The sequence below is a fragment of the Aptenodytes patagonicus genome, chromosome 18 (assembly GCF_965638725.1).
Source record: "Aptenodytes patagonicus chromosome 18, bAptPat1.pri.cur, whole genome shotgun sequence".
NCBI classification, from domain to species: domain Eukaryota; kingdom Metazoa; phylum Chordata; class Aves; order Sphenisciformes; family Spheniscidae; genus Aptenodytes; species Aptenodytes patagonicus.
The window spans coordinates 8120979-8174050 of NC_134966.1; the positions used below are offsets into that span (position 1 = coordinate 8120979).

Genomic DNA, 53072 nt, shown 5'->3' on the forward strand with positions numbered 1-53072 from the left:
CGGCGGGCTCTGCCCGGCAGCCGGGACGGCGCGGGTGCCGCAGCCGCGGTAACCCCGGAGCCGCCGGGGCTGAAGGCTCCGCGCTCGCAGCCTCCTCTTCCTCGGGTGGTTCTTCTTCTCCTCCCTCCTCCCTCCCCCCTCCCTCCCTTCCCCCCCCCCGCCCCCCTCCCCGCTCGCATTTCTTCCCTGCACCTTTAAGAAGCACATTGCTCGCCGGTGGGATGGTGTGTGCTAAAGCTGCACAGAGGAAGTTACGCAGCCGGGATCAGGCACGGAGATAAAAGCTCCGATTGTGATTGAAAGTGAGAGCAAAAGGGATTTCAGCCTCGGCATTAACTTGCGAGGGGAGCCGGGGATTGCACAAAGCTTCTCCGGCCATCTGCCCTTGGGGGCCGGCGGCGCAGCGGCTGCCCGCCGGGCTGGGGGGGGGGAGTGGGTGTGTGGGTGGGTGGGTGGGTGTGCGGGGGGGTGGCGGGGTGCCCCCCGGCCCCGAAGTTCGCTGCTCCGCCGGGAGCCCCTCGCCGCAGAGCTCCCTCCCGGTAAGGACCTGCAGCGCCGAGCACCGGCTACTGGGGGGGGGGGGGGGGGGGAGCGGCGGGCAGCGCGCGGTGCCGGCATCTGCCCCCATCTCCCGAATACCAGCGTCGTGTCCCCCCTCCCCCCCCCCGCCTCCGAAGTTGCTCCGAAGCTCTCCCGGGGTCCCCCCCCCCGCCCGGGAGCAGCGCCGGCTCCCAACAACGGGATGGATTTTATTTTTCCTCTTCGGAGTTTGCAGGCGAGGGCTGGGAAGCCGGGGATGCTCACCGCACGGGGACGGCTCTCCGCCCGCTCTCCCTACTTTTAACGCAGCCCTAGCAGCCCCTGGAAGTCCTTTAGTGGAAAAGAAATCGGGGGCGGGGGGGGGGGGGGGGGACACGGGACATCGGTTTGCCCGGAGCCGGCAATGCGTTAAGGAGAGCGGCTGAAGGCAAGGGAGACTCTCGGGTTTTTGCGTCGGGAGCCCGGGGCTCCTTTGAGCTTTGCAAACGCTGTTGGTGGGGTTCAGCCTCCCGTCACAGCGCGGGCAGGGCGGGTGTTTCCTAACTTTGCTTTTAAGGGTGGAGGGGAAGGGATGATCGGCGTGGAAAAGAAGAGGAAAAACTCGCGCTTGATCGGGGGGGGGGGGGGGGGGGGGGGGGGGGGCGGTTGGGGTTTATTTCGAAGGCGACAGTTCCGAAAGAAAATTGAAAACTCCTTCACTGAGTTTACTTTCTGTTCTTAATTCCAGAGCAGCTCAGTTGTTGCTCAGTGTTGCCTCGTTATTTCAATAGGGTGTTAATCCAATAATAATAAAAAAGGAACCAGCTAAGTCAAGATACAATCTAATTTTGTGGTTTTAATACTCTGGCTGTCAGCCCCCAGTGATAGCTGAGTACTCTTCAAAGAAAACAAAGAGCATTGGTTCTATTTGTTCCCATGAACTGCAGTTTCTTAATAATACCAGGTGAGGCTTTATTTTCTAAGGATCAAACCAAATCAAGCAGGGCAAACCCTTCAATTCAGGGAGTCTCTCCCCCCGTGTGCGGTATGCTGGCTTATTTCAGAGCAACGTTCTGCAACTATTTCTGCAAAGGGACCGTACCGGCGAAGTGTTGCACCGCAGACTTCGCAGGGAACCAGCACGCCTGGCTGAGTGACTGACAGTAAATACGTTTTTCCGGCAAATTTTTATTTCCCTGGGAATCTATGACACTTAGCAAGCATAACAAGAAACTAATAGATATTATAGATCCTTTCTTCCTGGGTTTTTCCCTGACAGCCATTCAAGTGCAAGATACAATTGTTAAGGCTATGAAAATAGATCCATAAACTTGGCAGCACTGGACTCCTCATTAAAACTACCCTGCTTGTTTTCTGTACAATAGTGGAGTCTCACGCTCTCCGCTGTTATTAGGCACTTGGCCGCGACCGGCTCGATGTAATAATTAGGAACTGACTTGTTATAACTGAAAAGGCAGCTCTGATGTCAGCGGGACTTACAAACACTGTGTCACACCGGTTTATTATTTTTACTACATTTACTCATAATATAAAAATAGCAGCCAGTCTATTCTTTCTTTGGGAGTTTATTCAGGTCCAACGCAGCTATAATAGGCTCTTCTTTGAGAGCTGGCGATGAAGCATGAGAGATAGCTTCTCTTTTCTGAACTCATTCATCTCCATCAGCAATCTTTCACCCAAAAAGGGGGGAAAGGGAGATGGTAGCACAGCGATGTGAATCAATGCATCTGTTAACCTGGAGTTTCTGAGCTTTAGTAACTGAGCTTTATGAGAAAGCAAATACTAAACAGGCTGTTGAAGCAGACATCCCGAAATTGTGGAAGAAAAGTTGGGGAATCAAATAGGAAGGGAATTATCCAGAGCTAAATTTCTCTTCTGGATACGTGCCTCCCACCTTCTCTTATGAGATCTCCCTCCTGGGTCTAATGCTGAGAGAGGGTTTGACTTCTTTTTTTTTCCCGGTTCTTTGTCATTTTGTTTTGTAATTACTTAAGGGTTTTTATAGCTCTACTGGAAAGATGACAGAATTGCAGAAATGTTGCCCTAACCTGAAATGAATACTGAGAAGGTCACTGTTCTTTGTATTAGGTGAACCTTAAATGTTATTAGGACTTTAAATTGGTTTTTATTAAATGTTATTGTTCAGATAAATCATACATGGGGATGCTGGACAATGTATCTGTCTCCCCAGCTGCCTTATTTATTTGCTTATCTTTTTAAGACTATCAATTTGTCTGTCTGTCCCTGCTCTGTGTCTGCATATTCTCTGTCTTCTAATGACCTATAGCTGCTTCTTGATACTATTTGAAGACCCATTAGAGCTCTCATTGTCCTGCTGCTGTTACAAACCAGATACCTTAAAGAGGGCAGCGCTCCTCCCCATCTCCGAAACAGCAGAAGAGCCATAAGCATCTTACTATGGATTTCTTTTTATTAAAGTTGTATATCTCCCTTTTACAAAAGCCTGGCTTGTGGCTTGGGAAGCCCAGCTGAGGGCTGTGTCTCCTGGGGGACCCCTGTTCCTACAAGTCTTGTTGCTCCAACTGCCCCCCCCCCTTGCTCCCAGCTAATTTGTCTTTCGATTTGTTGCAGGTGCAGCCTGCTAATGAACTCTCCCGTTGCCCTGACCATGAAAGAGAGAGGAGACCTCAGGTAGCAGCATGGCTTGCAGCTGAAGGCTTGGGGAACTTGATGCTCAGTTGCCAAAAGGCAGAGTCAGACAGAAATCCTCGCCTGCGAGTGCCTCGCTGCCCCTGCAAGACACAGAGGGAGAAGCAGCAAGGCCAGCGCCGCTCCTGCCAACCCACTGACCAGCCAGCATCCTGCTGGGACCGCTGCGGATCTTGCCACCCAACGTGTTTATGTTGACACAACCATCCTTTGGGAGAAAGGAATTTTAGCTCCAAAGAGTCTCTCTTGTCAGAGTTGTACTGATGAACAGATGCTGTATTTATTTTATGTATTAATGTTCAAAAGCCCCAAGAATTATTTAAGGCAGATCACAGTTTAAGGCACTTTCCAGAGCGACGCATTTGCAGCAGACAAGAAGGTTGAGGAAAACCTGATCCAGCACCATCTCGCAGCCTCTCCAATTTACTCCTATCAAATTTCATCAGCAACTCAGAACTTGATCTTTCTATTGATTGACTGGAGTCACCTCTAGATATTTTCATGCTGATTTGGAAGCCCTTTCATACAATAAAAGGGGGGGAAAAAATGAGGTTAAGGAAGACTTTTGACCACTGATCAGCAACTCTGGCCAAAACTTTCCCAATCAAGTGATTTGCAAAGTTGGCTTCTGTGCCGAGAGAAACTTTCCACATCCAAATACAGCGTGCAGAGTGGGATCGTTCCTGTTACTGTCTGGATCTCCTTAGACTGGATCATTTTTAGATGAGGAGTTTCCATGCTGATCCCGAGAGCAACCCCTAGCCCAGTAGCTGCCTTCCTCGGGACTCTCGGCACTGCCCTCGCCCAGGGATCCCACGCTTGGCCGCAGCTGCCATGCTCTACCTGGTTGCTCTCCTCTTGCGCTGTCTCCCCTTGGCCATGGGACAGTATGACATTTGCAAGTCCTGGGTGACCACGGACGATGGCCCGTCATGGGAGTTTTACGCTTGTCAACCCAAGGCCATGCGGATGAAGGATTACGTGACAGTACGGGTGGATCCGGCAGGAATCACTTGTGGGGACCCGCCGGAGAGATTCTGCACCCATGTAAGTGTTTCCCTCCTTGTTTGATGTGTTATAACAGACTCTGCTTGCAGGTGACCAGAGGCAGCGTCCTGCCGAGATGCCGTTATAAGGGCATTTGGGTTCAGGGTGGCAATGGTGGTTGCTGCCTTGAGCTCTCGGTCTCCCCATCTGCAAAATGGGGAGAAGGTGTCCTGCCCATCCCGGTGCTGTGCCGACGAGAGGTCGGCCCTAGAGCAGGGATGGTGCTGGCATGCTGAGGGGAGGGTGAGGAGTAGCCAGGGTGGGCTTAGCAAGTCCTGGTCTGGGGTGGTAAGGTCTGGGTTTTGGAAAAGCTCTGCCCCCAGCGAGCACGCAACCTGAGCTGCTCTGAGCACGTCCCTCTGCTTGCTAAAGTGCGTGGGGTGTGTTCACCAGTCCCATCCCAAAAGGCTGCGCCGGCACCGGGGTTTTATCAGAGGTGGGTGCATCGTCTCAGCACGAGTAAGAGCAAGGGGCAGGGCGGTGGAGGCCAGTGTGGCCTCGCACACCGGCAGCTCAGGCAGTCGGTCTGACAGCCACGAGTTTCACTGAAGTCCCTGAAAACGCAGCTCTCCCTCTCTTCTAGCCTCCACATGAAAAGACTCTCTGGACAGACACTTGCCCTTGTAGTTAAAATCTCTAACTTATTTTCTCTTAAATATTAATCATTGCATTTCATTCCGTGCACCACAAAGCTCAGCAGGAACATTTGATTTATAATTCACAAGGCTTTACATTGCTAAAACGAGTTCGGGGGTCAAAGCAAAAAGCAAAACAGCATGGCTGTAACATCCCCTCCCAAATGTCCTCCAGGAGCGGTCTGAGCACACATTTAAGGCACAGTGACCAAGCCAGTCCGTGCTGACAGGGTTTCTACTGGGGTGAGCACTGGACAAGGAGTATAGTAGCCTATTACCTGTAATGAGAAGGGGAGTTTTCCTCCCTCTAAATCAGTGGAAGAGGGGACAGGAGTGCCAATTTCTATTGCCAGCATTAGCCAGATTCAGATACCCCACGCCTCGGTTCCCCACCTAGAAAATGCAGGTACACGTAGAAAATACCCTGGGCCCAACCCACTCAGGGCACCTCTTGAAAATCCAAGAGAAAGGTGCTGCTTTGATACCAGGAGATGCCAAACATTTATGACCATCAGAACATGCCATCACTATTTATTTACCCAGTTCTCCCCAGCCTAAGGGGTCTCATTAGTACCAGGGAAGATACTTTCACTAATTCCCGATAAGTAGCAGCTTTGCCTTTTAAAAGATTATTTGAAAAGAAAGATTAAGTCAAAGGTTGCAAATGAAACAGTTAACTATTGATGGGTCAGCCTGGATTTCCATTTATCTGACTGGCTGCAGAAGGATTAAAAGGTGAACCCCAGATTGCTTTCTGCTACATTCACTGCAGCTATTTGCAAACGCTTTCTGGCTAAGGATGCTCCAGACTTCAGTTCCACTGACCTCCAAGGAAGCAAATGACACAAACTGCAATCAGCGCTCTACATCTCTTGATTCAGTCAATACTGAGCTAAAATCTTTCTATTCTGGGCACCAGCAGTATTTCCTCGTAGCGTACGCCTGCCATGTGCTGTAACGCTCGCAAACACCGTGAACAGCCATGAATGGGAGTTACAGAAATGCAAAACATGGATTTGCCTTCCTGTCCCTGCCTCACCCCGGGGTACGCGCCTGACCCAGCATTCATCTCCCGACACAGAAACCGGCATTCACGGCAACGTCCCCGAGCAATTCCCTGATGAAGCATCAAGCTAAGAACAGGAGTAATATATTGCAAGTTATTTTTTTAGATTTTTGGGAGAGGTTTATGAAATCCCACTGTATTCATGGCCCTTTCTCCCCCATCTTGCACCAGCGCTGTCCTCTCCAGAGGATTAGAGAGTGTTAAAAACAAAGCAGATGAAGGGCAGCCCTGCTGAGGCGAGCAAGGAGCCCACCCAGCACTTAGTGCGCAGAGTAGGAGGTGGCTGCAGGAGAGATCCAGGCTCCAGTTCAGCCTGAGGACTTGAGCTGTGTGTGCCAGGAGGCCATCAAAGTAAATTTTCATGGCCTCTGTCACAGAGAATGACACGTGGCCATTTACTGTTGAGCATCCCCTTATGGTCAGTAGAAAGTGGAATCAGCAAGAAATGGCCTTTCCATCGCCGGTCCTGGGTGGTGACTTGACACCTATTGACATGCAGAGAGAGGCGAGCGGAGCCCGCAGGGGATGCAAGCGGAGTTTTGCTACCCCTGCGCAAAGGAAGCGCTGGGCAAAAATCAATGTCGCTGCCCACCGATCGTTACAACCTCCGAGCCCCGGCCCTTGGTGCGAGAGGGGAGGGTTAGCGACTCGCATGAACCCTGCGCAGCTCCTTGCCTGCCAGCCTGCTCGGATGCCTTTTGGTGTCCTGTTATCCTTTCTCTTCAGGTTTTAATTATTTTTATGTAACAGGTGGGTTCTCGTAGGAGCCTGGCTTTCCAGCAGAGAAGTTCTTACAGCGACTATATTGCTTTCTTAGGTGTCTTTCAAAACAGCAGGGTACTGTCCGTGCAGTTAAACTAACGTTACTCAGAATTAAGCACAGCCTGGCAGGACGCCTGCACTGCTCAGACAACTGAAATCAAAATTAAAGACACACAAACGTCCCTCCTTGCTTAAGGCAGCCAGACAAGAGGGAGCGGGACGATGTCCCCGTGCGGGGCATCGCTGTGGGCAAGCAGAGGGGGAGAGCCCTGGTGAAAGTCAGCACCGTGTAAGACAGGGAACGTTTCCTACGAGGCTGTACCGGTGCCAAGGAGGCATTGCACAGCCTGCAGGATCGCACGCTACGGTTTTAACAACTTTGAGCAGCGCTCAGAGAGTTCAGCAAAAGGAGGTGTCTGGGGGATTGCAGGAATTATTTGGAGGATTGTCTTTTCTGTTTTACAGCAATTCTAGTCGCATCTGGCTGCTCCCTTCTGGTTGGGAAGCATTTTACTGCTTATTAGAGTCGGGGGTTTTGCTTTTTCCACAGTTCCTGAACCTTCTCCTATTCATGTCAATGCCTTTCTGGCAGGGTCAGCTGAAAAATGAATTGTACTTTCCCTTGTGGCAGGGCAGGGGGAGTGGTGGGAGCAGGAAGACAGATGGATAAGTAAATAAAAGCCTGAATGAATCTAAAAGCGTGACTGAAGACTAATAGGGAACAGATCTTTTAACCAAGGATGCCGAGGGAAGGGTGAAACTTCAAAGATCACATCCAGGGCATGGCACAGGGCAGCTAAACGCGGATTTCAAATGAGCGCGGTTTGCAGGACAGGCATGGCTGGGGAACGGCAAAGCTGCGCAGGCTGTGTGGGGCAGAGGGGAGATGTGGCGTGACTTCACCATCCCACCCTCCTGGGGAGGAGGAGGAGGATGGCACAGCTGGGCAGGGTGCTCCCAGGTATTGAGATATTCCGAGATGCTGAAGCGCTTCTTTGGTACTGAGCAGGCACCTTTGAGAATTTCACTTCCAAGCGTTGGTATTTTGCACACATGATAAAAAAATATGCAGGTTTTGTGGGCAATTTACACATGGGGCGGGCAGCAGGGAGCAAGCAAACACCAAAGCCAGGGTCCCTGCTCCAAACAGGTTTGCAGCTCAAGGGGTTTCCAAGTCATTCTAGCAAAAGCAAGGTGGGGCGTACAGGAGAGGTGTCCGGAGCAGACTGCCTGCAAGCCGACGGCCATCACGTAATGGTTTCACTGCTCCTTGACACCCCGGTGGGAGCTGCCTGCACCCGGCCGGCGGCACAGGGAGCCCAGCTCACTGCTGGGATGGGAGCCCTTTTTTTTCCCCCCAGAGGTGTCGAGACAGTATTTCTTGTTCAGACAACGCTCTTTGATGCAGGGCCGAGCTCTTAGCCCATATTGATGGGTCAGGGGTATTTTTATTTGGCGTCAGCATTGTTTCATCAGCTAATAGAGCTTGTTGATTTTGGCACAGGTACATGAAAGGAAAAGGCTTTATTTATTCATTACACATTCAGCCAAATTTGATGTTTAGTTTAATTCTTAGCTAAACTTTTCTGAATGACATGTGGTTATAAGGCTTGTACTAAAGAACTATTTCTCTTAGTAGACCGGGTGCTAAAATTGGAAAAAACAGACAAATTTTGGGGCACAGAAACCCTTTTCCCTACATTCTTAACCCATCTCATACCACTCTACCCAACCATATCTTCATACCCCTGTTTAGTTTTAATCATCCCCAAACCCACAATCCTTTGTTTGCACCTAAAGTCAAAGTTTTTAAAGTAAGAAGGAAAATGGAGTTGCTTCAGAGATGCTCTTCCAAAAGCATTTGTAAAGATGCAGTGTGATCTGGTGATTAAAGGATGGATTCATCCCTTCTGGTACCCCGAGCAGAGACAAAACCCGCAGCCCTTCCCCAGCCCACCCCTCTCAGGGAGGTCCCCGTGCTGCCCCTGCGCCTTGTTTCAGGTAGGAGAACCAGGGGGGGCAAAGGGCAAGGGGTCCTCAGCCCTGTGACCGCCCCGGGCTTCAAGGGCAGCCTTTGGGCTGAGCGGAGCCCGTATACAAGTCAGATGGAAAAATCCTTTCCAAGAAAAGTGGATGTTCTCCCTCCTCTTTGACTAAATCAGCACTACCCACGCTGTTGGTTGCAAACCCATCCTTGGCCTTAGCAGAGGGCTGGGAGTCAGAGCTCCCCTTTGCCCTTCCATATGGGACCTATATGGCATTGGGGACAATTACTTTGCCTTTATGCCAAAATTCAGCAGCACAAGAAATCCACTCTCCGCTGTCAGACTGCCCATGACAGGGTTGTGGGGACAGAAAGCCACACCTTTCTTTTCACATCTGTAAAGTGCTAACAGCCCCCCTTTCCCCTTGAGCTCTCCAGTACATTACATTAACATCTGGAAAATACTGTCCTTTCCTTTGAGGGGAGCCTGGAAAAGGCAACTGCTGCCATTTCCATCCGGCTGAAGGTTTCCCTAATCCACATCATGGCATTGCTTTCGAGCGTGGGAGAAAGGGCTGGGGCCTTTCGGTTTTGTTCCCACCCTTAAACACTTCTCAGCATCAGGGTTGCTGCAGAGAACACTATTTGAAGTCAAGATCAATGGCTCCTTGCCCTTGGGGCCGGACCCTTGGATTGCATGTTATTAGCTGCTCAGCAAATTACATACTACTCCTCTCCTACCACAGAGGCTACTCCGGAGTGCGGCAGGACCTCGGTGTTATAAAAGCAGAGGCTTTACAGAAAATGAAAGAATACAATTCAGCTTTAAATTAGAGAGTGCTGAGCAAACAGGATTTCCCCTCACATTTTCTTAAATGCCCAGTTTGGGATTCATCTTGTTGTAAAGTGGGATGCTGCTCCCCTAACAAGGATCATTTCCACTTGCTGATGGAAAAGACACAGCGATAAAAATCAAGCTGTCAAGTAGATTTAATTGGTACAGCGAGCAGAAGGTTTACCCCCACCTTGAAAGAAACGGGGAAGAATAAACTGCTTTTAAGAAAAGCTTTGCTCTTCAAAGGGAACAGCGTCCAGATGGGAAAAGCTGGAGAGAACTGACTCTGAAGACTTGCTGGGGAGCGTGGCCAGAGCCAGGAGCGTAGCTCTTACAGCAGCTCTTACACTCACTCATGCACCAGCTCCCGGTATCACAGTTTTCCATAAGCAACTTTTGAAGCTGAAGGGATTCAGGGAAGTCCCTCCTATTTTTTTTTTTTTTTTTTTTAATTTTTATTGTCTTCTATAGCATAGATACGCTCTGCCGTTAAACTTTAAAAGGAATTCTCCCTGCAGTCAAGACTGCCTGAGTGGGAAGGAGTGCTCTCTTACCACGCTCTGGTTTTCCTAAGTGAAAGTCCAGTTTTAACCTTCGTTGAGCCCGATTACAGTTTCGGACCCCAAACCACCTTTTTACCATTGGGATTTTGAGGCGTGGGGTTTAGGCTATCCCAGCCCCATGACCCTGCCCGTTGTCCCACGCCAGTGACAGCCACGTCCCCACTGTTCCCCCTGTGGCAGCACTACGAGCTGCAGAGCCACAGTTGGTCGGACCAGTTCAGTGATCCGTCCGAAAAGCACCTCTGCAAAATGACCCAAACCACTTTGCTTTCTGCTCCCGCAGCAGCTGCGGGGCCGAGCACTTGGCTGCAGCGCTGCATGCAGCAACAGCTGGGTCATCTGCAGCAGCGACAGGCAGCAAACTGCAGAAGCGGGGTTGCAAAATCACGTACGGCACTGGATGGGCACCTCTCCCCCCCACGATTACTCTCTTGGGGCAGCACAGCAACGAGCAAGCAATCCTGATGTCCTCAATGGGGACCATCCAAGCTCCGCACCTGGCTCACGTCATTGTTTTGGAGAAACCAGAATGGAAACATGCCCGAGCAGCACCAAAACCCCTGTCCGCGAGTCAATCAGCACAACCCCTTCCTTCACAGCAGCCTCGTTTCCCCTGCAGCCCCCACAGCACAACCCAAAGAGCTCAACCAGAGGGGCCTTTAGGAGTGGCTGCCCCCATTCCCACCAGAGCCACGGGCCCGGCACCAGCGGCTTCACTGTTTTCTGCTGAGCTCAGCCCCACTTGCCAGAAGCATCCAGACCCCTGCATCCCACCGGGGAGGGGGACGGGGAGGTGAGGAGCCAGTGGTCACTCTGTGCGCATCTCACACCGTCCCTGCCCGGCGGGGTATGGAGCTTACAGCAACGCAGCGACAGCAGAGCGGTCCCGAGGTTAATGAATTCCTCCTCTGACCTAGATGGTGAGCTCCATCAAGCATGAGCAACAGCAGCTCGGCAATGCTTGGCTAGCAGAGCCCAAATTTCCGACTTGCCGGAGTTGTTATGCACGTGGGCTGTTGCTGACCTGCTTAGCGGGAGTTCTCCACCGAGATGGTGTGAACATCACTGCTGCTGCCACCCTCTCGAAGGCGTCCATCTCCTTGGGCACCCAGCCTGCAGTGCTGAATACGCCCCAGGCATTACTTGGGCAGTTCAATGCAGTACACAGGTTCCTGTGCTGGAAAACACCAAAGGGGCTTTTTCCTCTATGGACTGTGAAGCGCTGCTTGGTGACCATCCAGGAGATGTCTATGGGGAGAAGCTGATGCCTGCTAAGACCCACCGGCAAACGGCAGTTTGGACTGACAGCCTTCGCCCCAAGCAGATGTGCCATCCCCTCCCATGCAGCGCCTTAACCCTGCCTGCAGCCTCAGACGTGTCCCGTGAGGTCCCCGCAAGTCCCCCCATCTTTCAGGCAGGGTCACCGGGCCCCACAGAGGGTGCACGTTGCAGCATTGACCCCGCATCCGCCTTGCTCCACTGCCCCGACCTGCGCTTGCTCCAGCATTTGGCACCGGTGTCTCCGTGCATCTGCTCTGCGCTATGAGCAGGCAGGCTTAGGGAAACCTGCGGCTTTTGGCTCCGTGGGGGTTTCTCCATTTGCCACCTGACCCCGAGCAGGCTCCAGCCACGAGAGGGGACTGGCCGGGGCTGCTTTTCCAGGCATTCAGTGGGTGCAGGCACGCAGCCACGCAGAGCCACCAGGTTGGGTCTCATTCCAGCCGGCTCCCACCTCTCCCACTTGCTCACATCTGTGCAGAAGCCGCTAACACAGCAGCCTCCCCTCCCCGGAGCAGCTCCATGCACGGCGCCACGACTCCAGCCTCCGCCTCTGACAAGTCGCCTGGGAAGGCGAGCGTCAGCGTGTGATTAGAGCAGCGTGGTGACGGGTGCCCGAGCGGGCAGCGGGGTCGCTCACCCATGAGCGGTGCCGGGCGGCTCCAGAACCCACGTGCCCCTAGCCCAGGACTAGCACCTATTTTGCTGCATGCTCCGGCGTGAGCAATGGGTCTCTGTTCCCCCAGAGCCGAGCTCTGCGTGGATGCTGCCACCACTGTGTCCGGTCCTGCCCTCGGCACATCCACATCCCTTTTGGGGGAATATCCCAAAGGGAGAACTACCACAGATTCAACTGGTTTTTACACCCAGCCAAAGGGTTTGCGAGCCCCCATCCCCCGGCCGAGTCGGCTGCTTCAGCTCCATGGTGCTGCCATTAAGGGGGTTTGGGGGAGACCTCTAAAGGAGAGGATCGCAGTCCTGTCCTCGGGGACAGCCGCTCGCAGCAGCCAGGGCGCATTTCAGGCTGAGCACAGCACCATCCCAGCCACCAACAGGCACCTGCTGAAACGTTACCCTTAAAATAGAGCATAAAGCAGCCAAATACTTTGCATGCAACAGCAAAAGCAGAGTGCTTAATGCAGCAGACCCAGGAGCCCTGATAGGAGGTAGGGGGGTGGGTACAGGGGTATCCACCACCCAGCCGCGCTCCCCCCGAAAAGGCTTTGGGGGAGATCTGCACCCGCATTTGAGGACCGCGGCAGCGCCTCTGCTCCCTCCTCTTTTCCACCCCCAGCCTCCGCGTCCTGCCCTCCCCCATTCAAACTATCAGGGCCTCTTACAGAATAAAATATTAATAGCGTGTAGTGAGCCTCTCTGCAAAGGCTGCATGTATTGAGCTTACAAGGTGCACAAGCTTTTAGAGAGCAGGACACTTTTCCTACTTCCTAAGCATTTTCTTAGTCCTGAATCAATAATGCACTCGGAGCCCAGCACACAGGTCGCTGCTGTTGTGCTCCTGCTGGTAGGGGCTGCGGACATGGATACATCCCTGTAGCAAGATGCGAGGGCTTAATAATCTGGCAGAGTAGGGATGGGGCAGGATCCAAGCAGTTTAATTTGTAGACAAGCTTCAGGGAAGTGCCCTGGGAAGAGCAAAGCTTGCAACTCTTGGGTACAGAAAGTCCAGGCTCGGAGACAGGCTAAAAAGCAGTCAATGGGATTAAACGGCTGCGTCTTTGAACGTGTGCCCACAATTGCTGGCTGAGGGGTGTCTGGTTCATCAGCTTCTGATCTCAGGCTCTGGGTCACTCCGTAATCCACAAATTTGCAAAAGGAGCGGTTGCAGGGGTGCAGCCCCGGTGGGGAGGTGGGTGCGGAGGTGAGGCCAGGGCGCCAGGAGGGATGGGGTTAGAGCAGCTCACCGGGGGATTAGCAGTTCACAAAGAAAGAGCTGCTCAAAAATTATTCCATGAGAGGCCGGGCTGCAGGTGATGCGTGTGTGTGCCCAGCACAGATGAGATTATCGGCTTAGGAGTGGAATTTTCTGGGCGGCATTAACCCTTGTGTCACCCACAGATGGGCTGCACACGCGTCTTTCGGGACAAGGTGCTGGGCAGCGGATCCAGCAGCAGAAGCCGAGCTGCTGCCCGGCCATCCCGGGGCTTTGGAAATAGAAGTGCTGCCCCGAGGTCACCCTCCAAACGGCGTGCTTGGGGCCCTTCTTGGAGAGGTCACCTGTGGATGGGACTGATTTCAGTCTGGAGGTTAAAATTCATCGTGTCACCAGATTTTCTGACCGTTTATGGCTTAGCCAGAGTGGGCGTGAAGGGATTTGTGTCTGTGCACGAGCGGTGCCGGCTGCGTTGCGGGGGTGGACAGGTGACTTGGGTCAGTCCTTGTGCGTGACGGGCAGCATCCCCCTCCAGATCCTCCCTTTGCAGAGAGGATGCTTGCTGCCTGGATGTCAGCCTCCTGCAGAGGTTGTACCATCTACGGTGCAAAGATCAGTTCAGACCCTTTTCAGGGAGGTACTAAGCACAGACTATCGGGAGAGTTTCAGAGAGAGCATGGGGTGAGAGCGGAGATTTCCTTGACCCTCATGGTTTGTCTTGACCCTCACATCAAGATTGGGCGAAGGAGCCACTATTTTGCCCAGCTGCAGGTGCCTGGGGGAGCTCAATCTTCAGAAAGGTGGAGCCCCCAACGCTCCTGGTGAAGCCTGCTCCTGAAATCCCTCCCTGCCTCAGTTTCCCCACCTGGAGATAGGACATTGCACTGCTATTGCACGACCCTGTCTGGCGCTGTGATGTTTCCCCATGGCTGGTGGAGAGAAGGGCACAGTGCTGAGCTAGGATGAAATACAAACGAGATGCTTCTCGAATTCAGAAGCAGGCTGGAGGGGGAAGGGGAAGAGCAGCCGTGAGTAGGGGCTGAATCTCTTCTCTGGCGGAGAGACGGGCCCAAGGGAGCCCGAGAGCCTTGAACGAGCGGCGCGCTGTTCGGTGAATGAGTATCTGCTTCAGGCCAAAGGGAAGAGGCAAAAAGCAAAGCAAAATGTCTCGCTGAGCGCGTCCCGGTGTGTGCTCGCTAACAGCCATGCCGTGAAGCTGGCGGTGCCAGTTTCTGCTGACTCACGTTCTCCCCAATCCCACACGCAGGCAAAGCGCGTCCTAATGTCCGTGCCGAGGGGTGACCTTGCGCTCGGACAACCTCCGATCTGGGAGGAAGGGGAAAGAAGCGGAGGAGCAATCAATCCCCCAAACCACAGCTGGGGGGGAGATGGAGGGAGTGACATTCGGCTGAGCCAGAATTAGCAGCAGATCTGTGGAGGGACCCCATTTCCACCCTATTAATAATTCATTCCAGTTCTGCCTTTACCTGCTCATAAACAGCAAACAGCTTGTTAGTGAGGACGGTTTTCTCCCCCTTTGCTATCTCTGCCCTAATAAGAGCCCCTTGCAGATGGCTGGGGGGAGGGAAGCAGCGAGGGAAGGGCACACGAACGAGCAAACCACCCCACGAGCCCACCCTGAGCTTCCCAGCCCATCCCAGCCTTACCCTGTCCCCACAAGGCTCCCTGCCCCAGAGCCTGCTGCCTCCCAACCGGAGCTGCACTTCCCCTGAGGAGGTGAAGCTGCGAAATAATCCCTCACCGAACCGTGGATGTCTTGCCAGAACCTGCCTACACGCATGGACCATTTAAAAACATCTCTTTGGAGGGTTACCAAAGGGTAAGCGATGCACAAGGGCTCTGCGTATGGCTTGGGGCCGTGCTTGCTTACGGGATGTGCAGATAAGGGGTTTGCTGGAGCGTTCCCGAGCACCCAAGCGGCACGCCGGCAGCAGCCGCACAGGCGGCCCCTGGGAAAACCGGATCTTCTACTATATGTGGGAAATGAGAGCTTCTGGACTATCTAAAATACATATAACTTCACCAAAGTGGTATTTAAAAGAAAAAAAATAGGAGAAAACACATCATCTTGAAGAAAGCCATTAAGATTTCACTTTGAAAAGGCACATTTTGCATTCAGAGCACCCCTAGCATCTCCACAGTCTGACGCTGCAGCGCGTGGTCCCATCCAGGACCCCTCCCTGCATGCCAACAGGCATCCCAAAATGGCACAGGCAAAGCTGTCCCCAAGACATTTGCCGGGTTCGAGTCACAGCCGTGCTGCGGGGAAAGCCCGCTTGGGCACCGGGGGACGGGGTAATTAGTGCAAGAGGAGCAGACCCCGGCCAGGCAGCTCCGTGTGGCCTCCCCAGGGCTCCCGGCATCCCCCCACGTTCCCCGGAGCATCAAGTGAGGAAGGCACCGACCTTCACCCGGACTCACAGGGAAGGGCTGGTGTGGGGCTGTTTGGCTCGAGAAGGGCCTCGTATTTCTCCTCAATTATCTCCATGCTCCCAGCCATCTCTGCCAGTGAGTTATGCCACTTGCCAGCTGTTGGAAATAATCGCGGTAAATTAATTACGGTTGCTTCACCCCTCTGATCCCTCCCAGCCCATGAATAGAGTGAAAATTAATTGTCAGAGAGTATTTCCAGTTCTCTGGGAGTCCCATCCTGGCCACTGGCAGGTTATGGTTTATGCCCTGAAGCATGAGATTTAATTACCCACAAATGTTATTTTTGATCATAAGATCACCTTGTCTTTTCATAAATCTAGATAGAGCAGTTGACCCCTCAGGTCAGAAGCAGCAAGAGTGAAAATACCCTGTAATGACGTTAGGACGAGCCCGCGTTTTCTCCCGGGTAAATGCAATTCTGTTTGGGAAAAAGCATCGCGTCCTGAAGTGGTTATTGGAAGAAAGAACAAGGAAGTTTCCCGAAATGCACATCGCTGTGTGGCCCTTGTCAAAAATTTGTGTTGCGGAAAATAGATTTAACTCAGTATCAGTGGGGAGGATAAAGGCGGTTGTCACCGGAGCTGGGTCAGGGATGGCATCTTCCCTGCCCGCGGGTTATTTCCCAGTGCTGAGTCGCGGTGCTGACAGGCACCGGAGTGAACCCACAGCCCGGCCGGGCCGGGAACAGGGACGGAGATCCCTGCGAAGCCCCGGCAGAGCCAGGGAAGCCGGAGCAGGGGATGGAGGCGAAGCGAAGCCCTGCAGCTCAATCCCAGCGTGAATCGGGGGAACTCGGCTGAGCATAAAGAAGCAGGAAAGCAAACGCACCGAGACAATCGTTTCGGCTTTATCCTGCAGCCTCCTGAGCGAACAGATCCAGCTTGGTGCTGGACGGGAAAAGGGAGGGGGAGAAAATAAAATTTAGGGGGGGAATGTGTGCCAGAGCACCCACAGGAGAGGCAGGGATGGAGCGGGCTGGCCCCTGCTCCCCTCCGCAGGTTGGGGACCCCCGCTCTCCCACGGCCACCAGTCCTCCCCATGACGGACAGGTTGTTCAGGGAAGGGGAGGCTGCAGGACACCCACGGCTCGGTGGCACCGGTCCACAGCGGGGACATTAGCAAGGCAGGAGGGATCAAGTGCACGCGAGGATTTTGCCGATGCAGTTGTTTTGCAGGATCTGGTAGAAATTTGATACGAACTTGAGGACTTTGTTGCTGTGCGAGGCAATGTGGGGACCTTGTGAACCTCATCAGCTAACCTTTAACCAGAAAATAAAAGACAGCGTCGTAGGTGCCCTGCGATAAGCAGAAGGACCTTGGGATGCACCCGAGAGCTCCTTAAGCATCACAGCTGGACAGGGCGGGCGCTAAGGAGGGGATTGTCCCCTCCTGGGTGGAGGTTCAGACCGAGGTTTCCTCAGCCACGAATGCTCCTGAGAAGGGGGAAGGAGGTTTCTGTGCCGTCGCCTGCCCCACTGAAATCGCTCCAGCAACTGCCCGACTCACAGGCCAGCAAAACGCTGCTTCCGCGCAGGGATGTTTTTCCCCTGAATTACTTGTGCCATGCAGCAAAACTGGATGAAAACCTACAGATAAGGGGGGCAGCGCCATGCAAACCCTCCTCACCCACGGGCCCCTCCACCTCCCGCAGCGGTGGCGGGTGCCGGCTGCTGCTAACGGCCCCGTGTGGGCCGGGAGGGCCAGCCTTCGGTGGGCACCAGACCTTCTCCTGTCTGCTCCAGGAGCCTGGTCATTAAGCAGATCTCTCATTTCAGAGTCTGCAGGAAGCTCCTGTGTCGAGGGAGCCAGACCCAGCTCTTCAGGCTCTTTAGGCTACGGGGGGGGGAGATCAAACGGCCCCCAGTCCCAACCATCGTCAGTGCTTGCAGGAGAGCCTGGAGACACCCGAGGTCTGAGAGCTCTCTGGTTCACTTTGAGAGCCAGTTCTTGGGGAAAAAACCCTCTACAGAAGAAAGGACCCAAGAGCATAGATCTTTGTGCCAAAGAAAAGCATTTAACTTTTTTCCCCTTTGATAAAAATCTTCCTATAAAAAAGCCAAGGATTCCCTCCCCCCAGCTAAAAAAAATAGAAAGTTTGGATTTCCGAAACTGGTCCAAGTTGATGAGACCTTGCCATTACTCTTATTAGGAGACTGTAATTAAAAACAAGGTGATCCCAGGGTGACCGAGGTTTTAGCAGATGCCTTGGCTTAAACAACACAATTTCATCAGGCAGAAGAGACCCCTGAAAGCGAAGCAACCGCAGGGGGGTTCCCTGGCCAAGACACCATTAAACAAATCACACCAGGTTATGAGAGCTGTGATGACCATCCTTGGCTGAGCAGTACAAACTTTCCATCACCTACTTATTTTTCCTTGCTCAAGTCTTGGGGGTTTCTTTCCTTCTAATATTATTATTATTATTTTTATTATTTTTCTTCATTGTGCGGCTAGTGGTTGCAATTGCTTTCCAGCTTCCCTTTGGCATGGAGATCTCCTAAAAGCTGCAGGTTTATTTCTGTGCAGCTTTCACCATTCACAACAGATGTCTAGTTTGTTTAAAATATTCAACAGCTTAATGATTAATCAAGTAATTTCACCTACAAAAATATGTAATTTTATGCTATAAGGCTTAAAAATGGCATTATCTGCCAGGAAAAAAAAGCAAAACAACTTTGTGTGCTCATTAAGAGCCCTAGAAACCAGCTGGGCTTTGTAGAACCAGGGCCTTTTATTGCGGCTGTTTTCCCCCATTCCCTCCCTCCCCAGCAAGGTGGGAAGCAGCTTCGCCGCAGCATCCTGGATTCCTGTCATCATGCCTTGTCAGAGCGATATCTTGTTTCTTAAGAAATCCTCCTCAAGGAGCAAATCCCCGCTGTCACCTTCAGAAAGTCCCTTTTGCAGCATTTCTGCCCAGCACTGGCCCCAGCCTGGCAGCGAGAGGAGGCAAAACCCAAGGGCTGGGTCTGCAGCCACCGGGACTGGGACACACTTCCAGGCACGTCATTCCCCAGCGGGACGCTTGCCCCATGGAGGCACAGTCTTGGCTGTGATGATATTTGGTAGGACAACTTGTCCTCAACAAGGCTCTTGCAATTTGCCCCCGGGGATTTGCCCCTTTGGGCTGAGCTGGGGCTAAGCAAGGTTGCGGTGCTCTTTGGTGCACTCTCGAGAAACGAGGAACCAGAAGAGCATGCTGGAGAGCTGGAAACCTGCAATGTCTAGTTGCCGTGAGGACGTTCACGACTGATTTAATAGTGTGAGACTCAAAGTGAACTGGTTTATTTTAAGCTCGCTGAGACCAAGTTTGCCTGGCTAATGCAGTCTGACTTTTAGATTGAAGACTAAGTATCTTGAGACTTTGGACAGATTCTTTGGAGGACACACAGCTTGGAGGAGGAAACCAGATTCAAAAATAATACCTGGAATTGTTTCAACAGTGCTATAACTGATCTTACCAGGACCAACGGAGCAGCCAAAGTATGGCCATCTGTTTCCGCTCCCCCCTGCCCTCCCGGCTGACTTCAAACCACCCCACCAGCAGAAAATGCATTGAGCATCCCATGGAGGAAGGACAATTCAATAAACCTAAAACCAAAAAGGAACACTTCATTTTAGCAGAGGAAGCCATAGTGACGTGACTCACTCGGTGGCTTTTGAGGCTCTCCCCCACCTTTCAGCACTGTCATTTAGAGGTTATTTTTGCGTTTGCCCTGTTACAACCACGCAGCTCTCAAGCCGTGTGCTGCTCCAGAGCATCAGGGTGGTTAAAGACATCTTTGGGCTTGCTGCCTGCTGAGCTGAGCACGCTTACAGGTTGGGATGTACAGGAACCATCGGGGATTGTGCACCTCCATTCCCTGATCTCTGGGACGAGTATATGGGAGACAGGCAGAGTTTTGGCTCCGCTTCTTCCTGCTCTTGACCTGCCAGGTCCCCTGCCAGCGACCTGCCTGGCCAGCTCTGTCCTTCCAGACAGGACAGCGGGAAGGGGATCATACTTGTCAGGCTCGGTTGCTTCCCTCACCGCTCCTGGGAAACCTGTCCCACCTCTTACCCTGGCCACCCTTTGCTGGTCTGGGTAATGTTTTCTTATTGTGGCTTGGTCACAGAGTCCTTCCCTTGTGTAGTTTGGCCACTGCTTAAAGAAGCCTCCAAAGAAAACCTTGGTAGGGAGCATCATCCCTAGCCCCGAAGGTGAAGCTGGCCAGCGTGGCCACGCTGGGGACAGCTCTAGCAGCAAATACTCAGTGGAGATTCATCTTACTCAAAGCTCAAGGGCTTTGGCAGCCCCGATGGCTGCTGCATGCAAGGAAAGGAAGCCACACGGCAAGAGCGCTCTTGCCAGGACGGCTCCGTGCACGCAGACTCCTGCTCGTACAGAGCTGGTCTGAGCAGCAAGGTGGGTTTATCGGGGAGTTTTGTGCTGCTGCCTCAAGCCAATTCCCCACTTGAGCCCACCAAGGTGCTGCACTGCTGCACCCTCCTTCAGACAAGAGGTGAAAACAGACCTCCGGGATGGTCTTTTCAGGACCGTCCTATTAAGCCATCTGTATGACCACATTGGCAGTAGGACCATACTGCGACACAATATGTTGTCTCAGCACAGGACACGTACTCAGAGCCCCCAGCGCTTCAGCTGATGGGGATTTTTCTTCCTTTTCCATCAGCCACCGCTGTAAAGCTGCGCTAAGAGGCAGCTACATCCCCCAGCAGGGAGCTCTGTCTCATTAGCAGAGGTAAACAATTCCTCTGAACGTGACGAGTCAGGAGAGCATATTAAATATGTCAATATCTTAGGTTTTTTAAATCCCTGCTCCGGAACAGCATGTCGCAGCAGGAGAGGACCCCCTGGCGCTGCTCAGAGCCCTACTGCACCCCAGCTGGCATCTCCCCTTGCTTGGGGCAGCTCCCCCTCTTTGGGAGGGGAGTGGGGAAGCTCCCGGGCAGGTGCTGTCAACCTGACCAAGCCAAGCAAGCCTGAGCACTCCATTGATTTCCCTTGCTCAGGTGGCACAGCTGCAAGCAAGTGAAAAATAATAAAACTATAGCCATTTGCTTTTAAAACAGCCATCGAAGCATCCATTTAGTTAGCCTCCCTGCTCCGGGGATGGGCACCGCACCGGAGCTCAACAGCTCCGGCTGCAGCCCTTCCTCCCAGCACACATGGGGATGGCAAAAGCCAGACGTCGCTCAAGTTAAGGCTGTAACAGGGGGAGCAAATCCCAGCACGGAACTCGTGGCTTTACCATCGGGCAGGTGCGTGTCTGAGAGCAAGACAACGTTGAAAACAGTGTGAGTTTTGCTCCATTTTATCAACTGGCTTTTGCTGCTTTCCCTGGCAGCCTCGTGCACACACACATGACAACACATGCTTTATTTACGGGAGTCCCCTTTTCTCCCCAAGGCCACCGCTGCATCCCCTGCAAAGGAGCCTGGTGCTCACGTACAGATCAGCTGCTCGCTATTTTGTTTTATCCCCGCTGCTGGCAGAGCAGCCTTCTGCCTTATTTACAGAGTGCTACTTGCACGCTGCTCAGAAGACAGAATTATTTATGTCCTCCTGAGCTTTTCTAGGCTCCTCGGCGCTGTGGCCTCCACTCGCTGTGCAAACAGTTGCTCACATTCAGTGCGTATCTCCTAGCTGCGGGGAGGCACCAAAGGCCCATTTTACAGACGCGGAGTGGAGGAGCTCTAAGTAGTTCCCAGGACTTTTGGTTGCCCAACTGGAGGTGGCAAAGCCCAGATTTTCCAAAGCACCTCATGTTACACATTGTTTTCCACATTCAAAGCACAGCTGCGCTTTGCACCCAAGAGCATCCATTTGTCCAAGCCAGATCCCCTCCTCTGCTTTGCCCGGGGTATACACAGGGCACCCTAAAAGCAGGTCACAAGCACTTAGACTCCAAGAGCTTCCCAGGTCAAAGCAAGCCCACAGTGCAGGATCAGTCCCCAGTGCCATGGACACAGGAGCGGCCTCTTCCCACGCTTCCCTATGCTTGTAGCGGGGTTCTCCCAGCCCTGGGACACAAGCAGCCTGCGCAGACCCCAGCCCCTCATCTTGTTTGTTTGAGCCCCCAGGTACTAGCACCAGCTCCCTGTGAGCCGGGGACCAGCAGCCCCTGCACCCCGGCACAGCCCTGGCGCTGCAGGAGGTCCCCGGGGCCGGGCAGGAGCACGCTGCTCCCCGCACACAGCACCTTCCCACGGACTCCCGACCGCGCACAAAGCATTCACAAACCAAACCGCAAAACCCGGCTCGGTCTTACCTTGCAAGTCCGCTGTGCTCGAGAGGGCCAGACCTCATGCCCCAGCAGGCTCCTCACCTCCAGCCATCGGCTCTGAGCAGCTCCAGCTGCTTTATCACCTCCTCCTCTGCCAGGTGGCTCTGCCTCCCTGATGAGGGTCCCACTGCAGTAGAGCCCGCTGTCGTACCAGTCCCTCTGCCTCCCTGATCCTCTGGATTTTGAGTCCAAGCGGGAAGTAAAGCGACAGCAAAGAGATGATTCGCATGCAAAAAAGATTTGAAGTGTGTTGCAGAGTTTTTTTGCGGATGGTAGCCACTATAACGCAGCCCCACGTCACCCCCAAGGCAGCTCTGACCCACACGCTCCTGAAGGAAGGGGCTGCAGGGCAAGAGAGACCCCAGCTTGTAATGACGGGCTTTAACACATGTATGCTTGAGCAATAAACCCATTGGCACGGCTAACTCTGATGCCCACCTCCGAAACTTCAACATTTGGTGTGTGACCTTGACGATATGTCCTTAGTGCAGTTCAGCACACGTGGATGCGTGCGTGTGTCCCATGCAAAACATGTGAGCTTGACATGCACTGTCAGTTGTGGGCAAAATGGGATGGCTGGACTTCTTCTGCCATTGCCCAGGCCTGCAGGCAACGAGTGACGTAGCAGCGGACATTGTCGCCTGGATGGGATGAGCCATCCTTCCCACCGTGGTCCCTGCGGGCGGGTGAGGACCATTGCACCTCCTGCCTGCAGCTGGGGAAGGCAGCGTGGCTTGGGAAGTGCCTGTCCCCGCAGGCAGCAGGCCTGCCAGGCACAGCTACGTAACTCAGTTTCTGCAAAGACGGACGTTAACTGACATTATCTTGTATTTGCCACAGGCTAAGGGCACCTGGACAAGCAGCAAGTGGCTGGGGACAGTGTTTAGGCTGCAGGAGTCCTGGGTCCCTTCTGGGTGCTGGCGGGTGGGCACAGAGCTGCCTGCCCTGTTCCCTTCCTGATTCCTTCGCTGTCAGCTCAGCCTCTGGTTAGTTTGGGCAGGTTGAACTGAGGAGTGACCAGCGATGGTCATCACATTGGGCTGAGCGGGTGCACGCCGAGCATACCTGCTCTGTTTGTCCCCAAGGCCAGGGTGCTGTCCTGCGGACAGCAGAGACACCGGGAGCTCAAATCTCTGCTCTCTCCACTACCGCCCGGTCCTGTCCCAGCTCAGAGCTGAGGAATCAGGTTTCCCTCCTCAAGCCGTGCTCAGAGGCACTGGGGAGATGGTGTCTCCCCAGCCCATTCGGCATCAGGAGCCATCAGAGGCATGGATGTGCTTTGGGGATTTCAGCCATTCGGTTCTTGCAAGGGAGCAGGGGTGAACGCAGCTTTCCATGGGCTTGTAACTCGGCCAACCTTAAGCGAAGTTTCTCAGAGACTGTCTCAGGGAAAGCGCTTTCTATGAAAGTTGCCCCCGTGCCAAATTGAAAGGCCCTTTCCCGAAGGGCCTTTCAAAGGAAACAGCTCAGCCGTTCTTACAGCAAAGGCAAAGCCACATTCTTCTGTCTTAAATTCATACTCCAGTTTCAGCCCAGCAGTTAACATTTGACACAAGCAGCTAAAACCAGGGCCCAGTAACGGTGCGAGCTCAGCTGCGTGCCCACGATGCCCACGCGATGCCCAGGCGTTGCCTTCTTCTCTTGTGACCGTTGTTGTTGTTCCAGGAGAACCCGTACCTGTGCAGCGACGAGTGCGATGCCTCCAACCCAGACCTGGCCCACCCGCCGAAACTCATGTTCGACAGCGAGGACGAAGGGCTGGCCACGTACTGGCAGAGCGTGACGTGGCGCCGGTACCCGGAGCCGCTGCTAGCCAACATCACGCTGTCCTGGAACAAGAGCATCGAGCTGACGGATGACATTGTGATAACCTTCGAGTACGGCCGACCCACCATCATGCTGCTGGAGAAGTCGCTGGACAACGGGAGGACTTGGCACCCGTACCAATATTACGCAGATGACTGCATGGAGGCCTTCAGCATGCCAGCACGGAGGGTCCGGGACCTCTCCACCACCAGTGCCAACAGGGTCCTCTGCACGGAGGAGTATTCCCGCTGGGCGGGCTCCAAAAAAGAGAAGACCGTCCGGTTCGAGGTGAGGGACCGCTTTGCCATCTTTGCTGGCCCCGACCTCAAGAACATGGACAACTTGTACACCCGGCTGGAGAGCGCCAAAGGGCTCAAGGACTTCTTCACCGTGACCGACCTGCGGATGAGATTGCTGAGACCGGCCCTGGGGGGCACCTACGTGCAGAGGGAGAACTTGTACAAGTACTTCTATGCCGTCTCCAACATTGAAGTCACCGGCAGGTAATGGCTGCTGTATTTCTTCGGGCGTCTCTTCTTGGAGGGATGAGAAGAGGGTTACTGCTAGAAAACTAAGCCATCAGCGTTTCTGTCGACCAGTAAGATTATTGGTGTCTCTCCCTCTGATACCCTCTCTCCCAAGGCAGGGCAGTATTGGTAATAAAACAGATGTGTCCTTGCAGGGAACGGCTGGGGCACCTCCAAGGCTGGCGCGGGAATGTCTGAGAGAAGGGCTGTGTCCTCCCAGAGCTGGCGCGGGGGGAGCTGGGACACAGCTTGGATGGACAGTTGGGGTCTGAGTTCCCTCTGAGATACCCTGGCCCCAGCTGTGCAAACACGGGCAGCCTCTGCCCAAAAATCTCAGGGGCGACGCTAGTGGATCTGGGGGGGTGAGGAATGAGGCTCGCCTCACTAAACTCCTGCTCACTGCCAGTACAAGCAGGGTGGGTCATCCTGAGTCAGTCCTGCACCCCCGGAGCAGCCTAGGCTCCGGCAGATGAAGTTTGGGGTGAGGGTAACCCCCCCGACAGATCTGGGGCAGGGGAAGGCAGGAAGGGGGTTTGTTTCTCCTGGTTTTTGTTTTTCATTTCTCTGTACGATGCCATATGTTACGTTATGACATCAACTGAAAAAGCAAAGTAAGGTGGAAAAATGCCGAGATGGCTAATTTCCCATCCAGCTTGTGGATTCAGCTTGTGCGAGACTTACAGGCGAGAGGGGAAAAATCTCCCCATCACCCACCCCGTGCTAACAAGAATCACCACAGCGACAGAAGAGCCGTTTGTATCGGTTCCAAACTGTTTGCTTCTGACACTTGCAAGCAAAAATGTTTTGCAGGTGCCGCCTAGGCTGGCTTTGAATGTGCTCCAGGGGGAAGGAAGCTGCAGTGAGGAATAGGAGAGCCCTTTGCTCCCGCGGGGGGAGGCAGGAGGCAGCGGTGAGGGCAGCAGCAGGCAGAGAGGCTTGGCTTCTCTCGCGGCGCAGTCGCCTGTGTGGGATGAGCAGCCGTGGCTCTCAGCTCGGCTCGCAGCGTGTCGGCGTGCCCGCCGCCGGGATTGCTCGGGGAGGAACCCTGGGGAGCTCAGGCACACGGGCAGAGGTGCGGGAGAGCACCGTCAAGCGCATCTGCAAGCGCCTGGGTTTCAGTGCAATGTGCTTCTGTATATAAATGTGCGGAGAGACATTTTACACCTGCCCCTAAGAAGTATTGCCAGGCGTGCTAAATATCCACAGTCCTCGGAACAGCTCAGGATGGGGCAAAATAGCAAAGCAAAGAGGCTTGAAAGGAAAGCAGGCAAAGGTGAGAGGAAAGGCCAGCGCGTTGCCTTCCCCTCCACCCCGAACACAGCCAGTCCTGCCCCCTGCTCCGTCTGCCGCGGCTCTGCTCCCTCCCGAGCGGCTGAGCTGCCCGCAGGGATGCTTGGTGTTAACCGACAGCGGTGGCAAAGCCACAGGGATGAATTCCCAGCCAAAGCCCACGCTGAGGGGCGGCCGGCAGGAAGGGTTGGAGCTGGTCTATCAATTTATCCAGGCTGGTTAGACTCTGTAACAGGGACACAGAGTTTTCAGCTCAGAAAGTGGTAAATTAGGATTAAATATTTGATGCCCTTGTGCAATGACCTTTGGCTTCCAAGCACAGAGATGACTGTGCAGGTAACCAAGGACTTGTTACTGCACCTACAGCACCTTTGGGGTACTTGATGCTTTAAGATACACGTTAAAACACTCTTGGTGTCCCATGAATGCCTTCCTCCCCAGGGGCCGTTACCTTTTCTGCCTGTCTTGTGCAGGATATGTCACTTCAGTACTTTTAACTTCTGGCTGTGCTGGTGGGATTCTCCACAAACCAGCATCTTGCTAGTTGTCAGCTGTCTTCCTCCCCCCACCAGTCCCCCAGCATGTTTTGAACTCACTGTCCAAATTTAATACTGTTTAATAGCAGCGGAGATTGCTTCAAGAGATAAAATCCCTATAAACTTTGTGAAAAGAGTCAACTAGGACAGGGGAGGAAAGCTCCTTCAAACACCCCGGGGAGAGGTGGGGCACAACCTCTATGAGACATCCGAGAGTCCACAGCTGCCTGCATCCTGAGGACAGCACTGGCGAGGGAGGGTCGGGCTGCGAAAGCCGGGTGGAAGCTGCAAGGCTGCTTTTTCGCTGGGGCCAGAACGAGACGGGTTGGGGTTTGTTGGCTGATTCCTGGTGGCCTCCCCCCGGAGCTGGCACGCTGCCCGCGTGGACGGCTGCCCGGGTGGACGGCTCGCCTCCGCTTCCCTCTTGGCTCCATTCACTGCGAGCTGCCTGACAGCGACTCCTCCATGCAGCAGGGAGGAGAGGGCTTTTCCTTGGCCGGGGACACAGAAAACTCTGAAATCTGCTTTTTCGGGCCCAAATTCCAAGTCCTGAGCTACAGCAAGACCCAGCTTTGCTTTGCTCCAGCTCTCCCCAGCTGTCCCCGCTTGCTGGGCTGGTCCCCAGGAGAAGGGGACGCTCATCCTGGATGGGGAAGAAGTTGATGCCTGGCCTGGGCTGACTCTTCCAGCTCCGATGGGCGCAGGGCAGGACGGCCAGCTGAGGAGCTGTGGATAAGTGGTGTATAAGGTGGAGAAGCTTCATGTGAATTAACTCTGCTCCTGTGATTATTCCAGTCTCGGCAAGCAGGTTTTTTTGCTGGAAAGCAATCTAATTCCAGCTGTAAGCAAAGCCAGTTACAGTGCAGGGACTAAAACCAAATTAAATCTTGTGTATGGCTCAACAAGGGGTGGGTTATTGAGAGGAAGAGAGGAGAAATCAATGTGAGCCTGACAGGAGCGCTGTGCAGGGAAGGGGGGAGGCAGGGCTGGGGACGGACGCGTGCTGCCTCTTCCAGGACATGGGAATGACCACGTTCAAGAATAGGAGGAAAGTGCCTAGATAAAATGGGGGGAGGTGTTAGGGAGTCACTACAGGGGTCATGGAAATGAGAGGGAAGATGATTATGAAGAAATGAAGGCTCAAAGGCAAAAAGCAGCCAGAAAATCCCACCAGGAGAGCAGAGGAGCCGGTGACTTACAGATGTGAACAGCCCCGGGTGGACGGAGAAGCGGTGCCCAGCCGCGGTATGTGCTATCAGAGGAGCGGTGTGTGGCATCGCCTGTGCCCCTGTATGGCACCAGGATTTTGGCAGGCAGCTGGCAGTGCCCGCAGGGTGATGAGACACATGGCAACTCATTTCCAATTGATGTTCACGGTCAAGGGAGGAGCAAAATGCTTTGCCCTCAGAGCAGACCATGAGCCTGGGTGGTTTCTCATGCCACAGCCTTAGCCGGTGGGTTCAGAGAGGTTTCTCTGATGCCCCTGGGCCACGTGCTCCTGGGCCCCCATCCAGGTGCACCCCATCCTTCACCCCTCTGCTTCTCACCAAGGAATACCCCTCACTGCGATCTCCCAGAGCTTTTGGGAAAAGCAGAAAGAGACGGAGCAAAGGACATGGGGAGAAGGGGAAGGAGTTTGCTGCCTTCTCTCCCCCTGTGGGCCAGGTGGACAGGGGCAGTCAAGAGTTTGCCAGGATCTCCAGAGGGTCTGGTGAATCCTGAGGGTCACTGCTCCCTTCCTGGGTGTTGGTGCAATGGGCTGGTGCTTCAGGGCCTCCTCTGCCTGCTTCGTCTGCATCTCCTCCTCCCACAGCCTCAGCCAGGTCCATTTCTCCGTTCATGGCCAACAGTTTATTTTTACTCTCTTTCTTCTTCCTGGTATCTTTTTCTTTTCTCTTTTTTTTTTTTTTTTTCCTTCTTCCATCCTGTCCCTATTGATCTGCAGAGTAACTGGAGATGCAGAGGAGTCAAGACAGGAATAGACACAAGCAAGCCCTTGGCCTGTGTGCTTGTGTGTGTGCCAGGCAGGGTGGGGAAGGGAAGCAGAAAGACTTTTCCCCGCAGATCTCTATTCACCGCTTAGTTTTCTCCTCGGTGCAGCAATGAGCTCAGTTATCTCCTCAGGAATGGGTGAATGAGCTTTTCCTGGCTGCCAGGACTGATGGCTGGCGCGCTGAAAGCTGCCGGTTCTCCTTCCATTATACACCGTGTCTCTTTGGAGTAATTTTTTCCCCTTCATAATGAGCACCACAGTGCTCAGCGGGGCACGCTCCATCACGGAGACATTAATAAGCCATAATTGAAGTTAATGTGCCATGGCCAGGACATGTGGATCCAGTTAGGAGAAATCAGATTGAGCAGAAGTGAATCAATTTTAGGCTGATTATTAAGATTTCTCTCCTTCGTCCTCCCCTGCCCAGTCCATGCTCTGTCTGTCCGTCTGTCTGTCCATCCTGCTGGTGGTGAGCAGTCCCTGGAGGAAGGCAGGAGGAGGGAGCATTACTCATCACCAAGCAGCTCCATGTAACAGTGCCTCGTCTCGGGCTTTGCTCAGGCCAGAGGCACCGACAAGAAGATGAGGTTTCCAGTTTTGTAACGGCATTTCCTTTCCTCTCTTCACCAATTGCTTTTCTGAGGGTTTCCTTGGCTTCTTTTTTGCTCACACAAAAGAGTTGAAAGGAAAGGCCCTCTATGTTCCCCTGCCTTGATCCCTGCCTTCCTCTTGCGCGGTTCTCGGTGCCGTGCATGGATGCTCTCCGGGAGGCTTTGCTCTCCGCATGACTTGGATTGGTGAGTTTGCACTAGCGGAGCAGAACGAATTTGCCCAGCCTGTTATTCTGGCGCCAACAGACAGGATCAGGCACTCCAGACCTGGAGGATCAAGGCCATCCCCCAGAGCACCTCCTCCAATAAATCAGGCTGGTTAATCGTCAGTGGTACCCGCATGCAGGGAATACTCTTTTCTGCCTTCTTGGTGACTCTCAAGATGTGGTGATGCTCGATGCTGTATTGCTGTTAAAGATGAAGCAGTTCCTGCTCAGCCTGGAGGCTGCCTCTTGCTTCTGTCCTCCAGGCCAGCGCAACGACGGCAGCTCAGCACGCTTCCCCTGCGGTTGTAGTTCAGCTCGAACCGGGGGTGCCAGTGCAAAGCGCGTCCCGGCTGCCCCAGGCTGCTTTGCCCTGCTTGGACTTTCCTCCTTCTGGCTCTGTTGATTAAGTTGTTGGAGAGCCTCCAGCCAATCTTGACTTTTGCAACAAAGCGGTCTCTGAAAGGGAGGAAAGAAGCAGGTTTGGTCCATGGAACAGTCTCTTGTTGAGGGTCTTAGATTTTGTGTAAAGACCGATGTCCCCGTTGAGCACCTTTCCCTGAGGAGCAGGGTGGGACCCGCCGGCTGCACCACCGCTGCTTCGCAAAGAGGGACAGGCAGGGACCTGGGGTAAATGATCTGTGAGAGCGTGGGCTTCCCCAGCCGAGCTTGCCCAGCCCCAGTGCCGGAGTATCACCCCCAAAATAGCCACAGGCTCACCCAAATATCCCCCAAGAACTAGCCCAACGCCCCTGCAGCCCGCAGCCAGTCCCCGCCCGTGCTCAGCAGCTTTGGGAAGACCATGACAACCAGGGCGAGCACCACCTGCGGCTGGCCCCGCTCCTTCCCCCGCAGCTCCTGGCGGCCAGACTTCGGGTCCCAGGAGGTAACAGCATCCTCATGTCAAGGACAGCCAAGTCTGTGCCAACAGTGCGCCACGTTCCTCGGCCTGTCCTCGCCTCCGTGCTGGGCAGCCCCCGAGAGCTGGATGGCTGAATTTCCCTGGCGTTCCTCCAGGCTGGAATTAGCTCGAGTTCAAGCAAAATCTTGCTCTTGGTCATATAGTTAAATTAAGTTAATGCGCAGCAACTGTTTGCTTGGCTTTACTTGAGTCTTGTAAAGGTTTTTACTCCCACTGCAGCAAGATGGAGGGGAAACTTGCTGAGAGGGAGGGAAGGAGTTAGCGAGAAACCCGGAGAGCTCCTCCTTCCCCCAGACACTCGTGACACTTTGTCAATAGCCGGAGACGGATGCCCAAGGTCCTATTACCTGCTCCTTGCTTCGGTTTGTGAAGGTTTTTATTTCCCCTCTGATTTTGTTGCCGAATTGCGTCCGGCCTGAGCGGATAATAGAATTTCATCGATAGACTGAGAAGGTGATGTATGTTAAAGCACTTAATATAAAGAGACTTCTACAGGAGCCCAAATTCAATTTGGCCAATGAACTCAATTGCAGGCATTATTGCATTCCAGGAGAAAGACCAAGAGCATTTATACATATTACTCTGCAAATATTTATGTTCACATATCCCTGTGATGTCCTCTTCACCCTTCCTCCCTTCTGTTGCCTGACCCCCTAATGGGGAACTTTGGTTTCGTGTTTGCTTTTTAAGACAGCTTTGAATGTAAATAATGTTCCACCAGTCAGCAGGATCTTGACAGCTGGTGAGTGTCAACTTATTTAAAATAAATAGCCTCTCGAATGGGAACAGCCAGCTAGCGTGCTCTCCACTTTGGCATCTTTTAAATTGCCTCCTCTTTGTAACCCAAACCTCAAATAACTTCGAAGGGCAGCAAGGAGGGTTCCTCCCCGCCGGGAGGACTCATCCATCCCTACGACACAACCAAAAGTGAAAACCCGCAAGGGAAAAAAAAAAACACCCACAACATGTCCCTCTGACCTAACCCAGGGTTTTCTTTCAGCTTTTTGGCTCTGCAAAAAGCAGTGAAACCCAGAAGCCTCTCTCCCTGGTTCAAGCGGAAAGAAACAACATGTTAAAATGGCTTTTCCTCCCCCTTCAGCCCCTGGACCGTAGGCTGAGTTATGCTCCCAGCCCTGCTCCTGGGATGAATGAGCCGCTGTCGCCTTCTTCAGCCCTTTCAGCCCTGCTCCAGCCACTGGCAATAGCGAATCTCTGCTGGAGCGATCTCCCAGCAAGGCGAATCCTAATATAAGTGCTCTCCACAAAGGAACGGTGCTTCTTCCGTGGCCCAGCCATTAGAAGCTATTTTTACCTGCTTCTGCACGCACAGATGGGCCAGAAACAATCCAAGCTCAGCGCCTGTTATGCTTTGCCCAAAAGATTTGCTCCCTGCTTTTGCTGAGCTGCCAAAACAGTTGCAAAGGAGCAGGTAAAAAGTGGAGAAGTCACGGCCAGGCAGCTGCGAGCAACGGCTGGGGATGACAATAGAGAGATGGAGAAGAGTTATTCATGTTTCCCCGAGAGCCGAGATCAGTTGAAACATCATTTTCCTTGGGGACGGAGAGGAAAGAGCTCCCTTCAAACACATCATCCCATGAGACTCATTAAAGGCTCATCAATTACAGCGAGAGCAAACAATTCAGGGGAAAGCTATCATAAGCCTTCCTTTGGATGGCTGTCATTAGCAGCCCTCCGCTGTGCGCTGCCTCTCCCCAGTGCCAGCTCGGGTGAGCGGAAAGGGAGCAGGGGGGCACCACTGCCATGCCAGTGATGGGAGGGAAAGCAGGAGCCCGGTGGCCCAGGAGCCAGCAGGAGGGGACCAGGTCTCCACAGCATCCTTGGGGCCACGTGGCCGTACAGTAGCATCCTCATGGCAAGCACAGGGTGGAGATGAGAGCACAGGCTGGGCTGGAAGGAGACTTGGAAGGGAGGTGGTGGCCCACTGTAGCGGACTTCTGTTGCCCCATGTCCTCACCCAGGTTCTTTTTTAAGGAGCTCGGGGCAAGGCAGGATTGGGCCATGGTGGGAGCTGGGTGAGAGGTGTATGGGGACAGAGCAGCTCTCTGGGTCTCCACCCAGCAAGCGGTTCCTCCAGCCCTTACCCAGCACAGCAAGCGGGGTCACGGCGTCAGGCCTGAATGGGGGGTGCCAGCACCCCAAGGTCTGTCTGGCTTAGCCCCACAGGGAGGGAGAGGGATGAAGAGATGCTCTTTGCCTTTCTCTGCCTTGCTTCCCTGCTCTGCAAGTGGGGCTACGGACAGAAAAGAGGTTGTAAAACACATAAGGATCCTTGGAAGGAAAGCAAAGGGCTGGGGTGGCTTTTTAAAATTATTTCAAAAGTCCTTATTAATGAAAGCTCAGGGACAGGGGCTGCTTTCCCACTCCCAGCGTGGCTCCTGCAGGTTTGCGGCACTCACCCTCGGCTGCACCCCCTTTCAAAGCCTGCACACAGGCATCTCCTTCCCTCGCACGCGGGCTTGGCACCAGATGTGTCTCCAACCGCTCGCTGCTGTGACCTCCAGGATGCTGACTTGGAGAAATGCAGGGACGGCAAACTGTTCTTTATGGCTGTAAAAAAAAAGAAAAAGAAGGGAAAAAAAAAAAAAAAGGACACTTTCCTATAAACTTTCCTTGGCGCTCCAAGCTCCGTGATGTTCCCTGGTGGAGGCATTGGCAGCATCAGACCACACTGCACCACTCTGGGGGATGGCAGCAGCTGAACGACCCGCACTAAAATAAACTCATAAATACCCCGTCGTGCAAATGGTAACATGTTGGGCCAATCATTGCTCCAGCAACTTTTGCTGAGGAACAGTGTGAGCCAGTTTCTGTTTAATGCAAAACGCAGTTGTGAGCACCTACTAACAGCCCGGTGCAGGACTTGGGCGTCCCCAGGCCATGGAGGGTGCCTGTGGGTGCTGTAGCTCCTGCCGGGCGTGCACTGGGGCTGCTCTCCTCCAGGCTGCGCCCCACCACGGCTGCATCCTACGTGGGCGCTGAATGCTCACCAAGAAACAGCGCCATCACTGCTAGCGTTGACCCATGAGCTAGAGAGGAGAAACGCTCCCAGCTCTTCAGACCACCTCCGGAGCCAAAGAGACCATATTGCAACCAGCCCTTTGCTGGAGCAGCCCTGGGACTGGAGCGGGGCCATCGCTGCCTTCTGCAGGACACAGCGCAGGTGTCTGCCCCACTGCTGCTCTTTAAGTCTCATTGCTAAGTAGCTCCTAACCTTTCCCTTCATCCTCTCTTTCCTGCGATGGCTGGCCGCCCGAGGAAGATGAGCGGAGGCAAGCAGGACTAGCAGCTCCCACCCAGGGGACTGGGCTAATGTGATTTACTCCAGTCTCCACCAGCTGGATCTTGGCTGGGGGAAGATGTGCACAGACCGTCGGCAAGTGCATGTCCTTGGGCTGCAAGCCCAGAGGAGGAGGCAGAGAAGCCTGAAGAAGGGGTTAAAGCCGAGCCTTCGAGCGTGAACAGCAGGGAGGCCCGGATGCAGAAACCTTCACACAAAACGGGGTTGGCAGTCGGGGCTGGTTGAAGGCGCTTGGCTGTTCGCTATTAAATAATGCAGCCTGATTGATTGGGCTGAAAAGTGCTGTGCTGCGGGGTCAGCTTGCTGGGGTTATAGTTCTCTGCTTAGATTGATGATCCTCAAAGGTCGAATTCAGAAAGCAATTCCCTGGTAAAATTGATCCTTTGGATAACAAAACTTTTGCACAGTGGCGAAGGGCCGAACAGCGAGAAATGTAAGTGACCCAGGCGCAGGCAGGCAGGGTGACAGGCTGCCTCTGCTTTCTCTTTATTTAATTTACCTTGTTTACACTGATTAGGAATTGAGAGTCTTCTCTGGGAAGAGCAGTGCTCCATCAGCCCTACACGCAGTGGCTGGGGGACATCCATGAGCACCCACCCCTGTCCCTATCCCACTGGCAGGGGAGCATGCAGGTGCCTTTGCAGGGGCAGGAGGCAGCTGGGGGCTGTCCCGGGAGCTGGTGCTCAGCTCCCAGCCCTCCTCAGCAGCAAGCGAGCAGTGTGTGTGTACAAGCAGGCACGTCTGACTGCCTCCTGCACGCATCCGTGCCTCGCTCTCCCGGTAGCGAGAAGGCTGGGTCCCGCTGCTTGGCGGAGGTTTTGTAGCTGGAGCCAAATTAACGGTGAGCAGATTTCACCCTCCTGTACGGCAGCAGCTTGGAGCCAGCAGAAGCACCCCGAAGCAGCTGCTTGGCCCTCGGCCGGGGATGCCAGGAGCAAGGATGTGCTCCGGGCGGAGGGGGTGATGGAGGCTGCCCCGGGCCACCACAGGGGTCCAGGTGGTGGTGACCCAGGGCTGATGTCCTCACTGCGAGACTAGCGGGGTCAAGGACAGGATCCAGGCGCTGCCCTCCACATCATCCCAGACTTCAGAGAAAACAAGAGGGATGCCAGGCCCTGCCTTCCTTGTAGCCCATCCCCTGGGGCTCTTAAACTCCCCCTCGGCTGGATTTTAAGACTGCGCCCTGGAGCTGGCTCCATCCCCTTGCTCCTGCCAGCGGTAGGAGGGAGAAGAGCTGCAGCTCCCAGACAGAAGCTTTTGCTCTGATTCAGGCTGGGCCCAGAGCGGCTGCGGTGAGGCTCTGACCTGCTTTAACCTGCTATCTCGCCTGCTTGCCTCCCGTCTGCTCATTTTGAAGCGAGACAAGGAGGCCGCGCCGGGTGGACGCTGAATAATTCAGAGTCAGGCTCCGCAGCACCCCAGGGCTGAGCATCACCTCTGCCAAAGGGCTGGGACAGCTCAGCTGAAATCCTTCCTCACCAGAGGCAGAGGGGACACGAAGCGGCTGAAATACAGCATCCCTCCTGTGTAGGTACCGGCCAAAGCCGCTTCCTTCCTGCGGACGCTCAGATTCATGGCTTGCTCCCAGAGCACTGATGCTCGCAGTGCTCGGAGGCTGTTAGTGCTTTCAGCCGTGACGCGGCATCTCCGGCTCTCGCTAACACACAGATTCAAGCGGAGCATGCTGAGTGTGTCTGCCTCTGCTCCATGGACCACATTTTCTTCCTTCCTCCCTTTTAGAGACTGCAATATTCCCTCCCCTGCTTGGTCAGAGACAGGGCAGGGTTGTAAGACGGGGAGAGAGACCATTCATCCAGCTTATGCTTAGCCTCTGAGCGGGGTTTGCTAGAATTAAGGACAGGGAGGGGAGGGGGAGGGAAAAAAAAAATCATACATGAGGTCAGCTTATCCAGCCATGCGTAAGGAGGAGCCCAGCAAAGGCGGCCTCAGTGGGTCAGGCAGGCGGCTGGGGAGCATCTTTGGGGGCTCCAAGGGAGAGGGGGAGAGGCACCAGGAGCTGGTGGGCATGCGCGGCGCCGGCAGCCGGGAGGGACCCAGCTCGTGGCTCCCAGCCTAATCCAGGTTGTTTATCCCAGCACACACAGAGGATGAGAAGAAGCAGGTCATGCCTCCTCTATCTTCTCTGCAAGCGGTTTGTTCCCCTCAGTTTTGCATCTTTTGAGCAATTAGCCCAGCAAAACGAAGCACTGCCCGGTCAGACTTCTCTGCCCGTTCACATAAGGCACAGCATTACTGTTTTCTAATGGTTCTGCTTCTGAGAGTGTAAATTATTGCACAAAGCAGTGAAAACCCAGCAGGCTGTGCTAGGGATCCGCTGTCTGGAATGAAATGAGAGATTTTGGTCCCCGAAGTCTCTGTCTGATGGCCTGAGCTCGGGCCCGGGAGTCACTAGAGCCACGTGTGAGTTATGGGCTCAGCCTCCATGCTCTGTGCAAGTCACCTCCGGAGTCTGAGCAACAGGAATTATTGTGCACGGAGATAATTATTCCCTGCATACTGCACTACAGCTCATTAAAAGTTTGTTAATGTTTGCGAATTGCTGAATAGTGTTTTTCATTGTTGCCTTCTCTGATGAGGCGGGGACTAAAAGGCAGATTTTGATGGTGACTTGTTCTCTGTGTTATTTTGGTCACAGCAGGCTGGGGCTGCGCTGCACGTAGGGAAAAGGGTTTGTGTTGCGCAGCTTCACACCACGAGAGAAAACACTCTTGACTTTAGCACGCTGCGCAGGGGTCAAGGGGCTGAGCCCCACCAGTGTTAGCTATGCTTCTCCATCTAAAGCTCGAGGCTGTCCTCTCTGCCTCCAAGTAAATGCCTACATCTGAGTCAATCACTCAGATTTCTGAAAAAATATGTGGGACTCCTCACTGGAGTCTCAGCTGGAGACATTGACTTACCATTAAACGATCTGTGCCACTGCAGTCGGATGGTGGGAGTAAAGTATCTCTCATCTTGGAATAGAGACTGCAGATCCACCTTGGGCAAGGATGTGGACATCGTAACCCCAGCACCAGATGCCTGGGGAAAACAGCTGAGTTCAGTGAAAAAATCCTGCAGAAGGAACAGGAAAGGGGTAACTGGCCCAGCTTCACCTCTACATTTTCATGCACACGGACAGCACTACGCCAGGGGCAAGGAGGAGTTGCAGTAATACCTGACAGCTCTTCTCCCGTCTTCCCCTTCCAGGTGTAAATGCAACCTCCACGCTAACCTGTGCACCTTCAAAGAGGGCAGCCTTCAGTGCGAGTGCGAGCACAACACCACAGGGCAGGACTGCGGCAAGTGCAAGAAGAATTTCCGCTCCAGGTCCTGGCGAGCAGGATCCTACCTGCCTCTCCCCAACGGGTCCCCCAACGCATGTAAGTAACCTGCAGCGAGCCAGCCCTGGCCGCGCTCCCACCTTGGGCTGCCCAACGCCCACAGATGGGAGCGGATTCTCGTCTTGTCCTTCTCCATCAGTGCAGGATGCTCAGCTTTCAAAAGGGAAGCGGGTATTTACCCGTGTCTTGGTACACAGAGAAATGAAAGAGGATCTGGGTGGATGCAGAGGTGATTTGGCTACTGGTAGATGAGTGATGAGTCCAAATGATGGTCGAGAATAGGAAGGATGACCTTGGGCCAAGATATAGGTCCATGGCTTTGTGGCAATGCAAATTACTGTCCTTTGAAGAAGACATTATTTAGCCACAGTGGAGCACTGACTGTGGGGGGCTCATGGGCTCAGCGCTGGCACTGCTCAGCTGTGGGAGTGCAGGTTGCTTTCTGGATTGCTTTCTGGCTCCTGTTCTGTGTGTGTCGGTGTTTCAGGCAAGCGCGGCGAGCTGCCGTCCCTCTGCGCAGCTCCAGTCTCATCCAATTGCCTGCTGGAGCAAGGCACTGACAGAAGCAAAGGCGCACAGATGAGATGAAGGATGCATACCCACCATTGTTCGAGCAGGGGAATTGGGGCAGGAAACATCACAGATGGGCCAGTTTCTCCTGGGTTTCTGTCCAGTCCACATTAGCAGACTTGTTTAAATGTCACAGAGCCACAGTAGCCGCTCCAGCCTTTCAAACAGCAGCTCTGAGCATTACCAAAGAGAATCTTTTCCCTGCCTCCCCCCAAATTTTTTGAAAGATTTATGTGCTTTAAGATGATCAAAGCTGAAATTCAGGCTCCGAAGGCCGTGATGGGAATGTTTTGTGTGTGCCAGGGCTGGTAGATGAGCAGGTTCTTTGAAAGGGAACGAGCTTGTCAGCTCCCACCAAGCGGCTGCATTGCTTCAAAGGAGCCTGGGAGAGTTTCTGGTGTTGACAGGCACAGACATGCTGTTCTCTCTCTTTCCCTCCCCTCCATTCCTTGTGTCTCTTCCTATTTCTCTTTCTCCTCTGCTCTTTCTTCTCCCATTCATCTCTCTTCCCCTCTGTCACTCAGTCTTCTTCCTCCCCCCAACCCCGACTCTCTCTCTGTTGCTTCCTCCTCTCCCATCAACATCATCCTCTTCCTCTGCAACAGAGGCATTTCTCTGAAGTCCTCTCCTCTTGGTGGTCCTGCTTCTTCCATCACTGGTCCTGTGCTTTATGTTCACGCAAAGCTGAGACTTTCCATGATTCATCCACTTGGTACAGTAGAGAGGACCATGGCCTTTAGCCTCCCGGGTGCCAAAAGCCAGAAGCTGGTCCTTGGATGGCCTTCGACTGGCGGGTTTGAAGCCGGTGGCTTTGCAGCGTCCTGTTGAGCAAGTGCTGCGATGAGAAGGGTGTTCAACCCTTCTCGCCCACGGAGAGCTGCCCCAGGCGCAACAACCTGTTTCAGACCCTACAGCTTGTACTTAGCCCAGTGAACCTCAGAAGATGTGCTTGTCCTTTGCTGGGCTTTAACGGTAGGTCAAGGAAGTGGTTAACAGAAAAACCCATCAGCAAGGACCACGCTGGTTTTTCTTCCCCAGGTGAAAGGCTTGAGATGCCAAGACCCCGGACAGCACTGTCTGGTTGCCTCTGTGGTTTGACAAAAGCAGCTTTTAAAATGTTGCAGCAAACTGATACGAGCAAGACCCCTGCTAATTAACTGCTGTTCGGTCCCGCGTCGTGTATCTGTTTGATCTTCTGCTGGTATCAGAGCCGACGGCGTCCTGCTTCCAGTGACCGGGCTTCTTCTTGTTTTTTTCCAGGTGCAGCTGCAGGCTCAGCCTTTGGCAGTAAGTAAAAACATAACTGAAATGCTGGCATTTAACACCTCGGTACATGGTCCTTGCGGATGTCACTAGGAAAAAAAAGAATTGTTTTTTTCTGTCCATTATCATTTTCCAGGCAATAAGTCTTCCCTAATTATGCCTCATTTTCTGTCCTGTCAAAGAGTCTTATATTTTTTTCCTTTGACTTCAGTACCCTCATTTTGTCTCTTCCTTTGGCATGGTTTCCCCCCATGAGGTTCGTTAGCATGGCAGCCGGAAAGGAAATAAAAAAAGACTCTTCAAAACCACCGGTGCTCGCTGTGAACTTTTCCCCCCCAGTATTGCAGACTTCTGCTGTGAGAAGGAGCTGGGTTTGAATTATTTGGCATAGCATCCAGTCTGGGTCACCTTGGGCTATCAATAAAAAAAACCAGAGAGAGTGTGTGTACATCTGTATGTAGACGTGTATGTATATGAACATACGTCTATGAAGTGTCGGCAGCAAAGACGGTAGAGCTCAGCGGGGATTTCTATTGAAAGATTGATGGTATCGTAGGACTCCTTATTTAACAAAGCTGGAGGTAGTTTGATATCAAAGACTCTTGAGTTTTGGGTAAGCAGAAGCCTGGGTTCGACTTTTGTGGCTCGGAACTACCTTCCAGAAGAAACAAATCGGAGAGCTGAATGAATAATGAATTCTTTGGTTTGCAGGCAAGTGGAGAGAATTGGAGGAGAAATAGTTTCAGAGAAATGCAAATGCAATTAAGAAAAATGCACCTAATTGAAACGTGGAGGGGAAGGGTTTTCTGGGTAAATGAACCATATTTAGATTTTAAGCAGTTAAATTTAAATAGTTAAAAATGTCAAATAAAAATTAAAGGTCTCCCTTAAGAAACTTAGGATTTAAAAAAATTAAGTGTTTAACAGTCCCAAGTATTCTTTGCTTTTCTGGTCAAAACCATTGTGATAACTCTTTTTCTCCCCCTTAACAGAGCTCGGCATTCTCAGTGCTACCTGTGTTTCACTGGAAAATGTTTCCCATAACATTTTTCTGCTAGGGAGAAGCTGGGGGGGATGCTGGGAGCGATGTGCAGGAGGTGGACAGGAGGGATTTGTGTCCAAGGCCAGTTAAGGAGAGATTATTGAGCCTGCATAGGAGACTAGAAGTGACCTAAATTAAGTATTTAAACTAGCTCAGGGCTATTATGAAATTAAGCATGATAATCTGCATGAAGCAGTGGGACAAACAAGGACAGGAGGGCAGCAGGTGTAAGTTAAGGAGGAATTTGTGTTCCGAGTGTTTTTTCAGTTCAGGCTGTTGTGGCGAGCACGGTCGGGTGGGCACCGCACCCGGGGTCGCTCCTGCTCAGCTCCACGGGGGCTTGCTGAGGTTAAGCCATCAATTAATTTGCCCTGCTGAACGAAGGGCGCCAGTGGAAATTAATACATGCTGATGGTACGGGTTGGTTTCGATGGTGCTGGGTAGTTTGCTGCCTGGGGGGTGGCAGAAGGGAATGGTGCTGTTTATGGAGCCGGGGTAGGCAGGGCTCTGCCAGCTGGCACGTAGGTGTCAGGCAGCGGAAGCACACCCCCCGGCAGGGCGGGCTGGGGGCTCCTCTGCACCTCCCGCCCGCTCTTCGCCCCATCTCTGCCCAGGCATGCTTTCATTTCCCCTTTTCAGCTTAATTGGCAATTAGTTTACGATAGAGCTGTAAGTATTTAAGCCAATATCTGCACCAACAGAGTAAGCTGATACAGCCACAGCCTCCGGCCCCTGCACGCATACATGTGCTCGCTGCATCCAGCGTCATCGAGCCACCATCGCCTTAATCCTCTTGGTGCCCCAGTTGTAATCGCACTGAGAAATTGGTCACCAGTTCAGGCTGTTGTGGCGAGCACGGTCGGGTGGTGCCGCACAGCAGCGGCAGCCTCATGGGCATGCGGGCTGGGAAGGAAACCCTCTGTTCCCCCCGAGTAGGTGCCTCCCACCTCTTCTCTTTGCTTGCTAGCGTATGAGCGACCGCAGCAGGTTACCACCGCAAAAACGACCACCACAACAACGCCCACCACCACCACAACCACCACCACCAGCATCCCCCTACCTGCCACCACCACCCAGCCAGGTGGGTGTCACACTCCCTGCCTCGCTCGGAGGGCCAGGGCTCCACCGCCGGGCTCCTCTTTTCGGCTGCTTCCCATCCCGGCTCCTCCGGTGGCGGTGGGGAACGCATGGGGCTGCCATGTCGATGGCCCTGGTTATCTGCTCTGTAGGATGATAAAGGGACATGGATAAAAAACACCCTGACTTGGTTCACATCCCCCAGCCTCTGGGCAGTCCTGGTTTGCTTTTCTTTCTATTCAGTCCAAGGACACTTTGACACGTGTAACATGAGCTAGGAACAAGCTTTGTGGTCCCTATAAGCAGGGAGCCAGCCACAACGGGTCCACCTCAAAGCCAAGAGACAACCACGCCATGGGTTGACATCCCCCCCCACCGGCTGATCTCACTTTGCTGTTGCTCTGTTATCATCAGGGCAGCAAGAAGTGAAGCCAGGACTGGATACGGGGCAAACAACGCTTTTCCCTTTTTTCTCTCAATTTTGCTTTTTTAAAAAGAAAAGATTTTCAAAATCCATCCCTCCTAGAGCCACTTGGCAATGTTGTCCTGCACAGGGCTGGCATGGCTGCAAGAGATGCTCTCTTGCAGCTCCATCACAAGGCAGGGCAGGGCAGCAATGAAGGCTTTACTGTCCCACTGTAAAATTAAACCAGTCTTGCCTGGCTGGAAGGAGAGGGGAATTGTACCCCATCCTGCTCTATCCCCGACCTCCACATGCGATACCAGAGCAGGCAGGAGAGTTGCCCCCGCTGTACTTGCTGGGTGCTGCTCCCAGAGCGCGATGGGGAAGGCTGGGTGCTGCTCTGCCCCACCGGCCGCTCGCTCGGACAGGGAACCTTCCCCGTGGAGGGCTGCTGCCTCAGCGCGCGAGCGGCCACCTCCTGCCACTTACCGCCAGACTCAGAGCAGCCCGCAGGCTTTGCTAAGTCATGCCAGGGACGGGACGTCGGGTCAAGGGAGAAGCTGGCTCTGTCCTTGCTGGCTCTCCCAATCCTGCATCAAGTCCCTGTGGCCAGACTCAGGGATGTAATGCAGGCTGGCTGCATCTTCTAGGGCAGTTTTCCGAGGGCAGAGCCGCACTCTAACATTCCCCAGGCGGGCGCTGTACAAGCAACCAGGGAGTGTGTGGGGCTGGAGCTCACACACACGCCAGAAACACCCTTTCCTAATTTCTAAAATCATCCCGTGGAGGAAAACTTTTGTCCTTTTTCTGGGGGTTCCTCCTTCCCTCCCCCCGTCAACAAGGAGACAGCGTTTTCACTTGTCTTTTGGAAGTGAGCAGATAAAACTTAACAGCAGGACTTTTTTTTTAAGCTTCTCATGGAGGAATTAGACACGCATTCCTCCCCTTGCCATGCTTTCGGGGCCTGATATTTCCCAGGAGGACGTTTTACACCCACAGTATGTTAGTAACAGTCTGTCTGGGGGAGCTGCCAGAAGCCAGTCAAAGGGATGAGGAAACTTGATTGCATGTTTATGCAAATATAGATATATTCATGGAAGTACCCTGCTTGAGTAGTTAATCAGGAAGCTGAGGGTTTAGCTCCAACTTCCACAGAGTTGGAGTGACCCTGGGCAACAGAGTGCAAGTCTCTTGACTGTTAAGAAGTGCTCCTCACATAGGTCCATGTTGTACACGTGCAGGAGGAGGTTCATCCACCACCCCTGCCCAGAGCTCCCATCACCACGGCCCCGGCAGTGACAGGAGATCACGTCTACATCTGCACCACACTCTTGGGGTCATTTGATTTTTATCCATGCTCACCTGTAGCCACATTTTAGGTCTGTTTTTCTGCAAGTGCTGTGTACGTGTGGGTGGTGCGTGTAGCGTCTACTTTGTGTGTGATTTGCAGTGCTCTGCCTCGCGTCGTACATCTGGGGCGGGCAGGACGGCATCTGTGTGGGGTTGGGGGGTGGTGGGGGTAGTCGCTCCTGCCAAACTGCTCTGAGGGACCTGGGAGACATCATGCACCTTGGGGTTTATTCCTTCTCCAAAACCTGCTTCCTGGGCAGAGAAAATATTTTCATGCTTTCATTAACTGATGGCTAAGGACAAAATAAATAAATAATAAATAAATCGCAGTCCAGCCGCCACATCTCCGGCTTGATACGGTCAGGGCTGAGCTCGGAGCTCCTCACCCCCATCCAGACCCCCATCCATGTTTCTGCACAGCCAGGTCCAACCCCAGAATGCTGTGCCTGGGGATGGAGACAGCCCCTGGAGGGGCTGCTCCAAATACAAAAGAAGTCAGGGCCACCCAGCAGCTCAGGGACCTGCTCTCTTACATGGGCACCATGCTGGGTTTGATGCCAAAGGTCCATTGTGTGCCTTTGACCAGCAATAAGGAATCAAGGCACAGCCTAATTCTGATCTGCTTTTGACCAGAGACGTTCCTCCCCCTCCAGTCCCGCAAAATGTAAAGTACTTCTTTAAGTACCATGACACCCCAAAGGGGCTGTGAATGTAACTCGCTTAGACCTCAGGGAAAACACCCTGCTAAAGAGGTGACCCTTCGAGCTCCTGGTAAGACACCCGTTTGCAGGAGACGCAATAACCCCAAGCTGGGTCAGAGTCCCAAAGTGAGATACTCTGTCACTACCTCCCTTCTAAATTTTAGAAGCATTATACAAATCCCTCCCTGCTTTAAAGCCAGCTCAGCCAGCCAGCCATTTAAAAAAAAAGTCCTGTTGGGGCCCTGCCCCATCCCTGTGCTGCTTCACCCTCTAATTTACACACTGTCTTCTGCCCTCTGAATTTCTGCTTCCCACCATAAGCAAGCATCATCAGACTAGCCTCTGAGTTCGCTGCCTCTGTGCCCGTGAGAGAAACACAGAAAAAACCAGGTATTTAAAGCCAGACCAATGTGTTTTTCCCTTCTCCTTCATGCCTCCACACACTAGTGGGTAGCAGCAAGGCAGAAAGCAACGTAGCACGTAGGCTAGAGGAGTAGATTAGATTTGGGTTGTCTCTGGGTTGCATGGATCTGCCAGACATCCGCTTGCTTTGGCTGCTCGTGGTGTTTTCCGTGGTCAAGGTGGAGCTGCGGTCATGTTCGTAGGACGCTTTTGTGCTCGGTCGCCTGTGGTGAGAGGGGGGAGAAGAATGAGTTTATGGGCACGGTCTGTGGTCTGAAGGCAGTCAAGGCTGCCAAAATGGGTAGAAGGACGGGAAATCGCAGTTACCCTAAGGAGGATGAATTAAGTGCTATTCTCATTTGCCTTCTGCAGTTCTGTTATTTCAAAACCTTCCTTGAAGCCTGTCAAATTCTTCCTTGCCATTTGTTACATTTTTCCCACGTTCAAAATAAGCAAAAAAAGCTTTTTTTTTTTTTTTTCTGCTTCCATTCCCCCCCCCCCCCCCAGTTTGTAGCAGTTTCAGCAGTGCCAGTTCACCTTTGGGAAAAACAAAACCAACCTGGGCCCTGCTTGATGGTTAAGAGCTCCGGCAGAAAGAGAGCACCAAAAGCCTGGCTTTGTGTAGGTCCTGCAGAAACGGGACCCCGGTTTATGTTTTGAGAAGGACTTTTTCAGGGTCCTTCCCCACCACTCCAGTGCTGTTTCCCCCCATGGTTTTTGCTGTAAAGCGTGACTTCTTGGATCAATTTATTCTGCTTCCCCAGAAACCCACCAAGACCAGCAGTTTTCCTCAGGGCTGATACAAGCCCCCGAGATAAGAGCTGCCCAGTGTTTCCCATTTGTATGAACTGGGTCTGGGGGTGAAACGTGTCTTTCCCCCTCCCGAAATGTAAAACTGTCCATTAATGTCCCAGAGCTCCAAGGGAAAGGTTCTCAGGATAACGAGCATTAATAATTTTCCTGGCTCTGTAAACGCGATGGAGTGGAGGTGTATGTGAATGACTAAAAAGCAAAATGCCTTCAGGGCTGTTTTTTATTGTGACTCTAATTAAACCCTTGCCAATTTGCACAGGGCTTTTCTCATATTCTCTTTAACACCGTATTAATATCAATTGGTTTCCACTTTCCAGCTGAAAAGGACAATGTCTATCACCTTCTCTTAGAGCTTGTCATTAAAAAAAAACCCACTAACTTTTTTTTTTTCTTTTTTATTCTGCATTGTTTATCATCCCCTTGACGAGGCTGGGAAATCACATTTCTCTCCTACTCGGGTTTGTCCTTTGAAACTTGGCAAGGATCGAGAGATTTTTTTTTTTTCCCTCCTCCTCCTTATGTTACCCAACTGGAGCTTGAAATTAATAATATGGCGTTTAAAATTTTATTCCTTGGTTTGTTTTCTAGCAAACCTGAAGATTATTACCAATATTGAGGAGACGGGGAGGGGTATGCAGCCAGTGGGGGTGAGGGTTTGCAGGGAAATCAAACAAGTGATCTATACATTTCTTGCTGGTTTAATTTCTCTGCAGTGGCTTGCAAATTCTTAAATTGGTATTTCTGAGGGACGAGCAGGGCCTGAAGGAGGGCCTAGAAGTTTGGATTAGCAACTAGGACTTCGTGCCTCCGTCGTAGGACACCTGGGCTAACTCTCAGTTCCGTTATTTCCAAGCAGAGAGGGGTGCAGATCAGTCGCCGAGATCCTTAGGCAAACACAAGAGCAAAACGCCGTGCGTGCAGCCGGGCTGAGAACGGGCAGCTCAGCACACCGCTGCCCTCCTGCCCTTTGCGTCGCAAGGGCTGCCCGGCCCCTCCAGTGCCTGAGGAGGCACCAGCTGCCCAATGCCAGCAGCAGCACTTGCATCGGGGGGGGGGGGGGGGGGGGGGGCAAGGCACGAAAACCTGCGTGGCCCAGGGTTGGGTCGGTTTTGTCCTCCAAAGCGCTGGCCCTCCATCAGAGCGCTGCAAAGCTCCTTGCTGGTTGCCAGCTCCCCCCAGCACGGCCAGTAACACAGCTTTCCCCTTTGGTCGCCGCAAGGCTACACCGGCTTGAGGGCGGCTGCCCCGCTGCAAGTGGGCTCTCCCCTGGCCAGGGCCGGCCCAGGAACAGAAGGTAGGAGATGTGTGGCTGAGCTGGGTCCTGCCAGCGAGCACCAGCTCCCAACGCTCGGCGAACGCTTTAGTTTCTAGCTCTGCGTCTCTGTTTTCCATGTATCTCTCTCCTCCTCCCACCTGGGAAAAAACTCGGGGTTTGTCTGTGCCTGACACGCAGCTGGGAATCTGGTGAGGCTGGATTGAGCCTCAGGGTTTAGTCGTATACATGAAAGATGAGGACGGTAAGTGGTAGAAGAGAGTGTTCACAGCTTGCTGCTGGGATGAACGGAGAGAATCATGGAAATCTTGTCGTCTCCAAAGACCAGAGTCTGTTTGTAGAGCAGAATAGCTTTGTAAATAGATAGGTCTGTGTCATTTATAGCATAGATGCCGCCTTATGTATTTCCTTGCTTCAGGTCTCCTACGTGACTGCCTAAGGTGAGCTGCTCCAGGTGGGAACCTTGGGAGGCTTCACGCTGGCTGTTGAGGCTGAAGCTTCTCCTCCTCAGGGTTCCCACCAGCACACGTGCTTTGGCAGTTGCCTGTTGGTGCTCAGCTCCTGTTTCCCATCCGAGATGCCTGTAGCTCGCTCCAGCTGTAGACGTTAGCATCCCTTCCCGTGCAGAACATAACAACTGCTGAAGCTGGGCCCAGGACACAACCCAGTGTTTGGAAATACTCTACTGGGGGGCAGAAAGTGCTGAAATTGAAGCTCTTTGGAATTGTTGTGCTTTTGGGCCTGTCTCTGGCATCACAGAGAGACAAAACTGTATTCGATACAGTAGCAAGGCCTACACCATGGGCATCAATGCCAAGTGATGCTGACAGTCTGTGCTGAACAAGGGAGGCTTCTGAGTCTTGACAGTGGTCTGCAGATTTAGCTTCTCTCCATGCTTGGGCAATGTAATGACCACATGCCAACACTCGCCCATCCAGCAGCTCCCACACCCTCCTCTCGGGAGTATTTTTTCTGTCTCTCTTCACACTTAAAGACTCTAATTTCCAGGAGACTTTGTCTCTCATTCCTGCTTCAACACATCCTCAACCAGATATGGCTCCATCAGCCCACCCTAGATACCTGCCTAGAGCTTCCAGTGTCCCTTTGCCACCTTTTTAAGCAAACAAGAGGGGGATCTGTATTAAATCTGATGTTCTCTCTACCTGATGCCACCATAAGCTGTTCAGCGCCCACCAAACACAGCAGCACTTGGACCCAAGCCGAAGCCACCAGACCCTCCCAAGAACATTCGAGGTAAGGCCATGCCTGTCCCCAAGGACGGGGCAGGACAGGTTTCTCCCCCAGTGCCCGCAGGCCAGGACAACCCACCCATCGTCGGCATGACCCACCATCGTACAATCTGCTCTCCTACTCAGAGGGTCCACCTCAGCTCAGTTCTGCTCATCCAGCCCCATGGAGGTCTTTTTGGAGACCTGTTTGGGGCTGGGATGGCTGCAGAGGTGTCCCTGGGCCCCAGGAGAGCCCACGGGCACCTCAGCTGCTTTGGGAAGGGGTTTCTTGCCACAGGGTGAGGGGCACGCACCTTCCCCCAGCCAAGATTAATTGGGCAAGATTAATTGGGCTGATCGGCTGCTCTGGCCCAACAGGGCCAAGCCTCCTTAGCAGATCACCCTGCTCCCAACACCCCGTGGAGCCTCCTCACAGCCATGGCCCCCTCCTCATGACGGATAGGCACAACATGGGGGCTTCTATGCAGGTATATGGCCCCCAGGGCCACCTGCAGCACCCACTGCAGAGGTGTGGGGCTTTGGAGCACCCCGGGGACCCACTGAGCTGCTCCTTCACCTCTGGGCTGCCCCACTTCCCTCATGGCGGGGACAACAGGCCCCAGTCCCCCTGTGCTGTACTGATCCGCTGCCAAGTGCCTGTGAGGAGAGGCTGCCATGTTCTGTGCTCAGCCATCGTGCCAGGGGATGGAGGAGGCCGTGGTGGCAGAGCAGGGCCTGGGCACCGTGGTGGCCTGTCACGGCCATGGAGGCTGGAGAGGCCATGTTGGTGGAGGAGGGTCTGGACACCGTGCCAGCCCACCATGGGACCAGGGGAAGACATGGAGACCTGAGGAGGCCCCGGTGCCACAGCAGACTCACAAATGGCGTCAGAGGCAGGAGTGGGCCCGCTCTGACCATGGCTGAGCCTTAGGGGTGGGGAGCATGGCCACCTCCTGCCATCGCTATCACTGTGGGGTTGTGACCAGCACCAGTGGGATGTAGCTGGCAATGCCTACCCAGCACCTCCCTGAGCACCACGGCGCTGTGCAAGGGCTTGCACCCCACAAAAACTGGTGGGACCCATTCCTAAACACCCTGTGGGATCGCAGCGCTGCTCAACCTTGCCCCTTACTGGGGTTACCAAAGCACAAAACCCCCCAAGCACCAAACCCCATCAGCTCCATTTGGACGCGATGGCCTTTACCCTCAGCGCCCCGGTCATTCTGTGTGGGACGGGGGTCTGGCTGGCAGCACAGCCCCGAGGAAGCACCGTCCTGGCTGGGGCAGCCCCTTATCCTGAGGGATTATCCCAGACCAACTGTGCTGGGCTGGCCCTGGGAGCCCTCTCCCCACCACAGCACTCAGATGTGTTTTATCCTCTCGCGTAGCAGCTCCAAAGAGCAAAGCAGGGCACACAGCACACTCTGCAGGCAAGAGGCACGGGAAGAAGCCAGGTATGTGCTGGCGGGGACAAGCTGGGCTGGAGCAGCGCGTGCTTGGCAGGACCCTGTAGCAAGCCCTGCCAGATACCACCTCCGTAGTGCTTGTGGTCTTAGCTGTACTCCTAGCAGCTTTTTGGGTGCCGGTTGGCATGACCTCCATCAAACTGAGGCCATGGCCAGTAGATTTCTTTTTAAGCTGTTTAGACTGGTAGATCCTTATCCTGAATAACCCAATTCGTGCCGCTGAACGTGTGTAACGGGGGGATGTGCGAGTAGCTCCTCTGCTTCGGCCCCCGGCTCCGCACATTGCAATAGCGTGGTGCATTGAGTTTTTCATGCATCAAACTTTGAGGAGGGGAGAAGAGGAGAAATCTAGCAGCTACCAGCTGGCTGGTGCAGAAATAGACGCCGGCGCTGCCAGAGCAGTGTTCTTGGCTCGGCTCGGCATTGTTCTCGTAGCAGAGCTGCTCGCGGCAGGGCAGGATGCGGAGCGGTGCTGAGCGGTGAGAAAAAGCGTGTCTCTGATTTTTCTTAAGCATCCTCAAAGAGCTCAAAACTCATCCGGCTCAAACCAGACTCTGTCCCAGTGGCTCCTATTGAAACATATAAAGGTAAGAGGAGGGAGCGCGGTGCTCCAGGGCTCCTAGTCTTCCCCCAGGTGATGTGGCCCATCAGCCTCCGACATGGAGAAGATGGGGAGGGTTTGCCTATCCGAGTCGTGATCAGCTGTGTGTAGGAGTGCATCCCTAGGGTGAAACAATGCTTGGGAACTGCAGCAGCCAGAAGTATTTGAGCTGAAATTATTTGGGATTAGTCAAACAGGCAGAGGTTGTTTCATAGAGTGTCAAGATTACCACGGACTCTCAGCTCCTCCTCAGGCAGCTGTGAACCATGGGGAAACCTCTGCCCTGCTCCATCTTCCCTGGTCATCATTTCATTGAGACAAGTCTCCTCCTCCAGTCACATGTGCATGCCAACCCACACCCTTCCCTCCCATCCTTGAATGTTTAATGCTAGAACTTGGAACAAAACCCCAGCTCCAAGCCTCCCTCCTCCTTCTCTCCGAAGGCTGGGGAAGCTCAGACATGGCTGGCACTGTTTCTGCTCACGTTATCCTCTGCCAGTGCTGGCTGGGACACCTCCTGACCAGGGCCACAAGGCAACTAGGGTACCTCCTCTCCTCCAGCATTATACTTTTAAACTTCCAGAAAGATCCAGCGTCCTGAATCTGACATCGCAAGGTAGTCACCATCCCATCATGGTAATAAAAAGCAAACACAAGAAGCAAGTAATCAAATTCCTCTGGCTACAAATTAAACCTAGCTGGTTGTTTTCCAACACAGGCCCACAGCTGAGAGAGGTCAGCCCTGGGGACAGGAGCAGTGCTCGGCCGAGTGATGGTGGCATCTCCCACCCCGCCAGCAGCCTTCGCAGGCGTCCCTGTGCTGTACCAGGCAGCCCTGGTTCAAACCCTCACACGCTTCCTCACCATCTTTTGAGGGAGCCCACGCAAGCCATGCTTTCTTGCATACACTCATTTTAAGCCTTTAACCTGAGAGTCACCGTACTTCACAACTCGTATTGATTTGGGAGGTACAACAGCAAGGGGGACGCTGAGAAGCGACGCTGGGGGGAAAAAGCCAGAGAGGCGGCGAGTTTTTACCTGGGCACGCAGCAGCTTCAGCTCCACTTCAGCCTTGTCCCAGGGCTTTCCCGTCACTGGAGGCAGCGAGCACTGCTGCACCCTCTGCCAGCCCCGTCCCATGGGCCCGTCCCCTCCTTGCCGCAGCAAGGCCAAGAGTAGCCTTCGGCAGAGCCTTTGCTGGGGCTCTGCACCCCAGCACAGCTCCCTTGCAGGTCCTACAGCCCCCCCACAGCCAAACCCAGGCACCAAGTTGGGCTCTGCTCATTAACAAGGCAGCTCTTTAATGAACACCTGACTCCCCTCCACAGCCCACTGACTGCTCCCATGATTATGCATTTCCTTAAAGAGATCATGTCCTGGGGCAGCCAGGGGCTGGCTCCCGCCTGTCCTCACCCCAAGGGGACAGAGCCCCCTGACCCCTCTCTGGTCTCTGAGCAATGACTTCCAGCCTGATCCCCCCCATGGCGGTGAAGAACGGCAGCCGCTGTGCGCACTCATCCAGCCCACCCCAGCCCCACGTCGGCAGTGGCCATGGCGTTTCACCCGAGCAGGAGCCTCCTCCGAAGCCTCATGGCTCCGCTCCTCCGCCCAGCGCGAGGGAGGATGCTCCCGGCCCAGCTCCCCAGCTCTCTCCTCCTCTCCGCAGACTGCGAGTGCTACGGCCACTCCAACCGCTGCAGCTACATCGACTTCCTGAATGTGGTGACCTGCGTGAGCTGCAAGCACAACACGAGGGGCCAGCACTGCCAGCACTGCCGCCTGGGCTTCTACCGCAACAGCTCGGTGGAGCTGGATGACGAGAATGTATGCATAGGTGAGCGTTCCGGCAGCCTCGGGCTGAGGCACCGGGACGTGGGACGGCTCGTGCGGGACCTTGCTCTATGGGGTGGGCGTCAGTTCAGCCCCTCTCTGGAGCGTGGTGTGTCCACCTGCGTGCTCCCCAAAGACAGCAGCCGGTACGGTCTGTGCAGCCCACCAAGGCTTCTCTTGCCTGAAAACAAAGCCCCAATACTATCTTTCCAACTTGATTCAGATGCATTGCTCTACCAGGAGCTGCTCAGCTCCAAAGGGGGGTGGTCTTTGCACCTGTGGCTGTTTGCACTGTTGGAGCCTCTGGTAAAACCATGCCCTCCCAGTCCCTTGGTCTCTAACAGCCCTCCCGTAGCATGCAGCCAGCCTTTTCCAAAGGCCTCAACACCTCCCTCGGGCCATTAGCGGGCACGAAGCCCCCAGGCAGGACAGGCACTAACAGCCCTGTCTTTGGCCAGAATGTAACTGCAACCAGATCAGCTCCGTGCACGACCGCTGCAACGAGACCGGCTACTGTGAATGCAAAGAAGGCGCCACGGGGCCCAAGTGTGACGACTGCCTGCCCAACTACTACTGGAGACAGGGCTGCTTCCGTAAGTACGCCGGCAGCATCATGTCCCCCTGAGCCAGGGGGACAGAGGGAGGTGTGAGATGGGTCCAAACAAGAGGGGGATCTTCAGCACCGCCTGCTCGGGTGCCCCGTGATGCTCAGGGTGTAGGGTGAGCAGACTCCAGCCATTCCTCCCAAATCCAAAATGACTTAATAGCTTTACCCCTGGAGTTTGCAGCCCCCACTCTGTTCCTCTGGCCTTGGGGCTGCTCTGGCACTACGAGGGCTGGACAATTTAACCCCCAGGAGCGAGAGAAGAAAGCCAAAAGCTTCTAGTTTCTGCTTCAGTCAAGGGGTTTAACATACCCCCAGATTAACGCCCACGTCCTTACCTCCCTCCCACCTCGCAGCCAACGTCTGCGACGATGAGCTCCTGCTCTGCCAGAACGGCGGCACCTGCTACCAGAACCAGCGCTGCGTCTGCCCCGTGGGCTTCAAGGGGGTCCTGTGTCAGCAATCCAGGTGCGAAGCTGACAAAAAGGACTGCGACGGTGCCCCCAGCGCACGCGGCAGCCCCGGCACCATCCTCCTCGGGGTGCTCGCCCTCCAGCTGCGCGGCTGGGTGGACCTCTGAAGTCGCAGAGGAGGGAGCCCAGCCCAGGCACATCACCCGAGGGACCTGGGGAGACTAAGGTAACGGGTGGCTCTCCCCACCGTCTCCTCCGCCTTCCTTCATGCTAGGACTTGCACAACGTCTTCTGGTCCACTTTCCAAGCAGAGAGGTATGCAGAAAATCAGGGGCTGACTCCTGCCCACGAACTCATCCTGGCAGCAGCCGGGGTGGCCACAGCGCAGAGCCGGCTGCTGAGCAGCGGCGGCAGGGACTGCACCAGCCTGTGCCGGGGCCGCGGTCCCGCAGCCCGGCGGGGACACGGGGCCCGTCCTTCCCTCCACGCAGCGACTCTCCTTCCCTGCTCCGCACAGGGCGACCTGGGGCCGGGGCCACCGGGGCCCTGGTGAAATAGTGCCGCGATCCAAGGGATATTTTTTTTATTATTACTTTATTTACTTTGGTATAGGCTGGGGTGTGCTTTTTATTTTTCCTCTTCTTAGTGTCCTGTTTTGAAAGAGCCTGTCATGACAACTCCAGAGCCCCGTAACACAACAGGCAGGGGAAGGGGAGGGAGGGAAGGGGAGACTCTGGTCCATCCTTGCTGCATAGTCCCACATCCCACCATCGGCCTGGCCTGGCCACGCACATACTGTTGCCTACAACTCTAGTTGCTGCATTGATTTTTTTATTTTCATTGCTGGGTTTTGTTTTCTTGCACTTACGGAGAACGCAGGGGCCATTAGGCGTATGGTACGTGAGGAGTGCAGTGTCTTATCCACACATGTCCGTATAGTGTACGGTTCAAATACTTTTTTTTGGTAGAGACTTATTTTTGTTTGGATTAAATGTTATAAAAGAACCGCAACTTAAAGGGACATTTTGCCATGACCATTTCATTCTGGTGTATCCTCCTCCAGTAAAGCAACTATCAATTGCTGCTTGATCACCATGTTTTCCTTTTTGTGTGCGCAGTTAATTACAGGTAAAGACTTATTTTTTGATTCATAATGTCCTCTTGTGTTTTCTAAGTCACTACCAAGGTGCACCACATGGTGAGGGAGAGGGGAGGGAGAGAGAGGTTGCCTCATCACTGAGAGCTGTTAATTATTTCTCCTAATTACTTTGCTGAACCTAGATTAGACTACTAACTGTAGACAATGAACAAAGCCTGAGTGATATATTAAGCACTGGTCTTGTGTGGAAAGGCCATTTCCAAATGAGCCTGCGGCAGGAGAAGCCTGGGAAGCCCAGGGATGCTTCTCCAGGGGGACCTCAGCTGCCCAGCCCCACTGCAGCACCCCAGAGCTGGTGCCATGATACACCTTTGCAGAA

The 53072-nt window shown here is 53.7% G+C and overlaps 1 protein-coding gene across 3 annotated transcripts; it reads left to right on the top strand.

Annotated features, from left to right (window-relative positions):
• The first annotated feature begins 246 nt into the window (after positions 1-246).
• Positions 247-52271, top strand: NTNG2 (netrin G2). Of its 3 annotated transcripts, none has more exons than XM_076355526.1 (8): positions 247-302; positions 3133-4257; positions 23675-24318; positions 36424-36596; positions 38388-38414; positions 50414-50581; positions 51036-51170; positions 51538-52271. In XM_076355526.1, exons 2-8 carry the CDS (start codon positions 4045-4047, stop codon positions 51759-51761), a joined length of 1584 nt encoding a protein of 527 aa, XP_076211641.1. In that variant the 5' UTR covers positions 247-302; positions 3133-4044; the 3' UTR covers positions 51762-52271. The 3 variants fall into 3 exon arrangements, with proteins under 3 accessions (XP_076211641.1, XP_076211640.1, XP_076211642.1); XM_076355525.1 differs by lacking the exon at positions 247-302 and adding an exon at positions 475-539; XM_076355527.1 differs by lacking the exon at positions 247-302 and adding an exon at positions 475-539 and having other exon boundaries at positions 23678-24318.
• The last annotated feature ends 801 nt before the right edge of the window (positions 52272-53072 follow it).

Bases quoted from the DNA above. Each gene is read 5' to 3' on its own strand.
- NTNG2 (XM_076355526.1), top strand. From the start codon at position 4,045: ATGCTCTACCTGGTTGCTCTCCTCTTGCGCTGTCTCCCCTTGGCCATG. The intron at 4,258-23,674 runs GTAAGTGTTTCC...TTGTTGTTCCAG, and splicing joins CGGAGAGATTCTGCACCCAT to GAGAACCCGTACCTGTGCAG. The intron at 50,582-51,035 runs GTGAGCGTTCCG...GTCTTTGGCCAG, and splicing joins TGACGAGAATGTATGCATAG to AATGTAACTGCAACCAGATC.